The sequence below is a fragment of the Tasmannia lanceolata genome, unplaced genomic scaffold, assembly GCF_043159265.1.
Source record: "Tasmannia lanceolata isolate RefF3 unplaced genomic scaffold, GAP_Taslan_0.1 ptg000006l, whole genome shotgun sequence".
Classification (NCBI taxonomy): Eukaryota; Viridiplantae; Streptophyta; class Magnoliopsida; order Canellales; family Winteraceae; genus Tasmannia; species Tasmannia lanceolata.
Window position 1 is genome coordinate 23,225,830 of NW_027518683.1, and position 72,089 is coordinate 23,297,918.

Sequence of the window (72,089 nt, forward strand, 5' to 3'; positions counted from 1 at the left end):
GCAATCACTGGTTCAGTGCATCAAGTTGTGTTCTTCGGCTTTCGCTTTCCCTACTTTTCAAAGTGGGCAAAACAGGTGGAATAGAGTGCAACAGAGTAGGGGTGTAAACGAGCCGAGCCGAGCTTGGCCAGGCTCTCGGCTCGGCTCGTTAAGCTCAAAAGCTCGGCTCGGGCTCGGTCAGGCTCGGCCAGGCTCGCGAGCCTTACCGAGCTCGGGTTATATTATGTTCACACTCCTCATCTTCCCTGGATAGCCCTACTAGTGTAATTTGACTACTTTTTTTACACTATGGGGGGTGGTCCTAGTAACAAATGGGGTTCCAAAAATGAAGTGACATATTTTGCTCCCACCTTTCACTCCCTGGACAACCCTTTTAATGTATAAATTAATATATAATATATATATATATTTAAATATATTAAATTCTTAACGAGCCTTAACTAGCCTTGCCGAGCCCAATTTAGGCTCGGCTCGGCTTGTTAAGGATTCGAGCCGAGCTCGAGCCGAGCCAAAATTGACACCCTTACAACAGAGCGACCACCCTTCATTCCGTGGAATCCAATTTTTACTGTTTTAGGTTATTGATTTAGGGAAACGGACAGCATGGGTGCCAAAGAACATCATTCCGTGATTTATTTTATTTTTTACAGCCTTTCCCTTCTCCAAAATGCAAAGAACTGCTGAAGCCATGCGGAGAAAGGTTCAAAGGTTAAAGAATGCAACCTAAGGTTCGTCCCCTTTTTTTTCCGGCCGTTTTTGTTAGCATTGAACCCAGCTTCCAAAGCTCCAGTAAACCCGAAGAAGGCCGGCACCAACCAACCAATTAGCAGAAACTTCGGAGACAGGTTTTTATTCCAAAGAACACTTTTGTTTGCTAGCCATAGCACAAACCGAGCTAGATGTGTCGTCGACCACAGAAGTGAGTCACGCTTAGCCAATTCACCCGGCGCTAGGGACAAGGCTCATAGTTTGTCTTGATTCTCATTCTAGATTCAAAAATCGGAATGCATTTTTTAGTGCTTCTAGCAACACAGCAAACTCACGTTTAAGAATGATTTTTTTTTTCCCTTTTCGGAAAATGATGTTTGACTATGACAAACGAATCTATTTTTATTTTTATTTTTATTTTTATTTTATTTTATTTTATTTTATTTTATTTTATTTTATTTTTGGTGATGTACGCGGATCAAATCAATCAAATGTCGGTCCCTCTATAATGTATATATAATGTATTAGTACAACATAATGAAGCACAAGAATTGCTAAAATGTCATGGTTCTTATTCTCTTCACTTTTAACTATAACATAAATATTATTACAAGTTCATATCATCTCACAGGGAACTGAGGTAGTCCTCACTCTTTATGGCCACATCTCATCTCTCTACAACATTGTGGTTCACTTGTATTGGATGTAGGAATCACTTTCTCCATTCTGACATGACGTCTTCGCTCTCGTCATTCACAATCAAGTCTTTATGACCAAAGCATATGAATTCTCTATTCTTCGTGTAGAGGGCCGTTTGGATGCATGGATTTTATAATCCAAGATTGTAAAATACTGGATTTTACATAGCTAAAACCAGCATTTTAAATCATAAAACATTGATTTAAAATGCGTCAATAAGGTGTGTTACCAATCAATCTTGTAAAATCTAGGTCTTAGCTTATTGCAATCATGGATTATAAAATCCATGTTTCCAAATGGTCACTTCCCAAGACGATAAGCCTTCATTCGTGTTTGAAGCTTGAAGGGTGGAATAACTTTCGTATCAGAAATTTCATGCTTCCTAAGAGCAAATTGATTCTTTTCCTTTAACTTTAATTATATGGTATGGTCTGGTCTTTTTATTGGGTAGTAGAGATAGGGCAATGATATTTCATTTTCCCCCCTCTGACGGATAAAATCAAATCCCCCCCTTTAACGTTATTCGTTAAGTTTTAAAGGCAAAGAGAAACTTTAAAGGGGTGAATTTATCCTCAAGCAGTGAACCATTCTCACAGAAACCGGGGGGGGGGGGATATCATTTCCCTAAAGATAATAACAAATAGAAAGGAATTAATGACTTGGGCCATGTAATCACATTATGCAGTGACAAATGTCTATAGTTGAATAACTCCTTTGGTCCGGTAGGATTTCGACTTGTACATCTAGACTCTAGCAAATAGTAATGCTCACCACGGTAAGCTTTAGCATGGCATATTTGTATATCCAGAGTCTACAATCTAATACTTACCTAATCTGAGAGAATAAAAGAAATGTAAGGAAGAGATTTGTATATGAAATAACTTAATCATACACAATGAATAAATAAATTCCTTCAGAGGATGTGGAAGCTTCAATCTGTCGTTGATTATTGTCTCAAAAAATCCTACTATCATTGGCAGTGCTCTCCCACCCTATGTTGTTAAATGTAAATTTCATGTCAACTGAACATTTGCACATTACATTTTGAGTTATTTTTGTAAATGTTGGTGTGCACATATTGCCTTTCTTCATCTCTTTTATCATTATATCGATAAAAATATATGTATTCCTCAAACTCCATCTTGTTGACTCTTCATCCCTACCAATAGAAGTGAACTAATTTCCCTCCATATAGACTGCATTTAAGAAAGAAAGTCCATTTCCCTCCATATAGACTGCATTCAAGAAAGAAAGTCCTTGAGCATAGTCAAAAGTTCTAATATGATCGACCCAGAAAATATTGCATAGGAATCCACATATGACTATTCTAGCGTGAATGAATTAGGTTGAGTCTGATCAACCCATAAAATATTAGATAATAATAAGGTATTTGATAGGGACCATCATAGAAGGCATTTCGCGATCCGGCTTTCGCATGAGAGCAGTCGCCTCAGTTGAATTAAACGAATAAGACAAAATCTGTTAAAAAGTGAGCCTATGTGGCTGCTCTCTCATGCGATAGCTGCCGGATCACGAAATGCCTTCTGCGATGGTCACTAGCAAATCCCTAATAATAAATTACATACGATTCAGTTATAGATTAAACCTAGAGATATTAGATAGGAAAAGGGTTTATCATGCACAAATCAGAACCACAACATTGTAGAAGAATCAAACTGAACACAAGCTCCTACTTCTTAAAGAAGACTTTTAAGAAAAACAAACTAGCATGCAAAACCAAAACTTCACAGATCACAAGGGAAGTGACATAATTAGAGGAACAACTTTGAATCGGAGGAAGAAAATGGAACACCGGATTTCTTGTTGTCGCAATGGTAGACTTGTTACATCATTTGAAGGAATCAAAGAAGAAAATTTGAATCAGAACAGCAAAGAACTCAAATCAAAACACGGAATTGTGCTACGTGTTGGGATTTATGCCATTTTGTGTGGCCTTTCAAGACCATTTCCTTGCCACTAATCCAATTTCCTCCTACTGTACTATAACGTATGTACATCATGTGATTAATTGAATCTTGGAAAATCCCCTTAGCCGGATTGGACCTATATTTCCACGGTGAGTGGGGTGTCAGGAATTTGTACTGGCATCGGGTTAAGACCACATAATACATCAGGTAGTGATGATAGGACCATAGGACCTGTCGATGGAATTAAGCCCAGAACATGGTACTTGGAATGTTCCAGTAGGGTCTGTTTGAAGGGATCGGCTCCTGAAGACTGGTTGCCCTATGTGATTGAGGAAACACGTAGATTGTGTGTTGATGTGTCTCGCACTGGAAATATATAAATGTGCGAGGGATTGGTAAATAATTCGATGGAATTGGGCTATAATGTACATTTTTTCTGGAATACATGTCAAACAACCAATTACTCCAAAAGCTTAAGTTGTTGGAGAACGCATTACTTAAAATTTTATACTTTAACACTCCCCCTCACGTGTGGCCTTTCTTTGCCCTGCACGTGGCACATGTGGCCCCTCTTTTGGGTTGGCCATTACATATGGATTTTAATATTAAGGAGGTTTGAACCCAGGCCAATTGCCATGTGAAACAACCAATTACTCCAAAAGCTTAAGCTGTTGGAGAAGGTGTTGTTTAATTTTGCATACTATAACAATGCTTTCGAATTACGTGCATTGTACCACGTAGGGTTGCAAAACCCGACCCGCATTAACCCGACCCGAAAAATCCATGGGTCGGCTTCAATGAGCGTGGTCTCGAGGGGTTGGGCCGGTTTTGAGTAGACCTGGCAAAACCGACCTGTGCCTGTGGGTCGACCCGACCCACCCGCAAATTTGAGGGCACGGGTCCGGGTTTTAGTGGCCCGCCAAAATCAACCCGCGGGCCACCCAACCCGCAAAAACATGGGTTGGGTCGGGTCAACCCGAGGGTTTTATGCCTTTTTTGTTTTTATTATTTCTTTAAAAAAACTAAAAAAGATCCAAAGCTTTTTTTGCCTTTTACAGTGTCTTGGTGTTCTTTGTGAGTTCATGTCCTTTAGTCATTCTTCAAATGACTCATTTCCATGGAAAATAAGGATGTGGTTTCAATATTACAAGTTTTACTCGTCCTTCAAATGCCATTCCCACGAAAAATAAGGACGTTGTTTCAATATTATAAGTGATTAGGATGCTACTGCAGCCAAATGTATTTCAAATAAAAGACAAATTTGTTTTATTCGAAGTGATAATAAACTAAAAAATGCTTTGAATTTGTGGGTGACTCGCGGGTTGACCCGACCCACCCGCACTGGATGCGGGTCACATAAATTCTGACCCGCAAAAATGCAGGTCATTTCCTGACCCGACCCGTGTGACTCGCACCCCCGCATCACCCGCACCCGTTTGCGAGGTCTAGTTTTGAGATTAAAAAACCCGAGCTTTTCTCGGGTAGGGTCGGGTTTAAGGGTGAAAAACCCGACCTACTGACATAGTGACATAGATGAGGATCTGCACTGGACATCTTTATGGAAACCAGATTTTGGGCTTCTAGTTTTGTCATCTGCTACCAGATTTTTCGATTCAACCATATTTATGAAGATTAGATCTGGCAACTTTTACCTGCATATCAGACTTTAGTTTTGTCATGTATGACCACCATAATCATATCATTGTTGGCTTTTTAGATGCCGTCACTATTGGGTGATGAATCTGGAATCAGGGTTACATGATGTTGTTCTTTTGAATGTTGTTATCGATGGTGGCCAATTTTTAATATTGTGGGTTTTGAAGTTAACTTTGTTAGATGAAGAATGAAAATACCAACATTAATCCATCAACCGGAAATTATGCCAAACCTAGCAAAATTGGGGTTATATTCGATTAGTCGTAAAACATTTAAGCTGTGCATGAGCTCGTAACTCTTTTGAAAAGTGCTTTGTGTCATGAATACTGAGGTGGGAAGTCTGTTTTCCCATTTATTATTTTGCATGGGTTCTCCTTTTAAGGCGTCTGTTGACTGTTTTTCTCATAACTAAAAAGTGATAAATCAATTCATTTACGGGAGCTACAACTTAATGACAAGTAACTTGTTCAAAGTGTGAAGCTATAACCATTGATGGGAGTTACAAGTTGTTCAAGTGTGCAGCTGTAGGATCCAACTTGTCTTGGATAATAGCTTCATCAGGGTCCCAACAATGCTGTGAGTTGTTAATAATAACTATGGGAAGATCCAAAGTAACTGGCGCTAGTCAAATAAATATGAAGGCATCGCTCGGGAACATCTGTTTTGGTTTGTTGGAATGTCTTGAAATCGACGTTGGTGCATCTCATATACTCAACTCAACTCAACAAAGCCTTTGTCGCAAACTACTCGGGGTCGGCTAAATGAATCCTTTAGAAAAATTCATAAAGAAGGTAAAATGAATCTACCCGGTTCTAATCCTAGTTCTAGTTGGGTTCTTCTACGTGGATCATTTTCTTCCATTCTATCCTATCTAAGGTCATATTCTTTGTTATGTTCATAGGTATTAAGTCTTTCCTCACTGTTTCTAACCAAGTTGTTTTCGGTTTGCCCCTACCCATTTTTACTCCATCAATTTGGCACGAGTCGTCTCTTCTCACCGGAGCATCCAAAGGCATACGTTGGATATGTCCAAACCATATTAAGCGGTGCTCTCTCATCTTCTCCTCAATTGGTGCCGCCCCCACCTTTTTACAAATGTCTTCATTTTTTATTATATCTAACCTTGTGTGGCTGCACATCCATCTAAGCATTCGCATCTCCGCTACACTCATCTTATGCACATGCTGCTTCTTGGTGGCCCAACATTCTGAGCCGTACAGCATGGCTGGCTTCACAGCTATCTTATAAAACTTTCCCTTCAACTTGGTGGGGGTTTTACGGTCGCACAAAACTTCTGAGGCAAGCTTCCACTTTAACCAACCTGCTCTTATTCTATGATTAACATCCTCTTCAATCTCTCATTCCTTATGTAGAATTGAACCAAGATAGGGAAAGATATCCCTCTTAGGTACCTCCTGTCCACTCATATTTACTACATCCTCGTCCCGCCTCCTTACATTACTAAAGTTGCATTCCATATATTCTGTCTTAGTCCTACGCAATCTAAAATATTTGGATTCCAAAGTAGTTCTCCATAACTCTAATTTAGCATTTACTCCTGCTTTGTTTTCGTCGATTAATACGATGTCATCTGCAAATAACATACACCTCGGTACCTCATCCTGGATACCCTCTGTAAGCTCATCCATAACTAGCGTAAAAAGATAAGAGCTTAGAGCCGGTCCTTAGTGCAGTTCTATTGTACTTGGAAACTCGCTAGACGTGCCATCCGTGGTTCTGACGTCGGTGCATCTCATATACTAAGTTATATTCAGGGGACACATCTATTGGACTGTCCATGCAATGGACAAGATGAAATCCCAGCAAGTGGTTGTTCATTAGAAGGGGCTGTTTACACAGCCTTTGTTCTGCCTCTTATCATATACATATATAGAAAGACATGGCAGGTTTATGATGGTCTTATCAACGGGTTTAGATTTTGTTTAAATGAGGTTTAGGGTAAATTAGAACAAGTTGGGATAAAAAAGCGGTAGTCTCTAAAGAAGCTCAATGCGACAATCTGAAAAAACCCGGCCCGGCTTGGCCCGACCCGAAAAACTATCTCTAGTAGGGCCGGGTTTAGGAATCATGGGTTTTTAATGAACAAACCCAACCCGACCCAAGATTGTTTCTCGGGTAGGGTAGGGTTCTTAAAAATGCGACCCGCCCGACCTGAGTTGCAACCTTAGTACTTCGACAGTGTGTCCGCAGCATACTTAACTGGAGAAGCCTTTGTGATGAACTCTTTGATATGGGACATAGAGCACTACACGTGACAAAGTGACGAATGCTCGTGCTGGGACTCATTACAATGTATCAATCGAAGTTGAGGGATTAGCTGTGGAATTTCTGATTATGTTATATTTAATTATATTCAATTTGAGTGTGTTTAAAGTCCTCAATAGATACACGATACCATGATTGTACCTGACGATTGATTGAACCAAATTGGAATATTTATCAGAATATTTTTGAAGAAAATTAGCGATGTTATTTTTTGTAAAATAATATTTATAATAAAATAATTATATCGCGCGAATTTATAAAAAACGATTAATGATTTGGCTGATCAAGTCGAGGAACACTCTAAATTGAGGAAATCCGGAAATATATGGATAATTGGAAAAAAGGAAAAAATCTTATGTTTATACTTGATTCAAAGTGAGGGGTTTAATAATTATGACTGATCGAGAAACTATGAGGGTTGTGCACACTTTGGCTTTGTTATAATTACCGATTGATGATAGTTATATTGGTAATTATGTATTGGTGATAGGATGACCAATTTACCCCTCACAAATTGGAAATTTACCAGGGATACTCAACCCTACTTTTAGGGTTTTAGGGAAGCCTATAAAGGCCAGGAGATCCTACTCCCTGGCAACAGTTTAAAAAACGTACAATCTCTAGAATTTGGAGATTAGAAAAGAGAGCACCATAGATCTTACGGTTGAACATGGAGTGGATCAAGAGTGGTCAACGCTTCACTTTCTTCAGGTTCACGAATCTTCTCCAAATCCATGAATCAATATTCTGCTGGGCATACGAATCGAGGTACGCTTCTCGTTTCAGTTTATTAACATTACGTGCCTAATTGGCCGCAACACAAATAAACAAAGAAAAAGAGAGAAAAAGAGAGGGGAAGGGTGGATTAGAGGCAACCGAACCTCCTAACGGCTCAATTCGAGATGAACCATGACTCTCCAACAAAGTTTCCTTTGCTGTAAATTTCTTTTCTCTACATTTTCATTGAAAACAAACTTAAATACAAGCATAGAGGTAGTTTTACATTACTACCTCACTAACCCATTTACATAACACATAGGCAATAAGTAAAATCCACAACTAGTACTCATGACCCATAACCGCATAATAACTAATAACGTACTACATTCAGAGAAATTATATGGTGGCGGACTATGAAGTCCCGTCATGGTGGTACGTCAGATGTACCACCCTTGATATTTGATCCAGCAGCAGCTTCTTAAAAATGCAGTAGCTTCTTAAAAAATGCGCTGCTGTTGGATAACATATCAAGGGTGGTACTGTTTTGACGGTACATAACGTTAGGACACCATATAAAAACTCCTACATTCTAACTAAAACCACTAACATGCACATATCAAATTGTTGAAATCATAGGGAGAGAGAGGCCCTTCGTATTGCTTCATGTGACCCTAAGCAACTAGACATGGCAAACGGCCGGACTAGGGCGGGCCGGGTTTGACCTGGCCCCGTACGGGTCTGGGTCAAATGGGCCTGGTCAAAATGACCTGGAAAATTTTACGGGCCACTAGCGTGGACCCGTACCCGGCCCGTATGGGCCTGGTCGACCCACGGGTCACCCGGATTTTTGACATATTTTTTAAGATTTTTTCAGTTTGTGTAGGGATTTGCTAGCCACCTTCGCCAACCATTTATGTTGACTGTTTGAGAGATTTGTCTTATTGTCGACGTGGTGCAGACTGCAAAGATTGGCAGAAGTACGATTTGTGAAAAGGTGGCTAGTAGTAAATAATAGCAATAAATAATAATCATGGGTATTAAGTTTTAAATGAGAAATTACGGGAAAATGGAAGCAAAGTAGAAAAATTACAAAAAAAAAAACAGAAAGCATGTTCTAAAATATGACAATTACGGAAAAACTACATAGAAAAAGCTAAAATTATGACAATTACGGAAAAAATGCCAAAAGGTGCCAAAATAAAACAGTTTGCACTTCTCTAGGGGCACCCGTGGGCCCACCCGGCCTGGCCCAGTTTTGACGAGCCGGGTGGACCTGTGGGTCAATTTCGAACGGGTGACCCGGACCCGTAATTTACGGGCGGGCCGGTTGGACCCGCGGGTCTGGGTCACTTTTTCCAGGTCTATAAGCAACGCCTGATAGAGTAAGAGGCCAAAATCATTTGATCAAGGTGGGGCCAACAACAATAAGTGGGACACAAGTTTGATCATCATATCAAGGTACCATATCATGTGTACATGATATGTATGCATCCAAATCAGCTTGTATTGTCCTTTTTTAATTGGCTTGTGTGATTGTTTTGGGAACTGTAATAACCTTTAACAGCTCGTTAAATAATAAAAGAAAAGATTATTTAGTGCAATTATCAAAAAACATTGTCCCGCTGATATCACTGCCCTTTTTCAAACGGAATATAAGACGCGATTAGTGTAAAAGGGACATCACATTTTCAAACACGGTTGATTAAGTAGGGGTGCAACTTGGGTAAGGTTGGGTCAGGTTGTGGGCCCCACTGTTTTTTTTGGCTCACATTCCTACACAGGCATCCACCGTATAAAAACTCTTTGTAACTGAACTGAAGGATAAATTTATGTTGGAATTTAAGCACATTTCTAGCTTCAATGGGAAATGTGTTAAGTTGAAATCGGGTTTTAAGCACATTTATGCACGTATCTGAATTGGAAATCAGGTTTCGGGTCGGGTCGGGTTGCCCGACACCCCAACCCGACCCAAACCGATTTCCAATTTGGGTTGATTTTTCCCAACCCAACCCATCCCAATTTAAAAAAAACCCAACCCAACCCAAGTTCGGGTTCAACCGAGTTGCCCCCAGTTTAAGTAAATACCCACTATATCGGATGCAAATCTTAGGGTAATGATAAATTCGCTCCCATGTAAGATAATTCGCACCCCAGTTAACGTGATTTGACGTCAAAAAGCGTTAAAAAAGGGTTCCGTTCATTTACAGTTTACACTTTCCTTAAACAGGCAAAGCATTTCAATCTCTCTCTTTACCTTGTTCCTTCTTCCGGGGAAAGATTTCTCTTTTCTTACTTTTTCTTTTTCTCTCTGTTACAGAGACTTTCGATTTCTGATTTTAGGGCGCAGATTTAAAAGGTACGAAGTTTCTTGTTTTCTCATATGAATTTAAAAGGCGCGATTGTGATTTATCGTAGTTTTTTATTTTTATTTTGCGTAAACTCGATATCCAAATTGAAATCAGGGTTTTCTCCTCGTCAATTTAAGCCAATTAGGGTTTTCTCACCCTTCATTTGTTTATTTCTTGAATGTGGAACAGTATCTGTTAGATTTGGAGCTTAGGTTTTTACACTCTGATTGAAAATGTCTTGTCAAATTTGGAGTTTCTTGATTAGGGTTTTGTCTTGGTGCTTTATGTTGACTGTTGAGTAGAATTGGTAGATTATAAGGAGATGAGGAGCTTAGGGTTTTAGTGATGTACTTGTTTAGTGAGGCAAGAGACCTTAGGGTTTTACGATTCTTGACATGGTCGGAGTTTAATGTTCCATGTTCTTTAGCTGTTGTGAATATGTCTTGCTAGATGTTGCAGAGACTATGATACGTACTCTTTTTTTTGTCTGCATCTGGTTTTGATGTGAGGTTGTGGTTAGTGTTTCATTTTTCTATCATTCTTGAATTGTTTGTCTGTTCTGTTTCTTAGCGAATGCTGTTTAATAGAGGTGGGTTGGGTTAGGGTTTCACTCTTCTCGACTTGTTTGGGGTCTGCAGATACATTCCCAGCTGTTTAATTGGAAAATGGATATTAGGGTTCATGTTAGTCCTGAATCATTTGGATTGGGGGTGTTTGATCAAATGCTATATGGTTTAGTTTTAATGGAGCATTAATCTTCTTTAGCTGTCGTGGACATTTTTAGTTAATGCTATATGATAAACTGTAGATATCATGGCTTGGTTGTCGCCATTGTTTAGAATTTCTTGTTGAATGTTGAACGGTATTGCTAGATCAAGAAGCTAGGTTTTAGTCTTGATCTGTTTTAAGTTGAGCTTAGGTTTTGCAACTATCTTTGCAGCTGGTTAAATACCTCTCAGTCTGTATCATAGCAAATTTTTTAATGGCGGTGATTTTATGAAAAGAAATGACCGAGGTGTTCAAGTTCAAGTCAAACAAAAAGAAAAGAAGATGAAAGATACATATTGGATCATGTGGTAAGATAATCAAACAACTTCGAGGCAAGCCTACTCGCCTCTCTACTACCTTGATGTAGATCTGAGGTAGATCCACAAATAGCTTTCAAATTTGTCCAAAATTCATTTAAGCATAGTAAGAAAATGCAGAGATTTTACAAGAAGCCAGTCCAAAAAAGCAAGGTGTTGTCCAAACTGATTATAGGCAGTAAATTGCAGAAATTTGGTGGAGAATAGATGAAAAACAGCACGGTAATGATCAAGAACAAGAACACAATGGTAGAAACTGAAATTTTATTTAATTTGGATAGGAAAACAGCAAAGAGATACTTACCTCAGTTGAAACCTCAAGCTGAGAGAATAAATAGGAGGAATGCCTTCATATTCCAGGATTTTCCCTCTAACATCACTCAAAGATCCCTTTACTTGCAGGTTGCAACCACAATTAACAACTTCTTCTCCAAGCTGGAGTTCTACAAAACCTCTTCTTAAAATTCATCAAAAAGTCCTTCAGATTCAAATGACTACCCTATTTATAGTGGATGCATTCCCTCCTAATTCTAAAATTTGAATTTCCCTCACAAGTATAAAAGTCCTTACTACGTGGCCCCTCATTCACTCTATTATTACAGGTGTGCCCCCCATACAATTAAACCTACAACAACAAGAAATTACATTCATGTGCCACTTAGGCTTATTATCAATATGTCATCCACACTACACTAAGCCCTTTCATACTTTGGCCTGGACCCGGTCTTCATTAAATTTGATGTAGATCTGTGGTAGATCGATAAAGATCTTTCAAATTTGTCCAAAATTCTCTCAAGAACAGTAAGAAAATGTAGAAATTTTACAAGAAACCAGTTCAAAACAGTAGGTTGCTGTCCACAACAGACCATGAGAAGTAATTTGCAGAAATTTGGTGGAGAGTGGATGAAAACCAGCAAGATAATGTTCAGGAACAAGAACAAAATGATGGAAACTGAAATTTAATTTAATTTGGGTAGGAAAACAGCAAAGGGATACTTAGCTCAGCTGAAACCTCAAGCTGAGATGATGAAGAGAAGGAAGGCCTTCAAATTCTAGGATTTCCCCTCTACCATCACTCAAAGATCCCTTTACTTGGAGCCACAATCAACAACTTCTTCTCCAAGCTGGTGTTCTCCAAAACCTCTTCTTAAAATTCAGCAAAAAGGCCCTTAAATTCAAATGACTACTCTATCTATAGTGGATGCTTTCGCTCCTAATTTTAAAATTTGAATTTTTATCCCACTTAAGAAGGTCCTCACTACATGGTCCCTCATTCACACTATTATTACAAGTGTCCCTTACCATTAAACTCACAAAGCAAGAAATTACATTTATTTGCCACTTAGGCTTATTACTACCAGGGTTTTAAATTTCGGTCCGAAATTTCGGGTTTCGGGCCAGAGCGAAACCGAAATCCCAAATACTCGAATTGTTAAAATTTCGAAATTTCTTTCTCACTTATCCCGAAATTTCGGGCGAAATTTAAGGGATTTCACCGTCGATTTTTCACCCAAAATTTAACGGTCCATTTTCACCCGAAATTAAGGGATTTCACGGTCAAAATTTAAGGGATTTTCACCCAAATATCTAGATTTTTTAACTCTTTATTACTTTCCTGAAATTTCGGCCCAAATTTTATACATAATGAAATATCCTTTTATCTTGTTTCGTGGATTTCGCCCAAAATTTCAGAATCTCGGCCCAAAATTTCGGTTTCGTTGAGGACCGAAACGCTCTCCGAAACCGAAATTTAAAACCTTGATTACTACTATGTCATCCACACTACAATAAGCCCTTTTATACTTTGGCCTAGACACGGGCTTCATCATTCCTGACCTCCAAACGTTATGAAAACTGACCATATGTCCCGCAATCCGATCCAAAATATCTTCAAGACTACAACCACATCCACACATCTCCATGTGAAGATCACTCTTGTTCTTATCCATCAAATCACATTAAGGGAATCTTCTTTTACTATGAGGCGGTCAAGGGCTGCCTCCTCCACTAGTCGATTGCAGGTTAACAAAACCCGCACTTCCAAATTGGTTGCATCTGAGAGGCTCAATGGACTTGCGTAGACCCATTTGGTCTCACTTTCCGACTCACATTGAAGGACCCCAACAACGGACAACCCTGGCTTTCCCTGACTCGACCCATCAAAGTTAAGCGTAATCTGTCCAAGGGTGTTATGTTCACTTAGGAGCCACTTTTATCGAGGGGATATTGCTAAGCCAAACATCATCTCAAGATCTTTTGTAGAAGTTAATCTCAATGCCTCTGAATTCTAGAAGGATGCAGGCCCATAGCACTATCAAGGAGAAACTTTGCTGACTCAATCTACGACAGTTTTTGGCGAGTTGTTTGAAAAAACATGCGACCGTTCCTTTCTTTCTGAGGAGCCCCATATTTTAATTTTAAGTCTCATTTAACTGTTGTTTTAGGTCTTGTAAGTTATAGTAGGTGTACGATGGTCTTTTTCCAACAATATCACGTAGTTTCTTTAAGTTGTAAGTGTTTAAAATGAGGCCCATGAGTGCATTACGAAAATTTTATGTGATAAGGGTAATTAAATCATCTGTAATTAATCACTGAAGTTTAAGTGACGCCAAGGGTCCAACCTTGTAACTTAAAAGAAGTCTATTAGTCTATTGGTGGTAGGAGATGTTTGTGTAGGGAGTTCTAGTTAAGTTAGGAATTGTAATTTATTTAGAGTTGGTATTTGGGTTCTATTAGAATTAGTGGATTTAGTCTTTCAGCCCAAGTTTTCTTTTGTGTATAAATGTAAGGCCTTTGGCCACTTTTGAGAACACACTACACAATAGAAAATTGAAGAATTGCTCCTAAGCATGGTTGAAATTGAACCATTAGCCCAAGAGAACACCCTAGTGGGTAATCTCTCTATCCTTCTCGTCCTCTCTTTGTTTCTTTTCTCTGGTCTTGCTATTTAAATTCTTGCTTTAATATTTTCAGCTGTTGATCTCTACATATTATTGTCAACCCCTGCACTCCGTAGTCTCACCAAAATCCTTGCACGGAGCTTCCCAGCATACATGTGCACCTTATTTCTCGATTCCTTTTCATTCGCCATTTCGGCGTTTTGTTTCGAAAAAGACACTACGACCAGAGAATTTTTTAAATAGCTAAAAATTTAAAAAAAATAAAAAATTGATAAAAATTGGAACAACATGACCTCTGCAACGAAATCCATTATAACATCAAGCTTGTAAAGATTCAACACTTAAAGGAAAATCACTATCAACTGAAATGCCAGTGTTGACCAGTGCCTGATGAAAAATTTTTATAGACCAAATTGTGTGATTTTTTACCGGACTTTGGGATTTAATAACGTTTGGCATAATAGAATTTATGAATTTTAAAATTTTTTAAAATGCCCCATGTTTGGAAGTTAATATTTTGACTTGGCCGGAAATGACTAAAAAGAGGGTGAGTTTTGTACTAGAACTGGAAAGTTATCTTTTTATCCTTTTAGAATTGGCTCTTGAACTTCCGCCTCATTAGCATCAAAATATTAAAGATTTCCGTCATGGTATTAAATGTTTGTAGAATGTGGACTTGAACGAGATGGTGATAGAAGCATGGTTTTAAATTTCGGCCGAAACGTTTCGTTTCGGCCGAAATATTTCGGTTTCAGTGGAAACCGAAACGAAATTCACTGTGAGTCGGAAAAGTACCAAACTTCGCCGAAACGTTTCGGAAATTTCGGCCGAAACGTTTCGTTTCGGTAAAATTTCGGTGAAACGTTTTGGAAATTTCGGTGAAACGTTTCGGTGAAGTACAAAATTTCGGTGAAATTTCGGTGAAATTTTTACAAGATTTCGTCCGAAATTTCGTACCGAAACCGAAACCGAGATTTAAAACCTTGGATAGAAGGAGATTTCCTTAATGTTATTTGATGGCTTAGTGATCCTCTCGGTGTTCCCTAGAGATCTGCAGTTTTCTTTGATGAGATTCAGGATCGACTAGTGTCGGCATTGATTTCTTTCATGCATGTAAGACGATCCGGTAATAGGAAGGCTAATAGATTGGCTAGAGGGTGTATCCAAGGAGAGCATTAAACTTTTTGATTTCCTTCCGCCGTAAGTTATATAGCCTATTGTAACTATCTTCTTTGTATCTTGGGGACTTTCTCGGTTCCTTTCTCTTTAATGAAATTTATTATCATTTAAAAAAAAAGAAAAAAGAATTGGCTCTCAAAACTTTTTTTTAAATAAATTCAAGTTTGTGTGTGTGTGGGGGGGGGGGGGGAGGTATTCCCCTACTTACATGCATTGTTTTAACTTTCGGCCGAAATCCGAGATTTCTGCAGAAATATTTCGGTGTCGGTTTGGACATGAACCGGAAGTACATTGAATTGGAAAAATACAGGATTTTCGCCGAAATTCAACTGAAATTTCATTTTCCACTCTTATTTACACAATTTCCATCGAAATGAAAGATTTCCATTGAAATTTTAAAAATTACCACCGAAATTTAATGATTTCCATCGAAATTACTGAAATTTCCACTTAAATCGCCAAAATTTCCATCAAAATTTTATACATTGCTGTGGAAATTATAAAAAAAAAAAAAAACCAAATTTTTTATCAATGTTTTACATGATTTCAGCCAAAGTTTCCACCGAAACCTATTTCGATTTCAGTGTTGACCGAAACCGACACGAAACTTGACATTTAAATCCTTGCTTACATGTAAATACCCAGTTCTATGAATAGGCAAGAAGAAGAGAAAAAAAAGTGTTTCGTTCGAAATAGAATGAAATACAATGTTTTGGATGAAACATGCCGAAACACAACGAAATGTCGAACGAACTTAACCCTGTTCCATTCTGGTGTTCCGGATGAAACGAGATGTTTCAACCGTTTTGGCTGAAATGAAATCAAATCGACAATTATAGTCTGTACCATTCTTAATCTTCTATAAAACCTAGTAGAAATATTTTCAAATCTAATCACATACTTTAGAATTCAAAATCCTAATTTTCACCCTTAATACCCCTTCCACATATTTGTCCTACAACTTGGTATTAGAGCTGCTTTTATAATAATCTTTCCGCACCCGCCATACACCTGTTTGGTATCAGTGCCTTGGTTAGAATGGTTATTTATCATAGCGGAATTTTGATGGGAAGATCAGAGCCTTTGGATCTTAATCGATGCACTATAAGGATTAAAGACCTGCCAAATTATTATGGAGTTTCTGAATTAGAATGTCTTGATTGGTTAGCCATGTTGACACATATTTGTGGCAACTTAACACATTCTATGACGAAATGATTTGCATTGCCAACCTAACTTTGGTCAGGCCTGTTAGAGTGGTGGACGACAGTCGAGCAACAATGAAGCCTAATGAGGAAACCATCCATCATTTGTTGGATAGAAATGAGGGACCAATTTTTGGAAATTTATGCGCCGAAGACCTTTCAGGGATACCAAAAGTTATTGTCTATAGAAGGATTCAAGAGGAGAAAGCCAAGAAAGACGAGGCTCTTCAAATGAAGCTATCCACTTGTATTAGGATACATAAAACTTGGTGAATGTATGGAGCCAAGCATGTATGAAAAGAGACAAGTGAATTCAACCATCCAGATATAGAATTGATAGTGTGGAAAGTTTTCGACTGCAAGCGAAAAACGAGAGCTGCACTTGTCATCTAGAGTTTATTCTGACAGTACATGGCTCGCTCACATCACTTACAGATTAAGAGAGCGACCATCATCCTTCACAAGTAGTTTTGCCAAAAGTTAGCAGTGAATACTATCTAAAAATAAAAGGGCAACAAGTGTTATTCAACATGCCTATAAGAGGAGAATCATTCGACATACACAGCGGGAGTGTCAGATGATGACTAAGGAAGTTTTTGCCAATGCTAGATTGGAGAATCATGTTTACAACAAGAAATGCAGATGAGGATATACATGGAGAAAATATTAACACAAGAAAATGCAATTTTGTGATTTGCATTGTTAGAACTACAATCTCAATTCAAGGAATTGGCCATTCACCTGGTAAAAGAGCAAGTGTCTGTTAAATGAGAGGTCATGCATATTGGAAAAACTATTTCTTTCGGTACATCCTCAACAAAGTTGTCGATGTTGTACAGACCCCTTGCGAGTTACTACTATTTAATCACGAACGCGTGAGCAGATGTTTATAGATCTAAGGAAGTAGAGGGGCCAAATTTCTTTCTGGCTAAACTGACATGGTAAAAGGAATCGTCTAGAGCACAACGTTTGACGACACCGCCTCCAACCAACAATATGAGCAATCCGAGTTCCTTGTGCATTGGAAATACTTAGTCCATTGGAAGGGCCAACCATTTATAGATTGTACGAGGATCAATGTTTGACCGACTCCCATTCGTAAGGCCAATCATTATATTCGACGGGGTTGAATCTTTTCAAGCGGTGGAGAATGATTTGGACCATCATGGCCAATATTTTAATTTTAAGTGATACTTAGGTGTTTTAGTCCTTTAAGTTAGTGTAGGGGATCACAGTCTTTTACATTTAATATCGCTTAGGGTCTGTTTGGTTGCACAAAAGCCGGGATGGTTTAGGAGTTTTGCTTGGCATTTAGGTGTGACATCAGCAAAACCCTTTCTTTGGTTGCCAATAATGCATTGAAAGCCTTGGAGACTACCCAGGATGTCTCCCGGTTAATCATTGCTTGTCTGCTGATGTGTCACCCTTGTCTCCCAAAGATATCCAAAGCCACAAACCACAAAGGTGGCTTTTTGCTTGGATTTCTTGGGAACGATGCTGTTTTTCTCTTTCTCTCTGTCCGTCTCTTCTCTCTCTATATTGGTAATGACACTCCATACCACTATGAGGTTTACAATCAAACATTACTTACCACTATTTGATGAGGTAAGTTCAAGGTAAATCCAACGCTTGTCTCCTCCATGTTGACTACTCAAACCACTACTTTATGAGTTAAGTACCTCCAAACAATGCTTTGTTTCTTTAAGTTTTAGGTGTTTAAAATGGGGCCCCACGACTGTATTATGAAAATCTTAAGTAATAAGGGTAATTAAGTTATTTGTTTCAAAAAGGGTAATTAAGTTATTTATAATTAATCACTTGAGTGTAAGTGACCCCAAGAGCCCCTTGCAACTTTAAGTTGTAGGTGTTTGATCTTGTATCATTTGATGAGAGCTATTGTTGCATGTTTTATTTGGCCTGAATTACCTTGATGGTGAATTATCTTTAAGATTAACTTGCATGTGAAAACCCTAGTAAGATTTGATCCATTTCTGAATGTATAATCTGATTTGGATTGGGAACACTGAATTTAATTGACAATTTTGACGGTTTACTCTCATAAAAGTTGTACAAGGACTTTGAATTAAAGCAGGCTAATGGGTTTGTAGTTTGAAAGATGAGCCATCCCACAATTGTAATGAAAGTCATGCCTGTGCTCTTATCCAAACTCAGATTGCCATGGTAGTCCTCAAACAAATCCATCACATCATCTTTTGCCGTGTCCAACAAGTTTGGAAGAAAGCCAAACAAAATCCATCTAGACCTGGAGCATGATCTCCTTTCAAGGAGATCAGATAGCTTGTAATTTCCTCCTCACTGAAGCTCGTATCTAACGTGGTAGCGTTTTCCAGGTTCAACTGATCAATCTCGATCCCCTCCAGAAAGGGAAGAGTTCCACCCTCAATCTCATTATTTCTGCTATAATTTGAATCTTGGAGTCATTTCTTTCTCCATTGATCACAAGTGATTGTATCCCCCTGCTTCTCTGCCTTGCACTAGTAATGTCGTGAAAATAGGCTATATTCTTATTGTCATCTTTCGGCCACTTATTCGAGAGCTTTATTTCCAGAACAACTCTTCTTGAAGGATAATCTGATTATAGTTTGCCTTAATCTGAGCTTTACTAATTTCCTCCTCTGATAGGGTTCTCTGCTCTTCTGTAAGCTCACACTCTTTGATTTGCTTGAGTAGCATCTTTCCACAACTTCTTTTGCAAGTTGTTTTAGGCTCTTCTCTATCGTAGCAAGTTGTAAGTGTTGCATTCTTGACTTGTTGGAATGCATAAGTTTATTCTAATATTACATAGTTGAGTTTGGGCTGGAGTAGTACTTGATTGTTTTGTTGGGTGTAGTACTTGATTGTTTTGTTGAGGATTTGGTTGTGTTGTAGAACTCATGCTTAGTCTTTTTTGTTTTTTGAGTTTGTCTGTTTGTTTTACTGGCTCAATGTTGAACACTATTTTAGTTTGGTGGCTTGAATATATTTTTTGTTTGTTCTTGACCTGTTTGGCATGTGGCTATGTGTCTTGTTAAATGGAGCTAACGGTTTTCAACTGGTTTGGACTCTGGAAAGTGGCGCCTTATAATTGTAATATCTCATTTTTGTGAGTTGTTGTCATTGTATCTGGTTAATTGTCATGCAGTAACCATAGTTTCAAAAATCACCTGTGTCATCGAGAACTCCCCTGAGTACTCAACCGAAGGAAGCAGGAAGCGTACTTAGGAATAGGGAATCATGTTTCCCCGTAACGCATTTCCGAATTGGAAAACGGGATAATTTCCCAAAAGTGGGGATGCGCGTACCCGAAGCGTGGAATCACATTTCCAAAATTGAGGAATCGAGTTTCCACAAATGGGGAATCACGTTTTTTATTTTCTGAGTGGGTACAGGGAACTAGGTATTTACATGTAAAGTCATTTAAGTAAATGTCCATTTACTTAAGATTTACATGTAAATAGGGGAATAACCCCCATTTGGATTTATTAAAAATAGTTCAAGACCAAATTCTAAAAATATAAAAAAGTCAACTTTCAAGTTTTATTACAAAATTCGACCCTTTTCGGTCGTTTTGGGACGGGCCAAAATCTTAACTTCCAAACGATGGGGTATTTTGCCAATTTTAAAAATTCACAAGATCTATCATGTCCAAACATTATTAAATCCCAAAAGTCTGGTAAAAAAAATCTCATAATTTTGTCTCTAATTTTTTTTTCATCTAGTCAGGCACTAGTCACCACAGACATTTCGGCTAACAGTGATTTTTCTTTAAGTAAATGTTGGATCTTTACAACCTTAAATATTTGGTTCGTTTTTTTAATGATTTAAATATTTTTATGTATTAAATATTTGGTATGTTTCTTATACTTTTTTAGTAAGTTTTGATTTTTTGGATTTTTTTTAAATTTTAACTATTAAAAATATTCTCTGACCCTTCCTGCTTCCCAGCTTCCCGGCAACCTTCGTTGCTCGCACTGGCAACCTTTTACTCAACCGAGTACTCGACCGCGTCGTGCCGAGTCGACTAAGATTTGTTTTGGCCTCATTTTGGACCGCATCCACGTTTTGATACATTGACAATAACATACATTTACTTGACGTGTACATCTTATATATGTCCAATATGCCAAGTTGATTAGTTGATGAAGGACGAATTAGGGAATATGATAAAATGGATAGCGTGAGGTTTGAAGAAAGCAGGGAGAAAGTTTAGAATTATGGAAACTGATCATAGAGATTAGGATTTTAGGAACACTAGATGAAGGGATATGGTAGAAAGAAGACCAATGAAACAAGAGAAAGCGAGAAGACAAAGAAAGATTTGGATACTTGGAAGCATAACTTAGTATCTAGAGGTGGCAGAGTTACTCTTATTATGTTTGTTCTCTCCAACATCCCAATTTATCATATGCCAATTTTCAAATGTCCTATGAGCATTGTTAAAAGATTGGAGCAAATTCGGAGAAGATTTCTATTGGGAGGGTCTAAGGAGAAGAAAGGTATCTGTTTAGTAAATTGGGAAGCAATATGCAATTCCAGAAAGTGGGGTGGTTTATGTATAAGAAAGATAAAGGAAGTGAATATTGCATTGTTGGGGAAATTGTTATGGAGGTTTGGAAACGAAGGAAATCATCTTTGGGTGAAAGTTATTGAAAGTAAATATGGAGCTTCTACGGGCCACTGGGAATCTACTGTCCGCTTTCCACATCAAGGATTAACATTATGGAGAGATATAATGCAATTCCAACTCATGTTCCAAGATGATGTTAGATTCAGAGTATATTCAGGAGATAAGTGGTGTTCCCAAGTTCCTCTAAAAACTCTTTTTCCTGACTTGTTTACTATGGTTGTATCGAAGGAAGTTGTGGAGAAAGAATACATGGAAAGAGCATGATACTAGAGTATTCAAAGGATTTTCCAAGGGATCTCATTTCCTCGATTGCAAAGTGATTGCTTTGGTTATCTCATGTCAAAATCCTTCCTAACTTCAAATTTGTATCTACTTATGACTTGTGGTTTGGGTGGCGGGAGGTGTGTCATAATATGGAGATGTAATCAAAGGTTGTTCAGGTGTGTCAAAACGTGATACAAAAAAATAAAAAACAGGACGGGAAAAATTCGGGTTTAATACGGTTTCAGATAAAAAAATGTAGTAAAAAAAACGGTCAAATAAACGGAAACCCTAAAAAAACATTGAATGAAAAAAAAGAGTTTCATACTTCTAGGTTTTAAAAAAACGGATTCAAGAAAACGGGTGTGTCCGTGACTTCAGAGTGGTTTTTGGCACTTCATGTTAACAACAAAATTACACATTTCTTTAATCACGGTTTAAAATTCCGGTTTTGGACCTTTCAAAAACCGAAATTTCGACCGAAATTCCAAAACATATATATATATTTTATTTTATTTTAAATTACAATTTCTCAAAATTTTGGACCGAAATTCCGGAATTTCGGACCAAAATTCCAGAATTTCAGCCGAAATTTGGTAAAGGCTGAAATTTGGAATTTCAGCAAATTTCGGTTTCGGTCTCCACCTAAATTTCGGATTTCGGTCGAAATTTAAAACCATGTCTTTAATAATGATAAGATTTTCATTAAAAGGAAAAATTTGACAAAATTCACACCTACAACCGGTCAGGTGGAAGAGGAAAGACATGAAACATGGAGAAGCCATCTCAAATATAAACTCTGGTCGGAATGTTGTCGATAGTATGCGAGCGAGAGGACCTATGCTGGCGAATATAATCTAAAATTAGATTGAGAGGGTTCTAAGTCAATGCTCATTCCCCTTGCTGTTAATCCATTACAAAATTCAAGCCTTCATTGTCAAGAATAGATTGGAAGGAGAGGAATTTGCTCTTTTTTGAAGGCAGAGAGTCCTCTCTTCAACACTAGTCGTTATCAGGGTACTCTACTCGACAAACATCATCAGTAGAGATTAGGAAACAATTTTGAAACGTGTTGGAACACAATTTCGAAAGGCTGTGCTCACAAAACTAAAGTGGTAGTGAGCATTAAACGGCGTAATCTTGACAGTGAAGGCTTGGGACGCCGGCGACGGCGAGAACTTGGGAGCACTTGGGAAGCGATGGTGACGATTTAGGGCTTTAACGCACGGGAGTGAAGAGAAGAAGAAAGCAGACGATTTAAGGCTTTAACGCAAGGAGAGAGGAAAAGAACATATCGGTCGATTTATGGCTTTCTTCTTAGCGTAGATATTTTTTGTAATTAGAAATGAAGCAGGGGTAAATTTGGCAAAAAAAATGCATTTTAACGTTTTAATCGCGTTTAATACGTTTTTATAAAAAAATGCCTGTTTTAAACGGCAGCACCGTGTTAAACTGCATATTAAACGGATGCCCATCGCAACACGGTTTTTTGAAAGAAAAAAAAACTCTCTTTAATATGACGTTTTGCTAACTATGGTCCTGCCTGAGTGGGGGTGTGCTAAGAGATGATAGAGGGAGATGATTTGGGCTTTCATGGGTCCTATTGGCGTAGCGGATGCAAATGAAGCAGAGGTTTGGGGAGTGCATCAAGGTTTAAAATTGCTTGATAAAAGTAACCTTGCTAAAGTAGTGGTTGAAGGGGATTCCTTGAATGCCATTCGCTGGCTCAGAGGCATTCATCCTTATCCTTGGAGATTTGCGAGATTCTTTGATGAAATTCAAGATTGCGTGGGGACATCATCTATTATCTTTAAGCATGTGCGTCGATCCGCATATGTGGTGGCAGATGGGCTTGCTAGACAATGGGTAGAGAAGGAGAATCTGGAGCGACTTGTATTTGTGGATTTTGTCTTAGTTGATGTGTAACCTTTAGCTTTGGTTCATTATTTTCCTCTTGATTTCTTCATCATGTTACATATAATATTTCTATATTAGTGGCTTGGTGTCTTATTGTTTTCAAACTCTTGGCATGTCCATTCGAATGTTTTTCTATCGATGGAGGCAAGGGTTTAACTAATTTTACTCGAATGAAATGTAGCTGATAAACTCCCCTTCACCTTGTAATGGATCGCCTGTTTCATATTTGTGAGTTTCCATACATGTATTTGGCTAGTTGCCATGCGATTGAGTTTGGCAGTTACTGTTCCTGAATTGTTCTGTGGATATCTGCTCTTATGCCATTCGTAGCATTGAACTAAGGTTGTCTTGAGTCATTAGGCCTCCATACATGGCTATTATTTGAGTTGATTCATAGCATTAAACTTGGAACCTTTTTTTTTTGAATTTTATTGTCCCATTTTTTTTTTGTCATGCTTTGTTGAAACAGAGCATTCCTAGAATAGAGAACTATAATTTGGAGTAACACACCCCCCCCCCCCCCCCCCCAAATCGAGTTAGATTTCATGATGTTTCAAGACCCTAGATCTTCCTTCATGATTCACGATTGTACATCCATCGTTTGAAAATTCTATTTAGTGACTCTCTGCCATAATGTCAAGATATTTTTTGTTGTCGTTATTTCTTTACCATTCTTATGTTGAGGATCATTCTGTTTTGCTCTAATTGGATTTATTTATTTTACTCCCTTGTCTGCTTGAAGGTTATTCTACCAATTTGTCTCTTTCTTTTGTGTCTCTGATAATCTCGAGAGAGCATGACGAGAGGCAAGGGGAAACGTTCAACTTCTGGAGCAATGCCCAAAACCACAGCTGTGGGCAACAATACAGATGTTGAACCAGTTGCTTCCCAACCAGTGAAAGCAGATGGGGAAGCACCAACTATCGTGTCTGGTGGTGAGGAAAATCCAGAAGAGAAAGGAGGGGTCCAGAATGAAGAAAAAGTGATGAATACTCCAAAGAAGTTAAACAAGAGGAAGAGAAAGAAAAAGAACGCTAGTTTGGGAGGTGAAGATGCTGGTGGTGAGGAAAATCCAGAAGAGAAGGAAGGGGTTCAGAATGAAGAAAAAGTGATGAATACTCCAACGAAGTTAGACAAGAGGAGGAGAAAGAAAAAGAATGCTAGTTTGAGAGGCGATGATGCTATAGTTGCTAAGGATGCTGAAAAGCCGAAAAGTTCAGCAGAAAAGAAGGAATCTAAGAAGGCCGAAAGCATGGGGCTGATATTCATGTGCAATGCACTGACTAAGAAGGACTGCTATCGCTACAAGGTTCTTGGGCTACCTGCAAACAAGAAGGAGATGGTAGCGAAGGTTTACAAAGGAATGAGGCTGTTTTTGTTTGACGTTGATTTGAGGTTGATGTATGGGATCTACAAAGCTGCAGGACCTGGGGGTTATAATATTGAGCCCAAGGCCTTCAAAACAGGTTTTCCCTCCCAGGTTAGAGTTTTCTCATTCAATCTTCCTTTCCATTTTGTTATTGATTTTGTGCCTCAAATTTGTGAATTGTGATGATAATTGTTTTTTGGTTCAATGATCAATTATCGTGGTGATTGTGATGCACATCATTTTCAATTTTGGATAGCGTATGGATGTCTGTTGTTAGTAGAACTAGCTATCATGTCTGTTGAAGCATTAGAACTAAGCACTTGATGTCCCAAAACATTAGAGAAAAGGCTTCTGTGGCATGGCTATGACACCAATGCTGCATAGGGTGCCAAGTGAAGGAGCAAGGTTTCTTATTTTATGGGGAGAAATCACAAATTAAGAAGTTGGGGAAAACTCCCTACAGCCCCCAAATTCTGTAAACTCTCAAAAAAACAAATATTAGATCTTCAAATAGTATTATTAGACCACATTTAGCCTAAAACACATTTGGAAGTGTTTGGTGGAAAAAAAAGTGAAAATCAAAATTTTTGGGGGTTCGGGTGGTAACACGTAGCCTTGAAAACCGTGCACCTTTCGTGTCCCTCCCCTCCTCACCTCCACCACCCACACACAATGAAAAAGGCTTACGGCCTTTGTCGCATAACACCATTATATTCGCACCTTGAGGCTTTGGAAAAACTGGTATTGGTTACGGGTAGCATTCTCAAACAAATGATTGGGTTGGTTGACCCCTTCAGTTAATTGTTCTGAGTTTTACTAGCTTAAATTCTCTTTTTATTTTCTAAACCATCACAGCCTTCCTTTTTTCTAAACCATCTCGATCCTTTGTTTCAATAAAATCGCCGATTATTCAAAAAAAAAAAGAACATCACAGCCTTCCTACTAGTATTGGTTATTGTCTGTTTTTCAGTAGTATTCGACTATTTTGGATTTGTACTATCTCAAACATCACCTCATCCCTTGGGTTTGACTCATTCTCTCAGCATATTAGCATTGAATCCTCCTTGACATGGTGCATAATTCACAAATTTCGACAAGTGCTGGCCAATCGCTGCATAACTTAGACAAAGCTAGGTAGATAAAAACTTGCTCTGATGTCAAAACTGATGGCGAGAATTTACATAATTCCTTTGGCAAATAGAGGTATATGCTTCCACAATTCTCCAAAACAGTAACTTTGATCAAAACCCTTTCAAAGCAGCACTAAAAGAAAGTCCAAGTGCCTAACTTCCTAAAATAAAAACCCTGGCTCTCAATCTCAAGTTCTCAACTCCATTGCTCATTTGTTTTTTTATAGGGTTGAAGTTAGGAGGCTTATTTTATTTTGGAATGTTGGTAAGGTGAATTTTAGTGTTTTTAAGTTAGTTGGGAGCACATTTGTAAATTTTGTTTTGTTTCGTCCGAAATGGACGAAACGTTTCGGTTTCGGCCGAAAACAGGAATGAAATGACGAAAATTTTGTTTCGTTTCGTTCCGGATTTCGGCCGAAATTGACCGAAATTTACAGAAATTTGACGAAATTTACCGAAAAGTTTCGAACGAAATTGTCCAAAACGAAATGGCCAAAACAAAATGGCCACCGAAACGAAATTTACAACTATGGTTGGGAGTCAAGTCCACAAGTCGTTAGGAAAGAATTCGATATGTTTTTTAAGCCTTAGGGCATCACATATTATGAATGGATCGTTAAATCTTTTCGAAGAGGTTTGCAGCTGCTCTTCCTACCATGTGAATTCATGGTGCTGATCAATGTTGGATTCCATTGATAAATGAGCATACCCTCTCGGTAGATTCTTCGGGATTGAAGGTGGATTCCTTTGATATCATTTGTTATCTTATTTTAATTTAATTAGGTTTTAATTTTGTGATTAATGTTTCTAGTTCAGTTTTATCTTCGAATATCATGTTTAAATCTTCTTTCTAAAGACTCCACAATAGTTTACAACTCTGTGCTTCTTCCTATCTTGTTCAAATATGCAACTTTCCATTATTGTTGTTTTCAAGCAGTAGATTCGTAATTGTCTGAACTGGCTGTTGCAACAGTCTTGTTATTCATCCAAGTCATGTAAGTTTTACAAGCGGTCCATCCTTTAGATTCAGTTCTGCAGCATGTAGAAAATTCGTCCAACTTCTGTTAAATTTGTGCACTTTCCTACAGTTTCTAGAGTTTGGTTTCCTTCCCACAGCCTTTCTGCATCAATTGGTCTGATATGAGATATTACTTTCTTTCCCGAATTCGAAATGATATTATTTTTGACTGAAAATGGTGCTTTCCAACGTTTTATCTGAATTTTTTAAAGTTATATATTTTCAATTCCTTGTGGTCACGGGTTCAAGTCACGGAAACAGCCTCTCTGCAAAGCAGGGGTAAGGCACCCTTTTTTTCCTGGTGACTTTGGTCTAACAGTTCAACACCTCTTTCCTTCCACTGTACTGTTAGTGTTTCAGCAAGGAAAGCAACAATTTGTTATTATGGAAAATTCTTTTTTCATCATTTTTTTACTTTTGTGATGATAATGCTGCCAAACAAGGAAAACGGTAATTTGAGTATATTTATTAAAGCAAACAATATCAGGACTCTTCCAAATATGATGATGCACTTGGAGTTTGTCTTTGATTTGCATGGGAAAGCAATATCAATATCTATATCTCCTAGTGATGCAGCTTAATCAATTGGGTGATTTATGGTAGTGGGAGTTTGAGAGCCAGGTTGATTTGATTTGGGACCTTGGTTGGCTTCTTATAGAAGGCATGGTCTTCTCTCCAATGTTTTAAATTTCGGTTTCAGTTTCAGTTTCAGTCGCCTTAGAAATCGATACGTTTCTGTTTCAGTTAGGAATTTCAGTGAAAATCTTGTAAAGTCACTGAAACATATGCAATTAATAGAATTTAAAGATGAAACTTCAGGAAATGCTAGAATAAGCACAAATGCACACTTATAAACCATCACACACATTTCATTTCAAAAAAAAAAAAAACCATCACATAAACAAGACAATTATCCATATTGGTTTAAAAACATCGAACACCGAGTTACATGTACCGTGTGTATGTCTGATAATTTAATACATGTCAAATTTTACACGTAATTCATATAAACATTTTAACATTTTAACATACTACTAGCACCACATTTTGCATGCAATTCATATAAATATAACAATGTAATGCGTACTAATATACCACTATTACACTTAGGATTTTAGTTTATGCATTTCGGTCGTTTCTGTTTCGGTTTATGTGGGGTTGGAAACAGAAATATTTCGGTTGTTTTGTGGCGGTTTTGGTGGAAATTTAAAACAATGAATCTCTCATGCCGGGTTCAAGTTGGGAATTGCAAGAGATCTTGCCACTGTGGGTGAAAAAGGTGATGGACCATGGTCTCCTACTATTACGGAGATGAATCGGTAATAGTTGTTGGCAGTTTGGATTGGCAACTCCTGGAGTTCAAGGGACAATGTGAAATCTTAAGTGACTGAAAGATTAAGCGTATAATTAGTGAAAAAATATTGTCACCAGCACCTTAAAAATGATTGTTTTGCTCTAATTTATCCCTCCTGTTAAACACAGTTTACCATCTTATTCAACTTAGACTATTATACCTATTTTGTCCTTCTCCCCAACATTGGACTCAAAACCTATCGTAATGACTTATTTTCAATAGGTTAGTTGTTTTGGACAAACTGTTTGGTATTGGGAAAATTGTAAGTGTCCTACATTACTCAGCTCATTAAATGCTCCTTTTTAACCCTATCTCTAGACAAGGACTTAACTTAAAGTGAGAATTTTGTCTTTATAATTCATTTCTTGGTGTTGAAATAGAAGATTCTTTACATAAAGGAGTTTGGACCAAGAGAGCTATTTCTTTATATCTTGTTTTCAAAGGATAAATGTGTGGAATCATAAATGACTAAATATTAATCATAGAATTAGGGAAAAAGTATAGCCACCAGCTACCTAAAATTGGAAGCTTTTTAGCTCCAATTTTACCCTCCCGTTAAAGACAGTTTACCATCATATTCAATTATGACTATTATGCTCCATCGTATTCAATTATGACTATTATACCCATTTGATCTTTCTGTCCCCACATTGGGCTGATAAAACCTATTATAATAACTTAATTTCATTAGGTTAATTGTCTCATAAGTTATAAATTCCGTTTCGTTAGCTGTTTCTTTTCAGTGACCAAAACAGAACGTTTCAGTGTTTTGCCCGGTTCGTTTGGCGTCTCGTTCGTAACTTTTCGTTCCGCTACGACAAGGGAATTTTTTTAATAGTTAAAAATATGAAAAAATCCAAAAAAAAAAATCACAAAATTGTTAGAAAAATGTAAGAAACAATTCAATGAACAAAATATGTAAAAGATCCAACGTTTAAAGGCACATCACCATCAGCTGAAATACCTGTGTTGACCAGTGTGTTGGCCAGGCAACAAGACTCAACTCAACTCAACTAAGCCTTTGTCCCAAACTAGTTGTTGACCAGTGCCTGACAACAAGATGGAAAGTTTTTGAGACCTCAACTCAACTCAACAAAGCCTTTGTCCCAAACTAGTTTTAGAGACCAAATTATGATATTTTTTATCGGACTTTTGGGATTTAATAATGTTTGAACATGTTAGAATTGATGTATTTTTAAAACTGGAAAAATACCCCATCTTTTGGAAGTTAAGATTTTGACCCGACCCATTTTTTTCGAATTTTGTACTTGAAGTGGAAAGTTGACTTTTTATCCTTTTAGATTTGGGTCTTGAAACTATTCTTAATAGATCCAAATGGGGGGTATTCCCTTATTTACATGTAAAGTCATTTAAGTAAATCCTAAGAAGAAAAAGGAAGAAAAGAATTCTAGAGTGTTCGAGGGTGTCGCTAAATCTTCTTATTGGCTCTATATGAAAATCATAGCCTCGGCTATACTGTGGGCAAAATGTCTACCTTTGTTTAGATTTGTCTCGGCCTTTGATCTTTGGGAGGTTTGGCGCATAGTATGTTTTGAAGGTACCAGAAGAACTAAAGATTATTCAGAGTTGGGAAGCCCCTCCTGATGGTTTTACTAAAATCAACTTTGACGGGTCCAGTTTGGGAAATCCGGGTCCAGTTGGTGTTGGAGGTCTATGTAGGGACTCATTAGGATCGGTTTTGTGGGCCTTCTCAGGTCCTATTAGTATAAGCGATTCATCTGAAGCGGAAGTCAAAGCGGCATATCAAGGAATAAAACATTTGAATAAATATATTTATGATAAGGTGATAGTGGAAGGTGATTCATCCAATGTTATTAGTTGGCTCTCGGGGAAAGTGGCTCCCCCTTGGAAGTTTCTTACTTATTTTTGAGGAGATCTCAGACTTGATTTCGGGGTCTTCTATTGTCATCAAGCATGTTAGGAGATCAGCAAATGGAGAAGCTGATACTCCTGCTAAATCTGGGGTTAATAGGTTGGAGTTGAAGTGGTTTGATTTCCTCCCTCCGTGAGTTGATTGTAATTTTTTGTTTTATGCTGTAATTCTTGAGGACCATCTCGGTTTTCTTTCTTAAATATATATTGCTGCCATTTCAAAAAAAAAAAGAAAGAAAGAAAAAGAAAATGGAAAAAGAAAAGAGAACCACCGGAAGGTAAATATGGTCGTTCCGGATTCCGGACCGGAATTCCGGTTCGTTTCGGCTGGAACCGGAACGGATTTTATGACTTGGGTTGTCTCAGATGGATTGTTGTGGAATGCTGTCTTTCTTCATTGTTTTTAAATAATCATATCTTTTTTTCCGTTTTTTTTAAGAACTCCAAGTCATTGAAAATTTTGATCAGTTGTCTCATCAATTTATTCCAAAGTCCGAACTTTGTAACTATGGTTGATTATATTTGTTTAGGTGTCGATATAGTACTTTCAAATATTTGGATTCTTACCTCCCCAACAGCCAAACCTCTATTAATGATCTTTTGCTTAAAATGTATAGTTTTTGCTTGATCTATTTTAGCTGTTGGTTCATCTTTTGTTCGCATTATTGCTCTAGATTTTACTTTGTAGTTGGTCATTAACATTAATATCATGCATCTGACAACATTCAAACCATCCAGACATTCATTTTCTTCATTGTTTGTGTTGAGAAATTCTGCCGGGCAAATCTGATCCGATCGTGCACAAATTAATGGAAAAGTGAAAATAAACACAAGCCACAATATGAACACCAAGATTTACATGGTTCGGCCAAGCTTACATCCACGGGTGAGAACACGATATTTTTTTTTGGATGACATAGGGTATCACCACCACATTTTAGGGTGGGACTAACCCTTATGGACGCTCCCGGTCACCCGTAAACCACGCGTACAAGAAACACGATCTTCCACTATGAGAAAAACAATATACGAGGATTACAGTGGTTTAAACTCAAAACCCAAAACTCGCAATCCTTTCCTTGCTTCTCTCACCCAAGACCGTACACTGAGAGTAACTCAAGAGAAAAGCCCACAAGAGATAACCCAAGAAGAAACTCATGAGAAAACCTCGAGAAGAAACCCTCTTATTTCTCCCTCTTCTATTTCTTTCTCTTTTTTCTCTTTCCTTTCTCCTCTCTCTCTCTCTCTCTCTCTCCACACTCTTTGTCGCCGATCACACAAAGAGTCTCCGGAACCTCCCTAGAGAGAAGACTTTTTTTTATACTTAGGTTTTTCAAAGCCTAAAAGACTGCATCTTTCTCTTTTTTGGTTTTCCATAAAAATACGTATACCTAGTAACCTAGTTATTCTAGGCGGCAACTGTTGCCATGGGAAACAAGGCACAACTTCCCAACAATCTCCACCTTGGCTTGTTTCCCAGCCACATGAAGACTTCTCATTGATGTCGCCACTGGTTTGCTATCTTCGCAAACCACCATTAGTCTTCTGAAGTACCAGCTACACACCCCTCGAATCATCCTGGTTCTGACTCCTCCCGATTCGATCAACACGACCAATGCACATGTGTACCTGCCAACCCGTTGACTCACCTAATCAACCTTGGAGGGATCTCGACCCATCCTCCCCAACGCAGGCACCTTCACCTTCTCACCATCGTCTGTAATCTGGAAATCTGTCTTCATTCCAATTGCGAAGGAGACCCTATCCGTTCACGCGCTTCCACTCCATTTCCAACAAGCTATCGAGATCTTAGGAACACTAGTCACCGTGTCCACTACCAGACGATATAAGACGATATAATCTGCCACACTTCTCATTTCATCAAAATCATACAATCGTGTGTGATTTTCATGGCTCCACCTGCAGCCGAATACCTGCAACCCTTGGAGTCTAACCGGCCAAGTGATTCTAGATTCCTTCGCATCTTTCGGACATACGCCACACCACCCAAAGTACGAACCACTCCATCAAAGATCTTGATCTTCACCGTTCCAACCCCCGTGACGTCATAAGTAGACCTTTCACCCAAGGATGCTACACTTGCCCTTATATCCTGGAACGTATCAAAAATTTCCCTCCTGGAGCATATATGAACAGTACGCCTTGAATCTAGAATTCACTTATCATGAGAAATGGGATTACCTGGGGAGGCTGTGAGAACATCTCCAACCTATTCGGTATGTTCACTCATTCCCGTCATCGCAGTATTCGTAGCACCATTGTCCGCCTGGTCAGCTCGCTTCGGACAATCCCGCTTGATGTGGCCAAATTCCTTGCAACGGTAACATTGCATGCCCTTTCATCTAAACCTGGATCTCGACCTTCCTCTTTGATTACCACCTTGAACAACCAACCCATGCTCTTGACTCCCATCAAGAACATGTTTCTCATTCGACAAGAGTGAAACCATGACTTCCTCTAACTTTATTGTATCATTTCCATACAATAAAGTCGTCACCATGTTGTCATATGAATTAGAAAGCGAAGTAAGAAGCAAAAGGACCTTGTCTTCTTTCCTCAACTTCTCATCGGCCTTGTGGAATTGATCCACAAGCCCGTTGAACGGCGTAATTTGTTCTTGAAGATTCGCGCCTCCTGCATCTTCAGCCCGTACAATTGCCGCTTCATATACTGGCCAAGCTTTTTGAAATGTAAAGCTTTTCCAACTTCTCCCATAACTTAGGCGCATCTCCTTCTTCCATAACAATAAACATAACGTTGTCCGTGAGACATAGTCGAATGACCACCTTCGACTCATTTTCTTCCCACTCGACATCTGTCATCTTTTTCGGCTTCCCATCCTTTCCCTTCTACGCCTTAGCCAATCCCTGTTGAACTAGGATGTCCTTCACCCTCATTTTCCATAAGGTGAAACTGCCATATTTCCGTTGAACTTGTCTATGTTGAATTGGATAGAACTCGATTTTATCGCCATCTCAGATTACTTCACACTTCTCGGTGTTGCGCTCCACCTCGAACAGGAATCTTTCTTGGACAATCTTTCCACTTCCAAAGATTGCTCTAATCGCGGTCCAACCACAACACCCACTATCAATCCACCCGTTCTCGACGATCACTCCAACCACAACTTTGATACTACTTGTTGAGAAAATCCAAGAAAATTCACCGGGCAAATCAGATCCGATCATACACAACTCAACTCAATTCAACTCAACTAAGCCTTTGTCCAAACTAGTTGGGGTCGGCTAATGAATCCGTTAGAAAATTTTCATGAAGAAGGTGAAAGGATCTACCCAGCTCAAATTGACTAAGTCTAATCCTGACCAAGGAAGCAGGATTCTTCTCTGGCAGCCTTCGATTCCCGCTTCGATTCCCGTTTCAATTCCCTCTCCCGCTTTCGATTCCCGCTCTGGCAACCTTTAGTAGGATTCTTCCCTGGGAGCCTTCGATTCCCGCTTTCGATTCCCGTTTTGATTCCCGCTTTTGATTCCCGCTCTGGCAACCTTGATCCTGACACTAGTTGGGTTCGTCTACATGGATCATTTTCTTCCATCCTCTCCTATCCAAGGTCATGCTCTCTGTTATGTTCCTAGCCCTCAAGTCTTTCCTCACTGTTTCTACTCAAGTTGTTTTCAGTCTGCCCTAACCTCTTTTTACTCCATCAACTTGGAACGAGTCACTTCTTCTCAGTGGAGCATCCAAAGGCCTACGTTGGATATGCCCAAACCATCTTAAGCAGTGCTCTCTCATCTTCTCCTCAATTGGTGCCACGCCCACCTTTTTACGGGTGTGTTCATTTTTAATTATATCTAACTTTGTGTGGCCGCACATCCATCTAAGCATTCGCATCTCCGCTACACTCATCTTATGCACATGTTGCTTCTTGGTGGCCCAACATTCTGAGTCGTACAACATGGCAGCCTTACAACTGTCATATAAAACTTTCCCTTCAACCATGGTTTTAAATTTCGACCGAAATTCGAAATTTCGGATTTCAGTGGAGACCGATACCGAAATCAGCGATACCCGAAATGGTAATTTATTTCGGTCGAAATTTCACAATTTCGTTTTTTTTTTTTAAATTAAATTAATATTTTACGGAAATTTCGACCGAAATTACCGAAATTTCGACCGAAATTTTATATCAAATAAAAGTCTTTTATTGGTTTCCCTGGATTTCGGCCAAAATTTCGAAATTTCGATTTCGGTGGGGTCCGAAACCGGTTCTAAAACTGAAATTTTAAACCATGCCTTCAACTTGGTAGGTATTTTACGGTCGCACGAAACTCCTGAAGCATGCTTCCACTTCGATTTCGGTGGGGTCCAAAACCGGTTCCGAAACTGAAATTTTAAACCATGCCTTCAACTTGGTAGGTATTTTACGGTCGCACGAAACTCCTAAAGCATGCTTCCACTTCAACCAACCTGCTCTTATTTTGTAGTTAACATCCTCTTCAATCTCTCCTTCCTTATGTAGGATTGAACCAAGATAGCGAAAGATATCTTTCTTAGGTACCTCCTGTCCAGTCATATTTACTATGTCCTCACCCCACCACCTTACATTACTAAAGTTACACTCCATATACTTTGTCTTAGTCCTGCTCAGTCTAAAACCTTTGGATTCCAAAGTAGTTCTCTATAACTCTAACTTAGCATTAACTCGTACTTCGGTTTCATCAATTAATGCTATGTCATTTGCAAATAACATACACCATGGCACCTCGTCCTGGATACCCTCTGTAAGTTCATCCATAACTAGCGTAAAAAGATAAGGGCTTAGAGTTGATCCTTGGTGCAATCCTATTGTAATTAGAAACTCACTAGACATGCAATCCGTAGTTCTGACACTAGTTACTTCTCCATCATGCATATCCTTAATCATATCAACATATTTATTAGGCACTTTTTTCCTTTTAAGGACCCACCACATAACACTCCTAGGAACCCTATCATACCCTTTCACCAAATCAATGAAAAGCATATGAAAGTCCTTTTTATTCTCTAAATTTCTCCATTAACCGCCTAATCAAGAAGATAGCTTCTTGGTGCAACTCTGAATCTCCCCTTTATTCTTATAAACAGGTACTAATGTACTCTTCCTCCACTCATCAGGCATCTTCTTGGACTTCAAAATATTGTTAAATAATTGCTGGCAATAGGGGACGTTTTTTGAATAGGTTTTGATGACAATCTGGAAGCCACAAAAAACTTATTTCGTTCTATGGCTATCAGGAATCTGAAGGAGCGCAGAGAAGTTGGAAAGGAAATTGATGATAAGGGGGCTGAGGGTAGTAACCCTGTATGAAAGGCCTTCCGGCCCAAAAAAGAAGAAGAGAAAAGATGGAAAAAAGAGAGTAAAACAAATATCCATCGGGTTAGAACAAGAAGGAGAAAGGTAAGGTAAAATAGAATAGTGGGAGATCAGGAATGAAACAGATTTAGATATGAAATGGTAGGTTTTAGGGGTTCTGAGGAAATGGAGGTGAGGTTATGATTTTTGGAAATTTAATTTTGGGGCTATAGATCCTGAAGGATAACACCTCTGCTCTATCCCTAGGAATTTGCCGAACAAATAGCTCTATGTTTGACTTGTCGAACATCCAGAAAGTACTTTTTATCGCCGTAGCTTGAGAGATTCGTTCTTTCGCTTCGGTCTTTTGTTTGGATGCTTTAGCTATGCTTTCTTCCTGGGAGTGTCTTAGTTCTGAAGGGTTGAGGACAATGAGGTAATTTCTAGCTGTTTTTAGTCTTCAATCATCCTCAAAGTCTTTGAGGAAGCTAGTTTTGAGTTCCCAAGCTGTTGGTCAGGAGTAAGAGGCGGTCTTCAACAAGTAAAGGTGGTTGATGCGCATGTTTGTAAGTATGATGTAAAAGGACACAATCTACAGAACAAAAAATAGGAATGCTTACACTCGAATGTAAATGTTTTGTTTTTTGATTTGGTCCCGGAATGCTCGGCCCAACTTGCTTTAATATTTTGTATCGCAGACTGGGACTATTGGTCCTGATTGCTATCTCAATATTAATGAAATATGTCAATTTTCAAAAAAAAATAAAATATACCACTGCAAACTCCAAAATATCTTCTCCTCCCTCATTCCTATTAAAACCCAGTCCTCCATGAACCCTCTCAAAACCTCCACTAGTTCTTCCCACAGGCCCCTTTAAATCTTCTCCTATAAATAACTTCTCTCCATGTGGTATTTCTCAGACTACTTCATCCATATCCTCGCAAAATTGCCTCTTGACAGAGTTATTTAATCCTATTTGAGGGACGTACGCGCTAATAACATTAATCGTCTCTTCACATAATATTAATTTAATTAGAATAATTCTATCACCGTTCCTTTTAACATCTACAACCTCATTTCTTAGGCTCTTATCATTTATAATCCTTACACCATTTTTATTCCTCTCCTTTCCTGTATACCATAACTTGAAACCGGTATTTTCTATTTCCCTAGATTTTCTCCTACCCATTTAGTCTTCTAAAGGCAAGCTATATTAACTCTCCTTCTACTCAGTGTATCAACTAATTCCCTCTGCTTACCTGTTAGTGAACCTACGTTCCAACTGGCTAAACGAATCCTACTCTCTTGGACTAGCTTCCTCGCCCCTCGCACCCATCTAGTAAAGTGCAAGAACCCTTGCTCATTTTTCACCACACCTGGGACAGATGTGGCGCGTCACTTAGGGAGTGACGGCCCAAGACTAGCCTTCTCACCCACGCACCCACCCATGAAGGTGCAAGGACCCTTGCTCATTTAACACTACATCCGGACGCCGATGCGGCGCATCGCTTAGAGGGTTATGCCCCAACGAATTTTCTATAGGATTCATTTCATAGAAAAGTTGCAAAGTTTATGGTCGCCTGCTAGCCTGATGCCAACCCTCCTCCTTTTATCATGCACAAATTAATAGAAAAGCAAAAATAAACCCAAGCCACAAGATGAACAACAAGATTTACGCGGTTCGGCCAACCTACATCCACGAGCGAGAAACACGATCCTCCACTATGAGTACAATAATATACAGGGATCACAATGGTTTAAACCCAAAACCCAAAACCTGCAACCCTTTCTTCTCTCACACAAGACCGTACACCGAGAGTAACACGAGAAAACACCACAAGAAACCCAAGAAGAAACCCTCTTCTTTCTCCCTTTTCCCTCTCTCTCTCTTCTCTCTCTCTCTCTCTCTCTCTCTCTCTCTCTCTCTCTCTCTCTCTCCTCTTTGCAGCTGATCACACCAGGCCTCCACATCCTCCCAAGAGAGAAGGCCTTTTTTTTGTACTTAGGTTTTGCAAAGCCTAATAAACTGCATCTTTCTCTTTTCGGTTTTCCATCAAAAAACGTATAACTAGTAACCTAGTTATTTTAGGCAACTGTTGCCGTGGGAAACAAGGCAGCTTCCCAACAGTTTCCTTGTTGGTGGTAAAAGGACTATGAGGTACCGATTATAATGAGAGATTACTGTGGCAGGTTCGCTTCACTGCAGTCCATGATTGCTTGCCTTTGCCTGAAGAGAAGTTCAAAGCAGCAATCAAAGATAATTACTATGGGAAGAACAAGTTCGATTGTCTACTCAACTCCCAACAGGTTCTTATTCTTTTAACTTTTCTGCCGGTGATATTTTTCAGGGTTTCCCATTCCTCCCAATTGTGTAATGCTCTCATATACCTCTCAACAGGTGAAAAACTTGTGCAAGCTATTCCAGGCAAGGTCTAATCCGGAGCGAGGTGGCATGGTTGGCAGAATGGAGGGGCCCAGCACCTCATGGGGTGGGGAGCGCATGTACTCAAGGTATCCTGATACATACCAAAGAGAGGCATATGTATCACCACGGCCCATAGCTTCACCATTACCTCCTCCGGCGTATGCCTATGCTAACAGGCCAATGGAAATGGATTACTACAGAACAGAACTGGAGCTTCGTGATCGTCGTTTCATGGACTTGGAACCACCAAGACCACGAGATGAGATAGAACGCCGTGACCCCTATGGCTTTTACCATGCTCCCGCAGCCTTCCGTGATCCTCCCTATCCTGCAGGCCTACCACCCCGGTATATTCCTCCGCCCTTATACCGATACTGAGATCTGGAGACGGTAGATTGAAAAAGTCGTAGCTTCATTTTGGACATACCATTTCAATCCCATCCTTCCAACCATTCATCTTGTCTTCTCTTGTTTGCTACTTTCGGAACTTGCAGAAAAAGGATTTGAATTTCCCTAGTTTGACCTGATATGACATCTTGAGGTTTACCAAGTTTATAGTGCTGATATCAGTCAGATTTATATTGCATGATTACCAGGAATTTAGGAGTAATCAATAGAGCAGAGGCATTATGCATTTCCTTTTTTTAGTGTTACTTTCGCTTGAATTCGATTTGTACTTCTTCTGCATCTTTCCATCGCTTGCCCAAACAGAACTAATGTTGGTCGGTATATTGACCCATACGTTGGAAGTTGATCTAATTTTAATCATCTTTATAATCTTGACTGTTATTGCGAGTATTTAGAGCATCTCATTTATTGTCATTTCTGATTGCTTTTGTTTGGTGAGTACCCGTTCACTTGCAATTTTAATTTCTTTGGGTGTATGATTTTTTGATTGCCAAGTTGGTCCAGGTTTGATTGAAATGGTAGCAAGCTCAAAACTCTGGTAAGATGTCGTCTAACTGAATCATTCTTCATTATCCCCATTCTCTCCAGCTGTGTGTTTGTGTGTGAGGGAGTTGATGAGGAAGATGGAGAATTTGTGTTTGTGTGTGAGGGAGTTGATGAGGGAGATGGAGAATTTGAAGAGAGAGAGAGAGAGAGAGAGAGAGAGAGAGAGAGAGGGTTTGGAGTTTGTTTATTCTTTTTTTTTTTGGGGGAGATGGGGGTTTGGGTTTCTTGTTGGACGAGGGTATTTTGGAGAATAGGAAGGGTCGAGATGTTTGTTTGGGGGAGGGAAGAAGTGTTTTTGGGAGAGGGAGAGGGGTTTGGTGGATTTCAAGAATGGTGAAAGGTTGGGTTTATTTGGATGTACATCTAAATAACAATTTTCTGGCGCAATATGGGGTTTTTAGATTGAGAGTTGTAGAATATCATTAGGCCAACCCCATGAGTGTTAATCAAGAGCCTATGTATGTTAGGTTTTTCTTCTAAGAACCTAAAGTTATTCTTAATCAAATTAGGAAACTATGAAAACCCTTCAAACAGTTAGGTAACTAAAACTTTCTAGCTAGGAAATAATAAAATAAAGCAATATCCCAATAACCCCACCTTGGCAGTATCTCGACATTATTTCACTTGATCAACATGGTCAATACACTTCTGGAGCCGTCCTTGTCAACTTATGTACTCAACTCGAGAGAGAGAGAGAGAGAGAGAGAGAGAGAGAGAGAGAGAGAGAGAGAGAGAGAGAGATCTCAGTCTATCTTCTTCCATCACAAGAATCATCTCACCTTCATCCTAGAAATATGTCACCTGTTTTTGCTCCAACTGTGAAAGATACTCTATACAAGGCCATTCAATCTGTGCACCTTCTCATGCTTACTATCTTTTCTCTTCCACGTCTTACGACCTACTGAACTTGGAGGTCCTTCATCAATCTCTGCCAAAGAGTAAGGCCAGTCGCCTCTCCCACATGGAAAGGTTGTCACACACTCAATCTATCGCCTCTTCCAATGGGCAATTAGCCCTCTATTAGGTCAATCACCCCTCCCTTCATCCAATCGCCTTGACAAAGATAAGAAGCTTCAGAAATTTTAGACATAATCCTATTTCTTAAAAAATTTACCGCGATAATAATATTAACAGAGCAAGTGTTAATTTAGAGTTTTTATATGAACTCCGCGCTTAGCCGTGCTTAATCAGGGTGCATGCATCATATAATTTCCTGTTTAGTGTTTTTGGCACGTGGGAAATTTGATTGTCTTGTGGGGGTACAACTAGATCGCTTCTTCCCAATTGGGCCATTTCAACCCTTCGATCGAATATAAGTTCTGTCTTTTTTTCCCAAACCCTATTGAGTCTTGATGTTTCCAAGCCTTGATCAAGTAATTGTTAACTTACCAACTTCTCCAAAAGCTTAAGCTGTTGGAGAAAGGCGTTATTTATCTTTTATACTTTAACACTCCCCCGCACGTGTGGCCCACTTGGCAAACACGTGGCACATGTGGTCCCACTTTGGGCCGACCATTGCATGTGGATTTTTGCTATCCGGGAGGTTTGAACTCGAGACCCTTGGCTCTGATACCATGTTAACTTACCAACTTCTCCAATAGCTTAAGCTTTTGGAGAAGTTGGTAAGTTATTAAAAGATCCCACATTGGAAAGGGAGGGAAAGTTACTGGCCTATATATGTGGATTTCTCATCTCCCTATGTAGACGCGTTTTCAGCATCTCCAATGGGAGGGCCCCGCGGAGTGGGTAGGGCACGGTTAGTGCTGCTGGAAAACAAAACCGGTGAGGGTAGATGACCCAGAACCGGACAATATCTACACAGTGGGGTCGGGGCGTGACATAAAATAGTAATGAAGATCTCTGTTTTACAGGTAGCTAGAAATCTAATGTTGTCTCTGCCCAATAAGATCATCAATATTGATAATCACCCATGCATTGTTTGTATGTTGTTCCTACAAGTAGCTTAAAAAAAAATATGTTCGATTAATTGAGATTAACAATGCTCTCATCAACATAAAAAAACAGAGAGCATATTGGATGTTAATTTCTGCATGTAGATTTAAGGTTCTAAATCATTATGATTCGGTCCCTGTTAGGGATGTAGCTGTTAATTGTTGGAGAAATTGGGTTTCTTGATCGGTTTAACAATGTAGCAAGAAATCAAGCAAAAGTCACCATTAATAGCAATATATGTTAGTTACACCGAAACTGAAACGTTCCGAAACCAAAATTCCCGAAACGTTTGGAAATTTCGGCAAAATTTAAGATAAAATATTAATTTTTTATTCCTTTACAGAATTTCAGCCGAGGTAATTTCGGCCTGAAATTTCGGCATTTCGAGCGCCCGTTACCGATTTTCGGCCAAAAATTACCTCTGAAACTGAAATTTAAAACCTTGGTCGAAAATCCACATGCAAGGTCTAAGTCAAATATGTTAAAAATCAAATAAAAGTTAGTGGGAGAGGCAACGCCAATCTTAAGAAAGGTATTTTTTTCTTGAAATCAAGTGAAGTTGAGTGGTAGAGGCACGTTTGAAATCAAATATTTCATGGAATATTTGTGGGGTATGTCATTGGAGATGAGCGGGAGAAGGAGAAACTTGAGAGGGTATGGTGTCAGTGAAGGGAGCATGAAAAGTTCCTAAAAATAGGAAAACAACAGACTAATTTTAATTATTTTTTTCACTATTTTTACGGATTTACAGTGTTCTCTCCACTCTTGCCAACTCAAGCCTCTCCCTCTTGCACCTTCTCCATACCTCATATCATTGGACCCAAGAATTTTCCATGGAATAATTTATCATGGCTGCCGAACATGACCAGAGCGCTCATAAGTTTTGTGAAAGTTGGAAAAATGGGGTTGGGCAGGACCCAAGTATCTGTTTACACAACACAACTACACAGTGGATTATCAGGAACATTGAATCCAATCTAATTCTCGGTTCTTCTATCTGCAAACCAAACAGCTATAGTGATCTTAATTTTGAACCAAAAAGGATGGTGAGAGGGCCTGATTTAAGTTAATAATGGGTTTGCTGAGGGTTAAGCACATGATGCATCTTGTTTGTGGTTACAATTTATTTTCATCAATTAGCATGATAACCTGTCCCCAAGGAAAATAAATTACCCAAGCTCTATTGCTTTTTTTTCTTAGTTTGCTTGTTTAAGGCAATTGGTTTTGGCCCTTTAGCTTCTTATGATGAAAAAATAAATAAAGAATTCTAGGTTGGTATTGTGGAAGGTGGATTCAAGTGATTTATGTAGAGTAGATGGAGTGCATTGAGTGAATTCCCTCCCCTCCCCTCCCCTCCCCTCATTCTTGGAATTATGAAAAGTAGTGTTGAGTGCATTTGCCTTTCAAAAAGAGCAAAAGGGGTGTGGGGGAAGAGGCATGCAGAGGAGAATAGATGGTTCCTTTGGGTGCATAGAAACAGAGAAAGTTGTGAGATATGATTCCTTAATAGCTTGCTTGCTTGAGACACAGGCTTGAATGAAGGATTGTGTAGGGCTGAAAAAGAGTAATATAGCATGATTTTACTTTATGCTTGTTTCTTGAAAAAGTGGAATTGTGTAGTGTGCTTGGGACAATCAAGATGGGCAATTTTTGTTCAGGCATGCAACCACACAGGTGAGGGTCATTGTCCTTCTTGTGGACCCCAAAGGGCATGGGCCATACCCAAAAAATTTCTCCTTCTTAATGATCCTGACCCTCCATTTTCCAATGGATGTCCACGGGTTCCTGATTGGACGATTAGCAATTTTTTCAGTATTGGGCCCACAATTCATCCAATGGTCCTCAGTATTGACAAGGGTCATAGACCAAATTGACCAGTAAGATCCCTCAGTTTTAGTGGGCCCAGATTACAGGAAACATTAGTGTCATGTCCATTCTAATTGGACTGCCCGAGGTCCATTGAAAAGTAGGAAGTCATTGACCATCTCTCAAGAACATTTATTTTGGACCAGACGACCCACCTGTGAGATCACTCATTTGCCGTGAATCACGGTTCAGGGTGACTCAGCGTGTCCTAATCTCAGTCGTACATTTGTTTTATCATATGGAATTCAGACCATTGATTAATTCTGCCATCACATGCAAACATTAACTGCAACAATCAGACTGTTTGACATCAGGTCAGTGGCCTTCAATACGAAAAGTAGTCAAAGAGGAACTACTAACCAGGTCTGTTAACGGTCATGATTCCACATGGGTAGTTGTGTTTATGATCGGGACCGTTGATCTGGTAGACTAGTTACGAGGGGCTACGATCATACGATCAAGGTGGAGTGAATTGACGGACCCGATCACATCCGAGTGGGGTCAAAAAGTGTGCTTTTTATATATCATAAACATGTACACATGCCAACATGTGCTCCCTGCTATGGTTGAAATTCGTAGGAATGGCCCACCCAACAAATGAACGGTCTAGATCATTTTTAATCTTTGAGATATAGAATGGGGCCCATTGGGTTGTCATTCTGCCTCTTGTTCCACATGCGCTTCCTCCCTTCTCCTTGACATGCCCTCATCTGTCTAGAAAGAGTAGGGTCAAGGTTATTCCCGTCAGTTCACACTCGACGTTTTCAATCATCTCCACCGTCCAATTGTCTAATCACTGGACCTGATGACTGATGTAGAAACGACGTTCCAGGGCCCCACAAGGAGAAGGTTCTAGATAACATCACCAAGAGACGAGGATTTTCGTGTATTACTTTACAAACAGAAGGGCAAAATGGTAATTCCACTTAGCCTAGATCCTTTTTGAGTTGGTTGCTGCACAATAAACGACATCACGCCGAATATCACGGCTTTAATCAATGGGCGTCATGGACATAGAGGAATTGACTGTTTTGCCCCTGTTGATTTTCCACCTCTTATTGGAGCGGAACAGTTTAAAGACAGCTCAGCGTCACTCTGCCACAGTTATGACAGATTTTGTGGGGTAAAAATGTCACCGACATAATTCTGTTTCTCAATTCGGTAACCATGACTCGGAACGGGACTCGGAACGGGACTCGGTCAGTCACTTGACCGAGTCGACCAGGTGACTTACCGGGTCAAGGTAATAACTCTAATAATACATAAAACACTGAAAAATGTTTTAAGCAAAAAGCCAAGCCAAAAAAAAAAAAAGATTTTGAACTGGTTTTATTCATACCTATAGTTTGGAAGTCTGACTCGGTTGAGTTGACTGGGAAATCTAACCAGGTTTTCTCAAGCTTTCGTCCAATTAGTGAGTGGGTCGAGTCGAGTTGGTAGAGTCGGTTTTAGAAGCTGATTGGAATTGGATATTTGGTGGGCCAATTGGAGATAGCTACTACACAATACCATCTTAAATCTTGATCAATTAAGGGTTATTTGCTCATTGAATGCCAATTTGATGCGGTTCTTTTGCCTTAATTGCCAATTTGCAAGCCAGTGATAGGGATAGGGATGGTCTCTGTTAAGGTATTCAAACAATGGCCGTCAATAGCGGTAGGGGTGGACATGGTTCCGGTTCGAACCGAGGAACCGAACCGAACCGGCACATATGGTTCGGTTCGGTTCGGTTCCATAGTTATATGGTTCGGTTCTGGTTCTAATAACCTGGAACCGATGGAAATTCGGTTCGGTTCTGGGTTTGGATCCCGGAACCGAGAACCGAACCAAGAACCGACCCACCTTAAAACCCTTAGTCAGGAAAACAAGTTTTTTAATCTCAGCACTTGCCCAAATATTTTTAATCTCACCAAACAAGCCTTAATATTTTAATGGCAGGAAAGAAGATGTGGGAATCCTTTTTGTTTTTAATATTAACTTGAAAGTTTTTGTAAGTGTAAGAAGAAAGTGAAAGGCTTTTAAAAATAGTAAAATATTATGAGAGTAGTTTGTATAACGCCCCCACAAAGTCATATTCATCATTTCATTAGAGACTTTTGTGCTCTGCTTTTCCCATAATGATGATGACAAGCTGGAAACAAAAAATTATTCTATCTCAAGAAAAGAAAACCAAACATTCAAACAACTATTGTGAAGAAATTCCGTTGATTTGATGAAGATCGGGTAAACCCAGAACCGAACCGAACCGAACCGATTATATATGGTTCTGGTTCGGTTCGGTTCCAAACTTATATGGTTCTGGTTCGGTTCCAATTTCAGGGAACCGATTATATATGGTTCGGTTCTGGGTATACCCCAAAACCGAACCGAACCGAACCATGTCCACCCCTAAATAGCGGAGTCAACAGTGAGGAGACAAGCATTGGATTCACCTTGAACTTACCTCGTAAAATAGTGGTAAGTAGTGTTAAAATAGTGGTGAGTAGTGTTTGGTTGTCAACCTCATAGAGTAGTGGTTAGGATTGTCATTACCAATATATAGAGGGAGAGAAGAGAAGGAAGAGAGAATGAGAGAAAAATCATAATTCCCAAGAAATCTAAGCAAAAATTCTGCATTTTTTGGGTAGGTTTTAGCTTTAATTTTATAGGGAATAGACAAGGGGAACATATCAACAGACATGCAATGATTAACAAGGAGACATCGCTGATAGTCTCCAAGGATTTCAGTACTATATTGGCGACCAAATAATGGGTTTTCTGATGTGGCATCCAAATGCCAAGCAACCCCTAAGCGATCCCGGCTTTTGTGCAACTAAACACACATAGTTGTGAATACATATATAGTGAGGCTGCTATCAATCGGATAGCAAGCTGGGGTTTAAGTTAGGCCCTGTTTATTTAAGATTATGACAACCGATTGTCACTGGCGAACTGATTATTGGACTCAAATTTAAACATAATTTTGAGACCAATAATCAGTTTGGCACTCACAATCCGTTGTCATAATCTTAAACAAACAGGGCACTAACCTTATACAAGCAGGGAAGTCAATCCTAAGGATTTATTCAAGATAAATTATCCAACAAGGGCCTCCAATCTCCGGCATAAGTTATCCAATTAAGGATTTCTATCCCAATAAAGAAAAGCCAAAAAAAAAAAAAAAAACCCCTAGGTCAAAGTAGTTGATGATGCATGACTGTGAGAATAAAAATAGAAGGGATGCACCAAAAACTTATAAAATACACAGCTTCAGTGTAAGACCCCTCAATGACTCTAAATTAAACCTTAAACCCTATAAGAACTTAATATTGAAATCCCATAATCCATATGCTTAAACCTTTCTTTAAGACCTTACTACAATCAGAATCCAAGGAAGGGAATGCTCCAAAGTCAAAACCTTTAAAAAAGAATTAAAAAGGAATTGGTAAATACTGCCCTAGATCTTGGGTCAAAGAAAAAGGGAAATAAATTCTAGAGACAAAGTGGAAGTAAGGTGGGGCTTGTTGGCACGTTCACGAGTCTTCTCATTGAACCCACGGCCATGTGGTTTGGTGCCTTTCACACATGTCATTTGATTGAAGGACGGTCTAGTTGGGATCTCATTCATCCTTGGCTTCTCCACTTTTAGTTCACCTACATGCAACTAAAAAAACCAGGAAAAAAAACCTAACTCTTAGATAGATACAAAAGAAAGAGATTTAAAATTCTAAGGCAACGTATCTTTTTTTTTTTTAAATTTCTTTAGAAAAAAACAATGAAATAAAAGAGGTTGTGATTAGAGAAGACAAGGCTAAGATGATGACAAAGGAGAATAAACAAGAAAATATAGTTAGAAAATTGGACGAGGCACACGAGTGGGAATTTAAATATATTTTTTTTGTTCCAAACCAACAAATGCAAACTTGTTATTTCTTTACCTTTTATTGCATTACTATATAGATATTAACTATGTTTTTTAATAAGATTTTACTATATATAAGAGTAATGCTAAATTGAAGGGCACTCTTGCCCTTCAATCTTCAGTTTAGCATTTCTTTATATTAAATTTGTAGTGTATGTTGTTACTTAGGTATTTCACCTCTGCTCTCCATTGCGACTAAGGGCACATTTGGCTACAATGAAATCTTTTTCATGATAAATCGGTGTCTCCTAGTGAAGATGACGATGAACTCGCTAAGAATATGGAAACTAACCTCTCCAAGTGATGCGGAGTGTCAAAAAATAAGGAAACAAAAAACTCTACTCAAACTAGGATTAACTTTTTCCTAATTTTTAGCAACTTTTTCCTAATTTTTAGCAACTTCTGCCTAGGGGTGGCAAAATTGGCCGAACCGAACCGGAACCGAGCTGAAACCGAACCGAAAATTCGGTTTCGGTTTGGTTAAACCAAACCGATTCAAATTTCGGTTTGGTTCGGTTTGGGTATCAAACCGAACCGAAACCGAATATTTGCAATTATTATGAGTAAAGGGTGGGAAAATTGGTGGAACCGAACCGAAACCGAACCGAAAATTCAGTTTTGGTTCGGTTTTGGTTTGGTAAAACCAAACCGATTCAAATTTCGGTTTGGTTCGGTTTGGGGGTCAAACCGAACCGAAACCGAACCATTGCCACCCCTGCTTCTGCCCATCTCAATCGTGCCCTCTCGAATCTCTCTCTGTTAAAGTATAAAAGATTAAATAACGCCTTCTCCAACAGCTCAAGCTTTTGGAGTAACTGGTTGTTTCACACTCTCCTTCTCCCACTGCCGGATTCCTCCCTCACCACTTTGAAACACCAATTTATCATGAAAAAAAATTCCTTGGTGTCAGATAATGGCATAAGTGAGTCGCTTTCATCTCAATCTTTGACAAAAAATAAAAGTCGATTTTCGAGCAACGCACTCAATCGCGACGGAGGCGAAACGATCTCTCTGTCTACCAACAAGGATATTATACTTTGGACGGGACCCACCCAAAGAAAACATTATGATTTATAGAATTATTTGGTGGGGCACATGAAATATAGCTCTAATCATGCTGATGTCATATGGGCTGGCACAATCTTGAAAGAAGACCAATGAATGAAAGCTGGAATCATGCAAATGTGATGTGGGGGAGTGTTTAGAGAGAATGTTACATAACAACATGCAATGTTAAAAAGGTATTTCATTGATTAAAACAAGAAAAATTGTACAAAAAAACAGTTAAAAAAATGAAATCTGTATAGAAAAATACAAAGGAAAGAATAAAAATGAGAATGAATGAGAGAGAGAGAGAGAGAGAGAGAAGAGGTGAGACATAAGTGAGAGCACATGGGGTTGTTTGGAAAGGGAGGCAACAAAACAATTATTCAGTTCACATGGGGATAAGTGGTTTAGCTTGACTCGTAGCAAGAGTCCTCACATGGGAACGACACGATGTGACCTCTCACCTCCGGTCCCTCTACCTTTAGTGGGCCCCACCATTAGAGAGCCATAGAGAGGTAAGAAAAAAGTGCTTAGGGTTTAGTGGGTGCGGGTGAGGCTCGAGATGGGTCCCACCGACTCCCACGTACTGTTAAAGTCCAGGCGCCGATGAATACGGACAAGTGGGTCCCACCAGTTGTAAGGTAGGTGTTTCTTGTTTGGGTTAAATAATTTGGCAGGTAAAATGGTCGTCCCCACTCATGAATTGGATTCTCTCCTCTCTCTCTCTCTCTCTCCTCTCTCGGGGGTCACAAAGATAAATGGCGAGGATATATTCGCCCCCTTTTGTTCCTGGCCACCAATTGCAGTTTAAAAAGATTAGTCATAAACATGGTTATAAATTTCAATTTCAGTATACGTTTCGGCCCGCACTGGCAGAAATTTCGGTACAAAATTTGAACTTCAACCAAATTTCAGTTTCGGACTCAACCAAAATCCGAAATATTGGATTTCAGTCAACACTTAAACATAAATGTTCCGAAACCAGAATCCCTTAAACGTAACAAATTTCAGTTGAAACTTTGAAATTTTAGTCAATTTCGGCCTAAATTTTGGAAAAAAAATCGGACATTTTGTTAGCTTCTACCGAATTTTGACCGAAATTTTGTGATTTCAGCTGAAATTTCGGTTACGGTGAAGACCAAAATTATAGCCAAAACCGAAATTATAGCGGAAACCGAAATTCAAAACCTTGGTCATAAACTCATAAACCGAAATTATAACTTCCCATTGGAAAAAGTCATAAAATACTACGAAATGAGAACATGCGGTAACGGCATAACTTGCGATTGACGCAAAGCATTTTTCCATTGGCTTTTCTTTTGTCTCCTCTGTGACATTTACCTCATATGCCCTTTCCCTTTTTAAAATGACATACTTTTGTTCTCTTTTCGGTGCGTCGTTTGCGGGTGGGGGGATGATTGTTGGGTGAAAAGGGAATTGCTAGGGACCATCGCAGAAGGCATTTCGCTCCCAGACTGTTGCATGATAGCAGGCAACTTCTTTGAACACACTATGAAACCAAACTGTTCAAAATATGGTTACTTCCTAAGCATCATGAAATGTAGTTGTGCTACATCACATGTAGCCATACCTTATCACATGTAGCCATACCTTATCACATGAGGCTTTTATCATATCATATATGGCTTGGAATTTTCCCTAGTTGTGAAAACTAATATTGTAGCCAATATGCAACTCTATCAACTAGCAACCTCCATGTTAAACTATGATGTGATGTTCCTAAACAACCTTAGATTTAATGGTTTGATATGTAAATCATTTATAGATGAAAATACCTTCATACAAAATGTGCCAACCATATCTTGACTCTCCAAAACAACCTTTCATTGTTTCCAATGGTTATTATATACTATCAACGCATAAGAACAAATGCGAGAAGTTAGATTTAGGTCATTGATCACTTTTCCATGATCAGGCCCCATCTTCGACTTATGGATCCACTCGCATCCTATGGGTTAAATGCCTTACGGTCAGTTAGAGTCCAGAACTCATCAAGTAAATATATTTCATATTGTATCTCATAGATTTAATCTGCTCGTTCACATGATGTCTAATATTACTTCCTCATAGCTAAAAAAAACCATATAGCTGCCCCCGATCCTAGAAGTGAATGAAAGTTCACAATGGGCACATGCTTAATAAGCCCTTTTACTACTTCCAAGATCTTTAATTATTCTACTAGTCTTAGGTTTCACTCCAAGAGAAATCATATCCCTTATGCCACCATAGAGTATAATAGAATTCCTTCAACAGCATGATATTCCAGCTGCTAACAAAATAACTCTCTCTTGCTGGGATGACAGAATTAAAATCCTAAAATCTCATTGAGGCATCCAGTTCATCTTTCTCAATCTCAATTTCCAACTTTCTTTTACTCACCTATGGTAGTCTATATCGCATATGGTCAATAGAGGACAAACATAGTTGGAATTATACTGAGAAGATCGATTCTAACATCTAAGGTAAAGCCTTCCAAGAAAACTGAGCGTGTCTACTAAACGTTATCTGATAAAGGTCAAGTCCATCTCTTTGCTACACAATGAGTACATGTTTCAAATGTTGGAAGGGAAACATCGGTGTAACGGCCCATTCCATCTCCATATCAGTTCTATCCACTATAAATTGACATAAAATCCATATATGCTTATGACCCATATAGTGCCTCTATTGCTTTAAAAAGGAGTGACACATACTGGTTTATATGTCATAGTTACAAATATCAATCACAACATTTAATGAGTGATGACCATTTATTCAAATGCTAGATATAATAAATTTATTGCTATACTAATTAGTATCTTTGTTGCACCAAATAATCAACAATAATAGTCGAGATGCTGAATTCGATTTCAAAGTATCTCATATGCACATACGAATGATGATTTCAATACTTGAGCAACCCAATATCCTCATGTTACTTGGTAAAGGACCAAGGGAGATCTACTGAATCAATAATAAGGTAACAAATGCTCCTAGATGCAATCTTAAACAACGGTAGGGCATATATATATATACCCTCCACTGTTGGATGGGTTATGATCATCCTACGGGTCTGATTTTTTGTGGACATCCTATCTAGGTAAGAGACTTTAAAATGAATGGTTTGGATCACCCAAACAATGTGGGCCCCCACTGTATTTAACCCGAGTGAGTAGATAAGCTTAGCTACAAGACCGAGTAGCAACACTTTTCCGTATAATAATAATAATAATAATAATAATAATTTCTGTCTATGCATATATAGGACAAGAAGAAAGAGAAAAAGAAGTGATTACTAACTAGAATCTAGGACAAAGTAGTCGTTTATCAGGTATCTATATGCACATAGAAGAAATAAATATTCAAAAACCCATGATGATGTATGCATCATATCAAGGTTTTTGGATCACCATGGTACTGATTATTTTCAAATTTTATTGAACTTTCTATGCACAAATTAGGAGATACAAACTAGTATCTCTAATGATCATCGAGGCTGAGGCTGAGGCTCTATACTGCATGTCCAACCTCGTCTTGTTGGAATACAATTGTCCATACCTCAAAAGGGTGAATAGATATGACTCTCAATCTAACCTCGCGCGGCCCCAGATGAAAACTATACATCTTGTGCGATGAACATGATTTCATTGTTTAAGTGTGATGTATGCACTATGGTAACAAGCCTTTATGGGATGACTAGTTTTCATAAGTCATACACACCCTATCCACTTAGAATTATTAGATAAACAAAATTCGCCCATAGAACTAAGACATGTCGTGTGGGTACCCTACCTAACTTTACGACCAAAGTTGTTGCCCAATGGCGATCGAAGGCCATTAGATCTTATCCTGCAGAACAAATCCCATTTGCCACTTTGTATCAAAATATTGGGTTTTCATCTTTTGATCTAACCAAAATGGATGCCCAACATTCAATATCGACAATGCCATGCATTCATCATGAATAAATGTAACTTAAATCCATCGTATAGTTCTACAATCATAAATTCATCTCCTAGGCTTTAAAACACACAATCATTCACAATAAAAGTAGGGCCGTGATAAATCGACTCCCAAATATCTTAAATCGACTCCCTATGTGTCTTTCTCTCTCCTCTGGGTTAGAGAGAGAAAGAGGAGAGAGATAGACACATGGGGGTCGATTTAAGATACATGGGAGTCGATTTATCACTCCCCTAAAAGTAAATTACAAAAATATATTTAGGATATTGGTTAGATAAAAATCTTGATATATAATAAAGATCATTTTCACGATTAGTTTTAAACAATTTTCACTAGGGGAATGATAAATTCATACCTTTAAATTTCTATTTTCGCTCTCTTCTACGGCTTCTGTTTGAAAACAGGTAAGCTAAAGTCTCCCCCTCTCTCTAGACAGATTCTATAAAATAAATCCTTCGGCGATATAGATTTTGCTGTCTGCAGTTCAATCGGAAAGTTCACTGTTGACACCATGATCTCAATCGGAAAGTTCACTGTCGACACCATGATCGTCCTTAGCCAAGCTCGATTATGGTCATCACCAACGCTTTAACCAATCTCATGGATTCTGGTCGTCCAAATTGTTTCTTTGAGACTCATTCATCAATCCATTCAACAATGTTGTTAGAAATATACCTTAATGAAAAAACATCATAATTAACATAAACAGAAGTTGTTATTGTTTCTCATTAGTTTCCACAACTCATTTGACTGTTCGTCAGTGATTCCAATATGTATAGAGCTCATAGCTAATTTGTGCATAAGGTGAAGCCACTTTCTCATGCGCTCTCCTTTCGAATACGTCATTATTATCTTCTCTAGTTCAATGGTCGACTAAACTCCACTCTCCTCTCTCTCTCTAGCCAAATACCTGTGTCTCCCTTCTCAAGCAATTCAAAACACTCAAAACCCCGAAGTATGTCCATGCTTCCATGCTCATATCCTATATCGTCAAGACAAAAGCAAAAGTAAAATTTTGACATATTAACCAAAGCCCTCAAACAACAAACATGGAAAGGATTTAACATTAAGAATGAAAAAGATATTTTCAATATAATCTAGTTACCTAATAAGGCTACCTAGCTCATTTACCCCCAAATTAAATCAAATCTTTTATCCTAATTATTTAGCTTGCCTCATCTAACCTACTTTCCCAACCTACCATCACAATGATCCAATGGTGAGATCTCTCATACTCTAACATGCTCCCTCAAACGTATGTGGATTAAAAAAATCGACATAAAATTGATTACAATAAAATTCCTCAATTAAAATTCTCCAATATGATTAATGTCTGATATATGCTGAAAATATTGGCTGAATTAGATTGCCGATATTACTGAAGATTATGATTGTCACTTGTCTCTGAAGAATGTGTTGTATGAAAGATGAGCCGAGAAGTGAGCTTAAGAACCTCAAGTAATAATAGCCTCAATGAATTGAATCAGACTCAAGCCTTGGGCGAGTCCTTATTGGTCGGTTTGGAATACCGTTCCTTATAAAAGGGTCACTATGGACCAATGCCATGATTGGAGAGAATGGGCCTTGATGGACAAAAGTAAACCTCAATGGGCAGACATCAGGGGTTGGTTTTGAATACCGATCCTCATGGAATTTGAAATTATCTTGCAGGCACGCACTTCAAAAGGAATGAAGTACCTCAACTGAAATGAGTCAATATTCCAAGCACGCACCTTAAGTGAGGTACCTCAATTGAAATCTGTCAAAGACAAAAAAAAAAAAAAAGATTTGAAAAGAGGATAAAAATTGAGGGGAGCAACAAATTTGGGAGGAAGGGGAATTTACTTAGAACGAGAGGAAGAAGGGATGTGTGAAGGAAACAAAGGTCCTAAATGGAACTAAAGATTTGGATTGAAATTTTGTAAAGATGGCCTGTCGGATACATCCTGGGGTGAGCATCCTTGGTATTCTTATCTAGGAAAGACAAGAAAAATTCAGCGTAGTAAACATTATCTAGAATTTCTCTTTCATAATTGGATTTCGAGTTATTAGCTAGCAACTTCTATTTATTTTTCCTTCTTTTCGTATTCTTTGATTTAGATCCCATCCAATCAAAAAAGTTTTTTTTTTTATTGGATGGGGATTTCGAGCTTGTTTTGCTACGATGGCCAGGCGTTCGTAGGTGCGGAGAAGCTATATTTGTTCCTTCGGATGCAATAGCTTTGGTTAATAAAGGCGCACGGGCGAGTGGAAGTTGTAGTCGCTAAGCAAGCCAAAAGAAAGCACTCACTGAATTACATACGGATCCTCTCATCAATCATGGAAGTAGGAAAGATTCTTCGAATCTAGTTATACCATTACATTATATTGAACATGTGATCTTCAAATCGGACTTCATTTAAGGATTCCTCCTTGAGTCATTTCCGCAATTGGCTTCCTTTGTTCACCATCTTTCTCTGCTAGGATTTCTGCTCTCAAACAACACCATCTCTACAATCGATAAGTGGTAGGGCGACATTAAGCTCAAAGAAGCAGACGCAGAACATCTCCGCTGCAAGGCTAAGCTTTTTTTTATTCGAGCTAATGTCTCGGCTTCTCCTCTTCCTATCCGACAGTGGCAATCCACAAAGAAGACACAAGAAGAGGAACAAGTGGAGGAGAGGAAGATGAACCGGAAGTTCTTTTCTCAAGAATTCTTAGGCTTCTATTTTGTGCGCTTTTATTCTGATATGGTTTTGTAATGTGGCCAATAAGAGGCAACATACAGAAGGAGAAAAGATACTGACAAAAGTAAGGCTTGGTGAGATCGAGCGTTTGATCACGAACCGCACTGATACCATGATAAAATCAGAGATTTTCTATTAATCTTGGATAATTTACAATGAACCTAATGGGTGTTTAAATAGAACACCGCATGAATAAACATGGAAAGGATTTAACATAAATAAGGAAAGAGATAATTTCAATCCAATCTAGTTACCTAATAAGCTTACCTACGCCAATTTATCACGAAATCAAATCAAATCTAATATCCTAATTTATTTAACTTGCGTCATGTAATCTACCACCAAGACGATCTAACGGTGAGATCTCTCATACTCTTAACATTGGTGGAGAAGCTCTACCACCAAGACAATCTAACGGTGAGATCTCTCATACTCTTAACATTGGTGGAGAAGCAGAGCTGGAGGAATGAGAATAAGATGGATTGGAAATGGGTGATTTGGGATGGACAGATGTGGGGATCTTCGGTACCTCCCCTTCTCTAATGGAGATTTCCCTAAGAACGGATGAATCTTCAAAGAGTAGGATAGTTCTTGGAAGTTTAGAGAGAGAGAGAAAGAGGTTGTTGAGCTTAGTTTATGGTTTTTAAACGAAACATGTAATAGGGGTGGATTTATCATTCTTTCTTAGTTCTTACTAACGCCCATGCACACTCACACACTCGACAAATGATAGACAACGAATGAAAATGAGCAAGACCAAGTGGAGACATGGCATAAGTGCATAGTGATCAAGAGCGTAGATAGGATGAGCCCTCACAATAGGACTCACTAGGGTCAAGGTTTCAGGCTGAATAGAGATCTCATTAATAAGATTGACCCATAAAAAAAAAAAAAAAAAATCAAAGGCTTATTAAAGACTTCTTAAAGAACATGAGAAATTTCTATGGCCAACAGTCCATGAAGAAAAATGAGTAACGCTAAGGCTAGTTAAGTCAGAAGAGTGAAAACAATATAAACATCAGGTAAAACTGATATTCCACTTTTTCGACTTTTTCCACTTTTCCCTCAATCCTCACTTTTATCCTTTTCCCTTCTTTGCCCAATAGCATTTATTACTCTGCCATAATTTCGTCCCCCCCTCCTCTCCCACGCATCCCCCATAAGTACCCCACTCTCCTCCTTCTTTCCCATCTCCATACTCTCTCTCTCTCTCTCTCAATGGCTTCTTTCTCTCTCCTCGCCCTCATTTCCCTATTCTCCTTTCTAACTCTCTCTAACGCCCGAATCCCCGGTGTTTATACCGGCGGTTCATGGCAGAACGCCCATGCTACTTTCTACGGCGGAAGTGATGCCTCAGGCACCATGGGTACTTCACAAAAAACCCTCCTCAAAAACTCCATTCTCTCTCACTCTCTTTTACCCCTTTGTTTTCTAACTTGTGTTCTACATTTTGTTTGTAGGTGGGGCTTGTGGGTATGGGAATCTCTATAGCCAGGGCTACGGTGTAGAAACTGCAGCTCTGAGCACAGCACTCTTTAACAATGGCTTGAGTTGTGGTGCTTGTTTTGAGATTAAATGTGCTGATGACCCTACATGGTGTCATTCGGGTAGCCCCTCTATTTTTATAACGGCAACCAATTTCTGCCCTCCTAACTTTGCTCAACCCAGTGATGATGGTGGATGGTGCAACCCACCTCGCCCTCATTTTGATCTCGCCATGCCTATGTTCCTCAAGATCGCTGAATACCGTGCCGGAATTGTTCCGGTTTCTTACCGCAGGTCTGTATCAGTTTCTGTTTTTAATTTTTATCTACTCAAAGGAAGATGATACGGACAGCCCCATCTCGTGTAAAAGAGTAGTCATAAATACACTAGAGGGGGCTGTCCCATGTTAAAAAAGGGGCAAATATATCACTTACCTAGTAAATTATTTGATGAGATTTTATATGGTGTGTGGCCGGGTAGTGTAGTTTTTTTTAAGGCCCACTTCATAGCATGATCCAAACCGTTCGTTTTTTTGGGTCACACCGTAAATAAGTTGTGCCCACCAAAAAACGTTTTTATTGGATGGTCCTAACCCTCTGATCTATTCAGGTTCAGTCCCACATTTCCACAGGATGATTCTAACCGTCCGATCTAAAGGTTTTCGTAATGTGCAGACCCACATTTCTATAGGATGATCCTAACCGTCGGATTTAGAGGTTTCCTCAGTCCCTCTATAGATCGGAGGGTTCGGATCGTAAATGAACAAATGAACAGTCTCGATCATCCTATGAAGTAGGCCGTACTATATTTTTTTGCAAAATACTGGACCATACGGCCACACACTTCTTATAAAAACTCAATATTTGACTGACTGTTAGTCTGTTACAGTGGAGGTGTCTATTTCTCGACCACTTGCACCAAAATGTCCTTGATTCTTTTGAAAATGACAGAATTGCCCTTGAGGATTTGGGTCCTAGAAAGAGGGTGTTGATATAGTCCAACTTAATTAGAGGGGAGGGACAAACCGTCTTGGACCCATTCGTAAAGGCATACAATAGATGAGTTGGCTGATCAACGGTTTAGATTTTCCTAGGGTGATCTGTTCATAGTGATCTTACGGTGTCCATAGTAGGAAGTCAAAGTTAAGAGGTGGCTTAGTTGGTTAGCTTCCTTTTTTTCTTCCTGCCAAATATGCCCTTTGGATTCGTTGAAATTGACAACCAATGCCCTTTCCTTGTTATGCCCAAGGGGTAAAAAGGTCTTTTCACCAGATATGCCTAAATAGATCTAGGTGCAGCCAACGATTTACGACATAAAAGGGTTGCTTACGAAATGACAAAAATACCCTCGTACGAACAAGGTTACGAAGTAGGGGATTTTACTTGTTACGCCCTAGGGTAAAAAGGTCTTTTATAAGATTCTCCCCTTCATTCCACGCGCATGTTTGGTCATTTTCAAAAACAAATCTCAAGCCCCCTTTTTCTAATTTAACACCCCTTTATTCCAAATCCGGAAATTATGGCCCGTAATTCCAGGATGGTCAAATTAATCACAAGGACCAAAACACCTCCAACTTTTGACCATATGCCTAACTATATTCCCCATAATTAATGTATTACCCCTCAACTCGGGTCGGGTTGAGGCCAATCCTAACCCGACCCGACCCGACCTTGGGTTGAGAATGCTCAACCCTAACCCAACCCACCCGCTTCTAAATCTCTCAACCCTAACTCAACCCATCTAACCCGAAATCGGTCTGGTTGTCAGGTTGGGTTCTGGTTCACATAAAGGGCCAATCAGAAAGATGCAATAACTCAAAAGAAAATAGATATAAAATTAGAGGATGGAAGTCGGGTTCGGATTATGTTGGGTTACCAAGGCTTCAACCCTCACCTAACCTGAAATTAAATTGGGTTTGCTTTTCACAGCCAACCCAACCTTAGGCAAAATGGGGTTGAACCCGTAAGATTGGGTTTAAGTCCGACCCAAGTTGCACCCGTATCTTGCACAACGATTATTTGGCAGGGGCTAGCATTTGACTTGTATATAATCCTGGTGTACTTCTCTTCGGCAGGATTCCATGCAGGAAAAGTGGAGGAATCCGGTTCACCATCAACGGATTCCGGTACTTCAACCTAGTTCTAGTCTCTAATGTGGCCGGTGCCGGCGACATTACCGGCTTGAGCATCAAAGGATCGCGCACCGGGTGGATGAGCATGAGCCGAAATTGGGGCCAAAATTGGCAATCCAATGCTGTCCTCGTGGGCCAAGCCCTCTCCTTCCGAGTCACTGCAAGTGACCGACGAAGCTCCACCTCGTGGAACATTGCTCCGGCCAACTGGCAGTTCGGACAGACCTTTTCCGGCAAGAATTTCAGGGTCTGAATTTTGGGTCTAATTTTTTGGCGCCAAATTCAGATTACTTTGTCTTTGTTTTCTAATTTTGAATTTTCTTGGGAGTAGTGGGAAGGAAAAGATAGGAAAAGGGTGTGGGTGGGATTTTGGTAGGGAAGAGAGAGAGAGAGATTGATAGAAAGAAAAGTATGTTTGAAGTGTATTTTGAGTATTGTGTAAGTGGGAAAAACAGTTGAAGTGACTGCAAAAATCTGTAGCCCGCAGCTGATTATTATATTCTAATATAATATATAGACTTTGTGTTCATGTGTTGGTATATTTATATTTTGTGTTGGTATATTTATGGGTAAATGATATTAGCATAGCTTTGTTTTAATAATTGCACAAACTCAACTTGTCTTTTCTTCTTTAGCTGCTTGTGAGAGCTATTTGGGAACTGTAATAACCTTTGACAGGTCTTTAAATACTGAAAGACCAGAAGGGTTTCTACGAACATCAAAACATGGTTGTGCTCATATCAGTTCTCTATTTATGTTTTGATGTTGAATATTCTTTAATGGTGTTTTCATAATAAGCACTAACTCGTCTTGTCCTATATGCTTTAATCAACAACTGTTACAATTCCCAAAAAGCTGTAAGTAGCCTTTGACAGCTGTTAAGGCATATGGGACTAGACCTGGCAAAATGGGACCCGTACGGGTACACCCGGCTTGCACGGGTACGGGTACCAATTTCATTCCCTGTAAAAAAAAATACCCGCACCCAACCCGTACCCGTGACCCGCGGGTAGGTCTGGGTCGGGCGTTGGTGCTCGCAGGTTACCTGCCATTTGGTTTTTATTCTTAAGGCCTAAACACTAAACAGTAAAAAATAGACTATGTGGGTGGGCCAACAAAATATGTCAAAGCAGACTATGTGACTGGTATCTTTGGTTGTACCAAAACAAACACTTGTTAAAGTAAATGAAAAATTGTATGATGAATGGGTGTATAAACATGTACTCATCATCCCATCCTTGATATTTGATCCAACAGCAGCCGACTTGTGAAGAAGCTGAGAAGCTGCTGTTGGATTAAATATCAAGGCTTGTACATCCATCGTACCACATTTATGTGTTCACACACCCATTCATCATATAATTTCTTTTGGTAAATATATATATAATTTCTTCTTTAAATTTGCCGGGTTACCCGCCTTGGTGGGTTTTGGGTTCATGAAAGGCTACCCGTACCCTTGCCAGTATTTCTTACCCGTACCCGCACGGGTTACCCATTTGCCAGGTCTATATGGGACAAGTTGATTTGTGCCTGTTATCAAAACTTGGTGGTTCTGCTCTCACAGGCAGCAGCCCATCTGCGAAATGCCTTCGATGGTCGCTAGCAAATCGCCTAAAACAACAACATCAATGCATTTTTTTTTTTTGAAAAAACATTGGAAATAAAATGTAGATTTGGAAAAACATCAAACTCCTTATTAACCGAATGCATGTCTAACGGTTAAGAGCAATCAGGCAAATAGGTTATTCCTTGTTAGATACTTGTTCTCATGGCATTAAATACTTCATGTGGGTGTGTTGGAATGGGAAGGAATTGGAAAATGGATATTGTTTAATGGAAGTGTCAAGATTTTCTAGGCAATTCCGTTGGAAACAATGTCGGGCATCTTTGCAGGTGAGAACAGATGAATTAAATGAATAAGGCAAAATATGCTCCAAAATGAGCTTGTGTGGTTGTTCTCTATTGAAAAAATCTAGCCGCGAAATAGCTTTCCCTTAGGAAATCCTATAAGATTGTTAACTTACCAACTTCTCCAAAAGCTTAAGCTGTCGGAGAAAGGCGTTATTTATCTTTTATACTTTAACACTACCCCGTATGTGTGGCTCACTTGGCAAACACGTGGCACATGTGATCCCACTTTGGGCCAACCATCGCATGTGGATTTTTGCTATCTGGGAGGTTTGAGCTTGAGACCTTTGGCTCTGATACCATGTTAACTTACCAACTTCTCCAAAAGCTTAAGTTGACAGAGAAAGGCGTTATTTATCTTTTATGCTTTAACAAAGATAAATTCTGCTATTAGGTGACTCTTCTCTTTTGAAAAAGAGGACCTTCGAAATGGCCTTTTAGCGAAATGACTTAGAGACTCCCTTGTCTAAGGAATCCACCGTAAATTGGTTAAAGCTGTATGGAACAAATCCAAAGCAGGACAGATCAATGGCACAAATTTCACAATTGATAGGGCCAACAAGTCGAGCAGAAAATCAAGGGGTTTAAGGCTAATCAGGAAAGGACCATTACACAATTGAGTCTCCAATCGATCAACACATCCACTTGAATTAGGGGGTGCAACTTGGATCGATTTTTTAGAAGTTTGGTTGACCTTTTACCATAAAATGAGTAGGATTCGGGTTGATTCCAACTCATTTTTTACCAAAATCTCAACTGACTCGACCCAAATTGTTAGAATAGTGTAGGATTCAGGTTGATTTCAATTCATTTTTTACCAAAAACCTCAACCGACTCGACCCAAATTGTTAGAATAGTGAATCTGGTCATGGAACCCATGTGCCAGAGGGAAATTACAAATCAAGAGCTGTGACCCATCATGATAAACACTAATTGTACTAGGGGTACAATAATTACAATCTAGTAAAAACCATTTACCGGATTTTAGTACCAAAAAGACTTCAAATTTGAAAAAGACGCAAAGCTACTCATGTGGAACAACATGCTCGTCCACAATCGCACACCAACCAAGAACGTGCTTGCACAAAAAGCATGCACTTAAGAGGGATTGAGCCTCCAGCTCAATTGGTCAAGGCTCTGCTATTCAGCCTTAGGTTGGAAAATCAATCCCAGCTCACCTACCGAAAAATTGCAATTGCAAGTGTGATGCAAAGGTCACATTCAAACAACCAAAAAGCTAGCATGTTTGCATGCTCACCAAATGCTCAAAGCGCATTATGGATCTGACGAAGCTGACAAAAAGGTTTGAAGTTGACTCATGTCACATGAAAAGTCTGATCCAATGGCTATATGCAAGTATGTAACCATATCTAATAGTACGTGGAGCAAGTCCAATATACAAATATAATCTAATCTAACTACTATATATAAATGCGGAATCGTGGGTTAAGTTCTTCCACCCTTTGCCGTTATTTTCGCTTGTGTCCCACTGCCATAATTCCAATTGTATCCCACATGTAAGGGCATTTGTGTCATTTACCGTTATTTCCGCTTGTGTCCCACTGCCATAATTCCATTTGTATCCCACATGTAAGGGCATTTGTGTCATTTACCATTATTTCCGCTTGTGCCCCACCTTTTGATCCACACGTCAGCATTACTCTTTTACCATTAACCCCTTTGCTGATATCTAACATTTGTCTCTATGAGAAATTATTTGAGGCTAAAATCATAATCTACATACGAAAAGTAACCACAGAGGGTACCTGTCTATGACAATTATGGTAAAAACCTACCAAGAAGAGGTAAAGACATTACAATTACGAAAGAACTACTTTATATTACTCATGCAGAACACTTGCAAAATATTGATGGATTCCGGGCACCTGAAGAGGAACAACAATTGTGGAAACCCCTATCGATTGGAAGGCTATGATCAGCCTATATCGATTGGAGGGCTAGGATCAACCTATGGAAATGGTTTTACGAGCACAACCGATTGATGTTGTGTTCCATCACATGGACGGTTTAGATCAACCTATAACCAAGGTTTAAAATTTCGGTTTCAGTAACCGTTTCGGACCCCACCGAAAACCAAAATTTTGGCGAAATCCGAAATTTCGGTCCGAAATGTGGTAATTTGGATCGAAATTTCGAACCGAAATTTGTAACACCCTTTTTTAATAAATAATGGCATTTAATCAAAATTTCGGACCGAAATCCGAAATTTCGGTCTGAAATTTGGTAAACGGTAAATTTCAGTTTCGGTCCCCACCGAAATTTCGGATTTCGGTCGAAATTTAAAACCATGCCTATAACCCTCTATAGATCGGAGGGTTTGGATTAACCTATGAAAATTATTTTTGGGGGACAACCTATGTAGGAAGTGGCCCATCCAAAAGAAATTTCTTTTATTTTTATCTGGGATTTACACGTCAGCATTACTCTTTTACCATTAACCCCTTTGCTGATATCTAACATCTATCTCTATGAGAATTATTTCAGGGTAGAATCGTAATCTACATACGAAATCTATCGACACAGGGTACGGGCCATGCCATACATTTTAATAGATTGAGGAGTGCGATCATCAAAATACGGTGAGTAGTGCCATTATCAAATATGGTAGTCAGGACATTAGCACTATACATAATTTCAAACCGTCGTTGTTGCTTGGATGTTCCCACGCAGGTCGGGTTCAACCCGAATTTGGGTTGGGTCGGGTTAAACTTTTTCGCAAATCGGGTTGGGTTGGGTTGGGAAAAATCAACCCCAATTGGAAATCGATTTGGGTTGGGTTGGGCTGTTGGGCAACCCGATCCGACCCGAAACCCGAATTTGGGTTCCATCTGAAGAAGTTCTGTATATTTGTGTTTTTCTTTTTCAACATTGAAATAGTCTCGACAGTCCACAATGGACGATTTTGATAATCCTATGGTGCGGGCCATACCGTACTTGAATAAAGTGAGGAGTGTGATCATCAAAATATAGTAGTGCGGATAATATTTTCCTTTGTTAATTGTTAGTCCCTAATTGATTTGGATTTTTCGAACCGATTATGAGTTAAAAACTGATTATTGATGACTCACTATTGGTTCTCAAAATCCAAAACAACCCGGCTTGAGTTGAGGTGATCAACAAATGGTATCATATCAAATCGGGTCAACCCGACCCAACCCAACCCGAATTGGGTCGGGTGTTGCACCCGTAACGACGATGAAAAAATACTTTTCCTTATTCACTATGTGCGGGTCAAATTACAGAAATGTTGATATTACGAATGCAGGACACCTATAAAAATATTAACGAATTCTTCGCACCTTAAGAGGAACAACAATCATGGAAACTTCTATAGATTGGAGGGCTAGGATCAGCCTATGGAAATGATTTTACGAGCACTTGCAAAATATTGACGGATTACAAGCACCTCAAGAGGAACAACAATTATGGAAACCTCTATCGATTGGAGGGCTAGGGTAATATTAAATAATATTAATAATTACTGAAGAGGAACAACAATTATGGAAACCTCTATTGATTGGAGGGCTAGGATCAACCTATATCGATTGGAGGGCTAGGATAATATTAATAATTATTTAATATTATCCCGAAATTTCAACCGAAATTATCGAAATTTCAGTCAAAATTCTATACGAGAAAAATAGTCGTTCATTGATTTAGTTGGATTTCAGGCAAAATCCGCGAAATTCATAAAAATCAATTTAAAAGATACTTTAACTCGGTCAAAATTTCAGTAATTTTGGCCAAAATTTCAGGATAATATTAAATAAGGGATAGAATCCATATTTTTTTCGGATATTCCTTAAATTTCGGAACTGGATTTCGGGGGGAAATGAAATTTCAATCGAAAACTTGAAAATTCGATTAAATTTCGGAACAAAATTTCAAGGCGAAATTTCACACAATTTCGGGTTGACCAGATTTGGATTTCGGTCGAAATTTCAAACCATGCTTAAGAGCAAGATTTTAAATTTCAATTTAAGTTTCGATCGTCTTGGAAATGTGGACATTTTAGTTTCAAATGAAAATTTCGGTAAAAGGTAAAGTAATACTGTTTTCCCTATTATATGAATAGATCCTAAGTAGTTGTTCCTTTTAATCAACTCCAATATTAGATTGCCACTTCATTTTGCACTATTTGAACTGATATTTGGGTCCCACGTGCAACGCACGTGCATTTTTCCTAGTATCCTACAAATACCCAATAAAAAGATAAAAAAGAGAAATAAATAAAAATTAATTTACTTACAAATATTAGGTTTAGAATTCTCAAAATCTCAAAAAAAACTTCAGGTATGATTGATCATTCTGGTCAATCAAATTCATCAAAGTGACAAGTGCTGATTCAAGGGTATATGTCGCCTTATCCAATGGTGCGGGGCGGGAGCTTAATGAACAAAACTCCTATAAATACTCCTTAGAGAGAAAGAAAGAGAAAAAGAGGAACAATTATTTGCAAAGATTGAGGTCGGTTCACTTTCGTCGCGACCAACTGCTTCGCCCCAGAAATCAACCTTTCACTATTTTGTGAAGGTCTGAGATTAAAAAAAAAGAAGCTTTTAGTGAGATTAATCTCAGTCCTTAACAAAAGAGTGAAAGGTTGATTTTTAGGCGACGCACATAGTCGCATAAGAGTGTAGACATCCCATTTTTCCAAGTTTGGACTAATGATAGGTTGCCGCGGTGATGACGCTAATGATGATCCCTAAAGGATTTCCCTCCTTGACTGAATCAGACACTTCCCATTTTATGGGCATGGAAAACAGAAGGATTCCCAAAATCTTGTGACCTAAAAGTGCAAAAAATCAGTCTCAACTTGCCAAATCCGGAAACCGACAAATATCCCAAACATTCCCAGTTTCCACCCCCCATGGCATGACTTACGATTGTAACTCCATACCTTGATCATAAGTGGTACCTGGTTACGGTAGTAAACGCCCGGAGAAAAATCGTAAACAAACATGACTTTTAGTAGTCCCACATCAAAAGTTGTGTGAATCACCCTTATTTCCGTGCCTATAAATTAGTAGATGGGTGGGGCATTCAAGGAGAAGCATCTTGGGATCCCAAGTGCACTTGTGTGGGCCACCCTAGCTCCCTTTAGTGCCTTTGGAGCTTGATAGGTTCTTTGAGGAGATCGGAACTCGCCGGAATCCTGCCGGAGCCCTGAGGAGTCGGAGCAGCGACCCCTTTGGCTGAGGAGTGTTAGGGGATTTCTCATTCCCAAGGTAATCCCTCCCTTTGTCTCTTTATTTCATTGTTTCATCATTTGAATCAGTAGTTTGTAGTTAACATAGCTTAGGGGGAGGCCACAGAGCTTGGGGTTCTATAAACCCTAAGTCCCAATGCAAATTCCCATTTTAAGTGGATATAGGATAGTTGTAGGCTACTATCCCTCTCCTTTTGCCCCCTTAGTCCTCCGGACTCTCCCATGGGCTATGGAGACTAAGGGCAGAGTTTCATTACTCCCACGTGGTTCAAGGTTTGGAGTTTGGCAACACTCTTTGATTCTATTATGTTTATCTAATTTTTCCTAAATTAGGTCATCAACCCCTTTCAGTGGACTAGGTGACCTAAGTGTAGGATTTCACTAATCCTCTGTGAGTAGGGGTGGTTATTCGGTTCTAACCGAACCAAATAAAACGAAACCGAACTGAAATTCCTAAAAACCGAACCGATTAATAATTCGGTTATTCGGTTATAACTGAATAACAATTCGGTTATAACCGAATAACCGAATTATGGGAGAAAAAGTGGGAAAAAGGAAAATCTCGGTTTGGATCAGAGGGCTAGGATCATCCGATCGAAATGATTTTTTGCGCACAACCTAATTAAGTTGTGATCAATCAAATAAACGGTTTTGATCATCCTACGGAGTGCACATATAGCACTTTTTTTTTGGAAAAAATGATTTTCATCCATAATTTCGGTTATTCGGTTAACCGATTTTTTTTTGGAGATAACCGCAAACCGAAACCGAAACCGAATAACCAAATTTCCAAAAAAAAAAACCAAAACCGAACCGAACCAATTCGGTTCGGTTCGGTTATTCGGTTATAACCAAATAATGAACACCCCTATCTGTGAGACTGTGAGGGGACATTAATAGAGAAGCACTCCTCTTTGGGAACTTTTGCTTTGAAAGGCCTCTGAGACTTCTGACACCCATGAATGCCCTCATGCCAATCAGAGCTTCAGTTTTGAGTAGTTATTTCTTGCTAAAATCTGCAATTTTGGGTTCTGGTCGTGATTTATGATTGTAAGTTCATGATTTAATCGTAAGCCCTAGTGACTTACGATTAGACTAGAATGGTTACAATCATAAGTCTGCAACAGGGACCAAAATTTGGATTTATAATTCCAGCTACTATTCATTTCATTTCCAATACCTAGATTACATTAAATCAGTCTAATTGGACTAGGAGACCGGATATTCACGGGCATGGTGGTGCCTAACCCCTTCCATCCATGTAACCGTGCCCTTACTTAGACTTCGGAAGCAAGACCATGTTGAATGAAGTCACAGCGGTCCTAGACCCTATCCTAGGCGGCGATTCCAGTCAATCCCCATCAAACCCTTGGTTTGTGTGTGGGAAAATATGTAGTTTACCCATCATATCCCTTGGGTTGGGGGTAAAATACACTAAATACACTAAAGCCCCAATCCTCCGCTAAACAGCCTAACGGAGGCCCCTACCCGATGGAGGCTCACCCCTCCACAAAGAGGTGAAACTCTCCCGTACATATTAGGCCTAGAATTCTCAAAATCTCAAAAAAAAAAAAAAAAAACCTTCATGTTTGATTAACCATTCTGATCAAGCAAACTTTTATTTTTTATAATTATTTACTTCTTTATTCATCTTATAAAGAAAGAGAGACATTTTCCAAAACATGTCTTCCTAGGGCTGCAACAGGGTCGGGTTTTTCAAAACCCTAGCCCAACACTGGATCCCATTTTCTCGACCCTGACCTTGAGTCAGGGCCGAAAAACCTCAACCCATTGCCCGCCCTACAGGGCTCAGCGCGACCTGGCCCGCCCTGATTGGGCCGGGCCGGGCCGGGCTGGCCCTGATTGACCCTAGTGCAAATACCTGTTAAGAGTGCAAAAAATAAAGCAACCACATATCATATAGAACAAAATGACGAATAAAAAGAGAAAGGGAACAAAATAAGACTACGAATTCAACAACATGACAGGCAACAGAGACAATTAATAATAATAATATAAAGAAACATCAATCCAAGATAATAGAAAACATTAGCAAAAGAAACATGCACAGATGGTTCAATTCTATAATTGAAAACTTAGGGTCGGGCCGGGTCGGGCTAACCCGAGGTATCAACCCTGAACCCGACCCGACCCTGAGTCAAGGCCTAAAAATTGAACCATGACCTGCCCTCAGGGTTGGAAAATCCAGCCCAAACCCTGTTCGGGGTCAGGGCGGGTCAGGGCTGACAGGGCCAAACTTGCACCCCTACTGTCATACATTGATAAGAGTTCATATGTCGTAGCATTTGAGAGAAATGGCAAAAGTGACCATTATCTCTTGATTTGCTTTATTTTTTGAATCGGTAACATTGGGAGTGTTAGTAAACATGTAATCATGAGCTTCAATCCTAGCATAAGCCTAAGCCTAGGCGCACCAAGTATTTGAAAGGGAAATCGCAACAAAAAAAGATAAAATTTGCGAAAGTTCATATTTTAATTTTCTTGTAAGCCAAATATCATGCTCCTATTGTCTAGATTGACTCCAAATCGCAACATTTGGCTAGAGTAAAATCCCCAGTCACCCTATAATGACAATTACAAAGTTGGATCGTGATTCGGTTATTATTTGACCGTTGGATTGTGACCAATCACCACCTATGATTTTAATTGATCTGATCGTTGGTACGCGTATGGTCGCGATCTTGTGGCCAGATTGCACCCACTCAAGCCCCAACCATTGACATTCAATTGGGTGTGATCCTTGGCCTAGATCGTGCCATCTATGGTCGATCTCATTAGATCACAATATGTAAAGTGCACCAAAAAGCATCACTATGCGCCTCCAGTGTCCTACAATCCATTGCCTCTGCTTCACGTGTGCATCAGACGATGTGAGCATCCAAAACTTGTTTTAAATAAAGCAAGAGCTAGGAGTAAGAGATGCTTTATAAGCCCTCTCCTCCCAACTTAACTTCGAATGTGTGACTAAACTTTTAGTCTCAAGGAGCCTTTTGCAAAAACACTTTGGAAAACAATTTTTTCAAAAAAGCAAGACTCATTTTTCCTTTTTATTGTTACTTTGAGGAGCAAACCTTGAGTCCACATGAAAAGGATGAAAGAAAATAAACTAGAAATTCAATATTATTCAATAGAGCAATGTCGTTTAAACCACCCCACGTCGACCATATATAGTGTTTCTTTTTCTTTGAATTCTTAACCAACCAAAACCCATTCTAGTGCAACTCCTACTAGGACTTCTGATTGAAGTATGATCCCAACTTGTCTAACTACACGAGTAGGATTCTAACTCTATATGACTAGGACTTTAGTAACTAAAATTTGTCCTACATAAAAAAAAACCTCCTCTAATTTGTATACTATACCTTTGTTTTGCCAAACAAGAGTGGATCTCTCTCTCTCCCTCTCCCCAAGTGATCAAGTCCGTTGATTTGGTTGGACACCATAAGTTGATTTGATTGGACACTATATATCTAGTCCATTGCTTCCAGTCTCACTAAGATCGGGTGACTCTTGACACTTGATTCAGTATTTTAGGCTGTTTCAATGAAGAAACTAAGTCATCGATTCTGCTCCTATCTAAAGTGATGCTAGGCTGCTTCCCACAGGTGCGCTTCGCTCGGCCACATGATAAAGATGAATAGATGGGAGTTTCTTTCTTTCATAACCAACTAAAACTGATAGTGGGGAGAGAGAATTAAGAGAGTTACATTGCAACTACCTATGTAGGGATTTTTATTTAATGTTTACTTATTTCTTGTATAGATGATCTTAACGTTGCTATCAAAACAATAATATATCTTAGTTGAAGGTAAAATAGGTAGATAACAAGTTTAAAGTTAGATCAGACAAATGAATGGTGGTTTAAATCAGGGTTTGTTGATAAACTTTAGAGAGATTCTTGTTGATAAACTTTAAATCAGGGTTTTTTCTATTTTTTGCTACAGTATAATATGCAAATGGTTGTGAAGTTATACAGGATTATTTGTAAATCATATAATCATATCATATAATATATATGTAAAACAGAATCATGTACGACGTGGGTGTGCCACGTGGCATCAGTTTTTTTATTTAGTATATACAAAGAGAGAACATTTCCTACACACTTGTGTAGGTAAGTTACCTACACACTACCTTAAAATACAGTGGGGGCCCACATTGTTTGGGTGATCCAAACAATTCATTTGAATAGTCCTCACATAGATAGGGTGTCCACAAAAAATCAGATCCATAGGATCATCCCAACCCTACGACTTGTGGAGGTAAAATGGACGTGTATAAACCTTCTCAAATTAGTCCATTTTTTGCCTCCATAGTTTGAATGGTTAGGATGATCCTATGGATCTGATTTTTTGTGGACACCCTATCTATGTGAGGACCATTCAAATGAATTGTTTGGATCACCCAAACAATGTGGGCCCCCACTGTATTTTAAGCTAGTGTGTAGGTAACTTACCTACACAAGTGTGTAGGAAATGTTCTCTCATATACAAAATACAATATTAAAACATTTCTATTAATCCCATAGAGTATTTAGGCAAAAATTAGCTACTTTTTTATTTTTTTTCCTACACAATATCAAAACGTTAATATTTATTCCCCTATAATATTTGGGCAAAAAATCAGTTACTTTTCTATTTTTTTCCTAACGTGAGGGAAGCAATAAAAAAAATCAATACTTCTCAAATCTCTCCTCCTGCCCATAGTACCCTTCTCTCTCCACTTGAGAATTTAAATTTATGATAAAAAAATTCATAGTCGGCAAACATGGCTTAAAACGTTTCATTAAAACAATTTTAAAGCATAGTTTCTTTTGTCGCCCCGTGCATCGCAAGAGTTTCCCATTAGTAATAATTATAAAGAGCTCTGGCCGAATGTCTCATGTTCAAATAAGATTAAATTAAGATAAACTTATTTTCAAATAGGAACCAATTTTGGCGAGCTAATGATATTTGCACTACAATGTTTTGATAACTGCATTAACTCATCTTGTCTTTTATTCTTTAACAAGCTGAAATTATTGAAACATGGTAGTGCCAATATCAATAGCCATTTTGTTGGCATCGAAACAGTAGCATTAAGCAGCCCAGAAGAAAGAATAAGAGCCTCAATCCGATGAATTCCAGTATAAAAATTACTTTTGTGTGGTAATTTTCAAAAAACGGAATGAAATTTGCTTTTCCTCTTCTTTTCTTTGTTTTTACTGGGTTGAAAAGGGACCCACCAAAGCCAGATACTATCGATCCCTCTTATCTTATCTTACCATAAAAGTCGTGGGCGGTGGGTACTTTCTCTTTTTTTTATTCAAAACGTAGCAGATGCCAAAACTGAAGGGAAGTTTGGAGTTGGAATCTTTACTAGTGTTTCTTACAACACAAGGCAAAGGATATGGAAAAACTGAAAAAGAGATGCTTTTGGTGGGAAGGGTAGTTTGGTTTTCGCTTTCAATCTCCACCGTACATACCTAGTGGGTCCCCCCTTTGATGGACCACTAAATCTAAATGGCAGTGATCATACAACCCTGGTAGGGACTAGGGAGCATTGGCTCAGTGATGGGGTCCATTGATCTGATCCGATGATGAGCAGAAGTCTGGCTCCATTAGTCAGATGATCCTAGACCTTTGATCAAATTGGCCTCCACTAGGGTTCCCGCTCAAAGCAGTGTTGATATTTGGGAGTTTTTATATGGTGTAAACCCTTCAACTACAGGATTCATTTCATGGTGTAAACCCTTATGTTCCTGTATTTTTTTCAAAAAGTATTGTACGGCTCACACCATAGGATGATCTAAACGGTCCATTTGATCGGCCAAAATGTAAACAGGTTGTACAAAAAAATCATTTCCATAGGATGATCCCAACCCTTCGATCTATGGAGGAACTGCATATTATGGAAATCTCAGTTGATCGAAGGGTTAGGATCATCCTGCGGAAATATTTTTTTGGGCAAAACCTATTTACGTTGTGGCCCATCAAATGGACAGTTTGGATCATCCTATGGTGTAGGTCGTACTGTACTTTATATAAACTTGATATTTGGTAGGCCGTAGTCGGGAAATTTCCTACCTCTATCTCATGGAGAATCGGATTAGGGCTGCACATGGTTCGGACCAGTTCGGTTTTGTGGACCCCGATCCGAGACGGGGCGGGGGGACGTGCCCCCTACGCGAGTCTCTGGATCATCCACGTGAAGGAGAGCTCCGCCAAGGAACTCTCGAAAGAGTGCCCCTCACAGCATGAGCGGCGATGTGAAGTGAGATACCTCTCGATTCGGGGACCAGCCCGGTTTCGAGACGCACCTCGAATAAAGAAAGAGTCGCCATCAAAGGAAGTGGGCCCTGGATCCCATGCTGTGCTCTGTCGCAACAGATAACCAGAGATATAAAGGGTCCGTGCCTGATGACGAATGGGGAAGGGGTTAGGCGCCCCAAATTCGCCCAAGTGCGAGCACCTGGTCTCTTATGCCATTTATTATTAACTTTGAAGAATTTTGGGCGAAAATCATGTGAAATGGGAACAAGCATCCCCGAGAAAACGTCTATCTAAGCATGCATGACCCGGGGATGGGCAAAAGAAAATAGACATCCAAATCCTAACTCACCGCATCTACTCCTAACCCATCACATCTAGGAAAGCAGTAACATCCGCATGCACAGCTACAGCTAAACAAGCAATATCAGATATGGTAAGCAGAAAGCAGTAAATAGCCACAGCTAAGCATGTGAAACTAAGCGCACAAATAATAAGCAAGCTGAAAGTAAACACACAAGGAACAAAAGACAAAGACACGATAAACAAAAGATGCGAGGAAAGAAATGAATCGATAAATCGACGGTACATGAGGACCGAGAATACCAGGGAAAATAAAAGGGAGCGTACGATAGG

The 72,089-nt window shown here is 39.1% G+C and overlaps 2 protein-coding genes across 2 annotated transcripts; both read left to right on the forward strand.

The window, feature by feature from the left end:
* Positions 1–10,216: 10,216 nt before the first annotated feature.
* Positions 10,217–38,818, forward strand: LOC143880129 (uncharacterized). Its single transcript, XM_077382891.1, has 4 exons — positions 10,217–10,353; positions 24,262–24,999; positions 37,786–37,902; positions 37,994–38,818. The coding sequence occupies exons 2-4, from the start codon at positions 24,316–24,318 to the stop codon at positions 38,396–38,398; spliced, it is 1,206 nt and encodes a 401-aa protein (XP_077239006.1). The 5' UTR covers positions 10,217–10,353; positions 24,262–24,315; the 3' UTR covers positions 38,399–38,818.
* Positions 38,819–55,595: 16,777 nt separating this feature from the next.
* On the forward strand, positions 55,596–58,585 carry LOC143880131 (expansin-A6). The gene is made up of 3 exons (XM_077382892.1): positions 55,596–55,796; positions 55,891–56,209; positions 57,990–58,585. The coding sequence occupies exons 1-3, from the start codon at positions 55,649–55,651 to the stop codon at positions 58,297–58,299; spliced, it is 777 nt and encodes a 258-aa protein (XP_077239007.1). The 5' UTR covers positions 55,596–55,648; the 3' UTR covers positions 58,300–58,585.
* Positions 58,586–72,089: the final 13,504 nt, after the last annotated feature.

Bases quoted from the DNA above. Each gene is read 5' to 3' on its own strand.
- LOC143880129 (XM_077382891.1), top strand. From the start codon at position 24,316: ATGACGAGAGGCAAGGGGAAACGTTCAACTTCTGGAGCAATGCCCAAA. The intron at 25,000-37,785 runs GTTAGAGTTTTC...TTACTGTGGCAG, and splicing joins AAACAGGTTTTCCCTCCCAG to GTTCGCTTCACTGCAGTCCA. The intron at 37,903-37,993 runs GTTCTTATTCTT...ACCTCTCAACAG, and splicing joins GTCTACTCAACTCCCAACAG to GTGAAAAACTTGTGCAAGCT.
- LOC143880131 (XM_077382892.1), top strand. From the start codon at position 55,649: ATGGCTTCTTTCTCTCTCCTCGCCCTCATTTCCCTATTCTCCTTTCTA. The intron at 55,797-55,890 runs GTACTTCACAAA...TTTTGTTTGTAG, and splicing joins TGATGCCTCAGGCACCATGG to GTGGGGCTTGTGGGTATGGG. The intron at 56,210-57,989 runs GTCTGTATCAGT...TCTCTTCGGCAG, and splicing joins GTTCCGGTTTCTTACCGCAG to GATTCCATGCAGGAAAAGTG.